General features: G+C 33.3%; 5 protein-coding genes and 1 long non-coding RNA gene across 11 annotated transcripts; all 6 read left to right on the top strand.

Annotated features, from left to right (window-relative positions):
* Positions 1-16,070: 16,070 nt before the first annotated feature.
* On the top strand, positions 16,071-19,693 carry LOC112101152. The gene is made up of 4 exons (XR_002907240.1): positions 16,071-16,350; positions 16,550-16,654; positions 18,539-18,639; positions 19,527-19,693. It is a non-coding gene; the product is annotated as an uncharacterized LOC112101152 (long non-coding RNA).
* A 9,370-nt stretch (positions 19,694-29,063) lies between these two features.
* On the top strand, positions 29,064-33,355 carry LOC18051927 (putative serine/threonine-protein kinase). Of its 3 annotated transcripts, none has more exons than XM_024191912.1 (8): positions 29,064-29,641; positions 29,726-30,272; positions 30,369-30,577; positions 31,403-31,529; positions 31,710-31,796; positions 32,032-32,218; positions 32,306-32,438; positions 32,815-33,355. In XM_024191912.1, exons 2-8 carry the CDS (start codon positions 30,122-30,124, stop codon positions 33,076-33,078), a joined length of 1,158 nt encoding a protein of 385 aa, XP_024047680.1. In that variant the 5' UTR covers positions 29,064-29,641; positions 29,726-30,121; the 3' UTR covers positions 33,079-33,355. The 3 variants fall into 3 exon arrangements, with proteins under 3 accessions (XP_024047680.1, XP_024047681.1, XP_024047682.1); XM_024191913.1 differs by having other exon boundaries at positions 30,055-30,272; XM_024191914.1 differs by having other exon boundaries at positions 29,064-30,272; positions 31,710-31,781.
* A 1,321-nt stretch (positions 33,356-34,676) lies between these two features.
* On the top strand, positions 34,677-37,032 carry LOC18051928 (UPF0496 protein At3g19330). Its single transcript, XM_006446846.2, has 2 exons — positions 34,677-34,869; positions 35,531-37,032. The coding sequence occupies exons 1-2, from the start codon at positions 34,770-34,772 to the stop codon at positions 36,604-36,606; spliced, it is 1,176 nt and encodes a 391-aa protein (XP_006446909.1). The 5' UTR covers positions 34,677-34,769; the 3' UTR covers positions 36,607-37,032.
* A 1,210-nt stretch (positions 37,033-38,242) lies between these two features.
* On the top strand, positions 38,243-40,250 carry LOC18051929 (UPF0496 protein At3g19330). 2 transcript variants are annotated; one of them, XM_006446847.2, is made up of 2 exons: positions 38,243-38,638; positions 39,139-40,250. In XM_006446847.2, the coding sequence occupies exons 1-2, from the start codon at positions 38,587-38,589 to the stop codon at positions 40,224-40,226; spliced, it is 1,140 nt and encodes a 379-aa protein (XP_006446910.1). In that variant the 5' UTR covers positions 38,243-38,586; the 3' UTR covers positions 40,227-40,250. The 2 variants fall into 2 exon arrangements, with proteins under 2 accessions (XP_006446910.1, XP_024046275.1); XM_024190507.1 differs by having other exon boundaries at positions 39,145-40,250.
* A 1,488-nt stretch (positions 40,251-41,738) lies between these two features.
* LOC18051930 lies at positions 41,739-43,907 on the top strand. 3 transcript variants are annotated; one of them, XM_006446848.2, is made up of 5 exons: positions 41,739-42,482; positions 42,560-42,703; positions 42,776-43,009; positions 43,091-43,210; positions 43,691-43,907. In XM_006446848.2, the coding sequence occupies exons 1-5, from the start codon at positions 41,763-41,765 to the stop codon at positions 43,844-43,846; spliced, it is 1,374 nt and encodes a 457-aa protein (XP_006446911.2). In that variant the 5' UTR covers positions 41,739-41,762; the 3' UTR covers positions 43,847-43,907. The 3 variants fall into 3 exon arrangements, with proteins under 3 accessions (XP_006446911.2, XP_024046273.1, XP_024046274.1); XM_024190505.1 differs by having other exon boundaries at positions 42,560-43,009; XM_024190506.1 differs by having other exon boundaries at positions 42,560-43,009; positions 43,671-43,784.
* A 1,780-nt stretch (positions 43,908-45,687) lies between these two features.
* LOC18051931 (rRNA-processing protein UTP23 homolog) lies at positions 45,688-49,298 on the top strand. Its single transcript, XM_006446849.2, has 6 exons — positions 45,688-46,168; positions 46,294-46,374; positions 46,614-46,734; positions 46,834-47,139; positions 47,611-47,676; positions 48,909-49,298. The coding sequence occupies exons 1-6, from the start codon at positions 45,978-45,980 to the stop codon at positions 48,999-49,001; spliced, it is 858 nt and encodes a 285-aa protein (XP_006446912.1). The 5' UTR covers positions 45,688-45,977; the 3' UTR covers positions 49,002-49,298.
* Positions 49,299-60,555: the final 11,257 nt, after the last annotated feature.

Below are 60,555 nucleotides of genomic sequence, written 5' to 3' on the forward strand. Positions count from 1 at the left end.
ATCCCTATGGATTTTAACTCCTAAGATATAAGATACTTTACCCATATCTTTCATTTCAAAGTTTGAAAATAACCATTCCTTGATGGTTTGAACAAACTCTATATTATTTCCAGCCAAAAATATATCATCCACATATAATAATAAGATGACAAAATTACCCTATGACCTTTTAACATATACACAATGATCTTCTTCGATCATCGAGAATCCATAAATCATCACAGATTCATGAAACCTAAGATACAATTGTCTGGAGGATTGTTTTAGCCCATATATAGACATTTTGAGCTTGAAAACTTAGCGCTCTTGGTCATTGGTTATAAACCCTTTGAGAAAAGTTGTTTTAACATCCATTTGATGTAATTCAAAGTCCATATGTGCAACGATGGCTAGAATTAATCTTATAGAGGCAATTCTTACCACTGGGGAAAACGTTTCCTCATAGTATATACCTTATTGTTGGATATATCATTTCGCTACCAAGCGTGCCTTGTATATTTCAATTGTGCCATCCACCTTTCGTTTAACACGTAAAACCTATTTTTTTTCAATGGCCTTACAGTTGGGCGGTAAATCAACCAAGTCCCAGACGTGGTTCGATCTCATTGACTCCATTTCTTCAGCCATTACTTTAATCCACAATTCTTTAGTTGATGATGTGATAGCCTCACTATAAGTTCTTGGCTCATCACCATCATTTGAAGCAATCATAAACGCCTCCCCCTCAATCTTAAAACGACGACGTGGGATGGGTGTACGATTACTTCTTCTAATTGAGTTGTCATGTGGAATAAACTCATTTTGTGGTTGACTCCCACTAAAATCAGAATTCCTAGACACACTTATGAAAAAATAATTTCAATTAGCAAAAGAATAATAAAAAGAAAGAAAAAAAAATCAAATCACCGAAAAGAAAAGAAAAAAAAATCAATTCAAATCTGGTGGGTCACTCAAATTTATTTCGATGTCCTCTCCATGTGGTTAGTACTCTAGATATGGCTTTAATCTTTGACCATTAACTTTAAACGTGACATCGTTCTTTGGGTCTTTAATTTCAATTGCCCCATGTGGAAAAACAGTATGAACAATAAAGGGACCAAACCATCGAGAGCGTAACTTACCTAGGAATACGTGTAAGCGAGAATTGAATAAAAGCACTTTCTGACCTGGAGTGAAAGATTTTCTCATAATTTGCTTGTCATGGAAGACTTTCATTCGTTGCTTGTAAATCTTGGCATTTTCGTATGCATCATTGCGAATTTCTTCAAGTTCTACTAACTGTAATCTTCTTTCTAAGCTAGCTTGCTGCATGTCAAAGTTGAATTTCTTGATGGCCCAATATGCACGATGCTCGAGTTCCACAGGTAGGTGGCAAGCTTTTCCATACACTAGCCTGTAGGGTGACATCTCAATCGGGGTCTTGAAAGTCGTTCTATATGCCCATAATGCATCATCAAGTCTTAATGACCAATCTTTTATGTCCGGCCTCACCGTCTTTTCTAATATGTGCTTTATTTCTCGATTGGAGATCTCAACTTGGCCACTGGTTTGCGGATGATATGGGGTCGCCACTTTGTGAGTGATTGAATATTTTGTCAAAAGAGCTTTGAATGCTTTGTTACAAAAGTGGACACCACCATCACTGATCATTGCTCGAGGGAATTCAAAGCGCGAAACAATGTTGCTTTTCAAAAATCCTATCACTACCTTGTGATCATTGGTTCTAGATGGAATTACTTCTACAAATTTCGATACGTAGTCAACAGCAACCAATATGTATTAATGGCCAAAAGAAGGGGGAAAGGGTCCCATGAAGTCGATACCCCATACATCAAAAATCTCAACCACTAAAATTGGATTTAGTGGCATCATGTTCCTTCGTGTAATGTTCCCCATTCGTTGACACCTAGCACATGAAGAACATAAAGTGTAAGCGTCTCGAAATATAGTTGGCCAATAGAAACCACATTGTAAAGCTTTAGTCATTGTTTTCTTAGCACTGAAATGGCCTCCACAAGCTTGTTCATGGCAAAATGAAAGAATATTCTGAATTTCATTTTCTAGGACACATCGTCTAACAATTTGATCTGCACAATACTTGAACAAATACGGGTTATCCCAAAAAAAAATTTTTATTTCTGCAAAGAATTTAGCCTTGTCTTGCTTGGTCCAATGCTCTGGAAGTTGACCTGTAAAAAGATAATTCACGATGTCAGCATACCATGGTAATACTTCCACACTCATCAATTGTTCATCTGAGAATGACTCATTCAATGGTAATGATTCCATAATTGTGTCAAAATAGAGACGAGAGAGATGGTCAGCTACAACATTCTCTGTGCCTTTCTTATTTTTAAATTCCAAGTCGAACTCCTGTAAAAGTAACACCCAATGAATTAGTCTAGCTTTTGCATCTTTCTTTGTGAGAAGATATTTAAGAGCAGCATGATCTGTGAACACAATTATTTTACAACCAATGAGATAAGATCGAAATTTTTCCAATGCAAACACTACTGTTAGCATTTCTTTTTCAGTAGTTGAATAGTTCAACTGTACATCATTCAATGTTATACTAGCATAATAAATAACATGGGAAATTCGATCAACTCTTTATCCTAATACTGCTCCTACTGCATAATCAAATGCATCACACATGAGTTCAAATGGTAAGCTCCAGTTTGGGGCTTGAATGATGGGTGATGATGTCAACAACTGCTTTAATTTTTCAAACGCCACAAGACATGAATCATTAAAGATAAAAGGTACATCCTTAGCAAGTAAATTGCATAAGGGTGTAGAAACTTTGCTAAAATCTTTAATGAAACATCTATAGAAACCAGCATGTCCAAGGAAAGATCTTCCTTCTCTGACTGATTTAGGTAGAGGAAGATTAGAAATGAGATCCACCTTGGCTTTGTCAACCTCAATACCTTTGCTCGAAATGATGTGACCGAGAACAATACATTATTTTACCATAAAATGGCACTTCTCCCAATTTAAGACTAAGTTCTTCTCGATACATCTCTGCAGAACTAATATTAGATGATGTAAACATTGATCAAATGAATCACCAAAGACAGAAAAGTCATCCATAAAAACTTCAAGGAATCGTTCAACCATATCAGAAAAAATGTTTAACATACATCATTAAAATGTAGCAGGTGCATTACATAATCCAAATGGCATCCTCCTATATGCAAAAGTGCCAAAAGGGCAAGTGAAAGTAATTTTCTCTTGATCTTTTGGTGCTATGGGAATCTAATTATATCATGAGTAACCATCTAGAAAGCAATAAAATTCATGGCCTGCTAATCTATCAAGCATTTGATCAATAAATGGTAAAGGAAAATGGTCTTTACATGTGACAGAATTCAACTTTCTATAATCAATGCATATACGCCATCATGTAGTTACTGTAGTGGGTATCAATTCATTATCTGCATTCATAACTACTGTGACTCCTGACTTTTTAGGGACAACTTGCACAGGACTGATACATGAACTACTAGAAATGGGGTAAATGATACATGCATCTAATAGTTTAAGAACTTCAGTTCTAACAACTTCTTTTATATTAGGATTTAACCGACGTTGTATTTCCCTAGTAGGTTTAGCATTTTCATCAAGGTAAATGTAATGCATGCAGTTTACTGGGTTTATACATTTTATGTCCACTATGGTCCATCCTAATGCTCCTTTGTGCTCTTTTAAAACATCCAACAACTTACCTTTTTGTTCGTCATTTAGGGATGATTACCGATAGAGTACTTTCTTCTCCCAAAAATGCATATTCCAAAGTGTTGGGTAATGGTTTGAGCTAGAGTTTCGGTGGTGATTCTAATGATGGGATGAGTTTCTTTTCTGATGGTGCTAGTTGTTCAACTCTTAACTTCCATTTATTAGTGTCCATGGATGGTACTGAGTCAAGTAGAGCGTTGACCTCATCGACCGATCTGTCAATATCAAAATCCAAACCAAAGTGAGTTAAGCATGTTTGTAAAGGGTCATCACTAAAGTTTGAAAGAAAAGTGTCATCAACTAATGCTTCAATTAAATCCACATCAACAATTTCATCGCCTGCATTGTGAGGTTGTTTGGCAATGTTGAAGATGTTCAGCTCCATAGTCATATTGCCGAAGGACAACTGCATATTTCCAGTCTTGCATTGAATGTGAGCATCCGCAGTTGCCAAGAAAGGTCGGCCTAAAATAATGAGGATGTGCTTCCTTGAATCCTGTATTGGTTGAGTGTCAATTACAATGAAATCAAATTGAAAATAAAACTTATCTACCTGGATAAGCACCTCTTCCACAATACCACGAGGTATTTTTATAGACCGATCTGCAAGCTGTAACACCACTGGAGTTGGGTGTAATTCTCTAAGTTCAAGTTTTAAAAATACTGAGTAAGGTAACAAATTTACACTAGCTCCTAAATCCAACAAAGCATTCTCAATAGTGTGGTTCTATATGCTACATGAGATAGTGGGGGAGCCTGGGTCTTTGCACTTTAGAGGAATTTTATGTTGGAGTATAGAACTAACGTTTTCTGTTAAAAATGCATTCTTTTAAACGTGAATGTTTCTCTTTTTAGTACAAAGGTCTTTAAGAAACTTGGCATAAGATGGAACTTGTTTAATAGCATCAAGCAAATGGATGTTAACACTTACTTGTTTGAAGATTTCAAGAATCTCACCTATGGATTTTCCCTTCTTTCCTTTAGCTAACCTCTGAGGAAATGGAGCTTTAGGAACGTATTCTTACGAGTTGGTTTCTTCTTTCTCCTCCGATTGTGAGTCCTCAACATTCACAAGTACAATTTGATTTTCTTTTGTCACTGGCATCTCCACTTTGTTGTCGACTTCTTTTCCTTTTTGCAAGGTCATGATTGCTTTGACATCTTCATGCTGCTGTGGTGAACTGGTACTTGCTTCATGTACTCCTTTAGGATTAGGCACTAGTTGACTTGGAAATTTACTTTCCTCAACAGTCATTGCCAAGGTCTAAACTGGAGAAGCAAGCTGTCCCACCATCTTCTCGAGGCTTGAAACTGATTGGGCTTGTGAGTTGAAGTCTGCTCTCAACTCATTTCGTAGTCCATCAATGGTGCAGTTCTGTTGCTCAATCGTAGAGTGAGTAACATTCTTGAAATTCTGGAATGCATCCTCCCATGGTCTGGGTTGAGAGTAGTTCTGGTTTTGATTGTATGTTCTAAATGGTGGCTGAGAGGCTTGAGGATTTTGTGGAATTGGTGGAGCTGGAGCTGCTGGTCCATTCTGTTGGAATCCTTGAGACCATGAAAAATTGGGGTGGTCTCTCCATCCAGGGTTATATGTGTTGGAGTATGGGTTGTAATTTGATGGTTTTCTCATTACACCTATGGCATTGGCTTGATCTGAGTATGAGTCATGGTCATGTGGTTCTGTTAATTTAGCAGTCGATAACGATGCTATTTGTCGAGCAAGACCTTCAACCATCTCCTTGACTTCTTTGATTCTCGAAGTTGACTCGCCAATTTGAACCTCGTTTACTCCCTTAATTCTTCTAGTATTCCTGAGTGATCGACTCTGTTGTTGGGAATTATCCGCTTGTCGCTGGAAGAATTCCCAAATCTCTTATGCACTTTTAGCATCAGCTCTCCTCCATTTGTTGCCATTAGCCATTCTTGCACATTCGGCAATAATCCCTCCAAAAAGTATTGGCATTGGTGCAATTTCTCCTACCCATGATGTGGACACTTCAAGAGTAGCCCATTGAATCGCTCCCATGTTTCGAAAAATTACTCGTCTTCTCTCTGGGTAAACTCTAAAATTTCCCTGCGAATAGCATTTGTTTTATGCATTGGGAAATATTTATTCAAAAATTTTGTTACCTTTTGTTCCCATGATACAATGCTATTAGCAGGCAATGTATTAAGCCATGAACGAGCTCTATCCTTTAAAGAAAATGGGAATAGTCTAAGTTTTACATCATCATCATCTAAAAAATTCTCATATTTAAATGTTTGATAAATAGCATGAAAATCATTCAAATGATTATATTGGTCCTCATTTTCTAGGCCATAGAATGTTGGGAGACAATTTAGCACACTAGGTTTTAGTTCAAAACTCCTAGCAGCTACATTTGGGTATCTTATGCATGATGTGCTCAAATTAGCTAAAGGACCGAAGTAGTCCTTAAATGGCCTCTTCTGTGGTTGCAAATCCATTTTATTTTTAACTTGTTTGTGTGTGCGAAATGTTTTCTCAAGTTCAAGGTCTATATGTTCAAGATTAGTTAATAATGCCTTCGACCATGCATGCAAAACAAATAAAATAAAAATAAAGATGAAAACAAAACAAATAAAAATAAAAAAGAGGGAGAAATTACGATACTAACCTTATTGCGCTATTACAACCTTACTATAAAAACACACTAAAAAAAATACGTGAAAATAAATTAACTAAAAATAAATTAATAAAAAAATTACAAAGAAAAATAACTTAAAAATTAAATTACAGAATTGTAAAGAATAGAGAAAGAAAAGAAATTATTACCTCTAAATGCAGATTTATTTTTTTTTCTTTTCTTTTTTAATAAGAAAAAAAATACAAGAAAACAAATAAAAGAAATTATTTACAAAAATTAATTCTATGAATTAAAATTACTTACCTCCCCGGCAACGGCGCCAAAAACTTGTTGTGCAAATTTTATTGAACTCGCAAGTGCACGAATCTATTGTAGAATAGATTAATGGTGACGAGTGTCGATCCCACGAGGAGGTGGATTTTAATTGTATGCAGAATTAATTTTTCTAAATGGGTGGTTGGATTTGTGGTGAAAGTAACTTAGATTATTCTAAAATTGGAATTAAAATGGCGATAATAAATTGAAGTGAAATCTATTGAAATGACGTACTTGGGTATCTGGATCCGTATCAACATGCATCATGGGCTAAATATTCATTATTAATGCTAATTAAATCATGAAGGGGGAATCCACACCTCATGAACCACACTCTAATCAATATGGTGCTAAGGGTTTATCGTGCCAAATAATAATAACCTTGTACTAGAGAGTCGGTGAAACCAAGGCGGTATCTAGACAAGATTATTATTATTTGTCGACAAGAAGTCAAAACATCCACAAAAACTAGAGGGGAAGAGAAAATAAATTTACCAAATAAAGTCCATGACACATGTTGAGACTTCACTTTCAACCCAAGCTTAAAAGAAAATTAGCTACTCATAATTGAACTAGGGGCGAAAAGGAAATTTATTAAAATACGTACAAAATACAAGATGGAGAGGGAATTACAGAAAATGGAGTCCAAAAATAGATTCAGAGATATCAAATTATGGGGGGAAGGCCCCATTTTTATAGATACATGGAGTAAATCATGGCCATCGGATTAAAAACAGTTTGGACGCTCATGATTGCGCCACTTCATCAGTCAACAGTACACGGTTTGACCACGTGGATGAACAGTCACACGGTTTGACCCGGGTTGAACAGTGACGCGGTTTGGTTGAAAATAATCCTATGTGATGCATGTACCGTACGCGAAATTTTTGGTCCACTGATATGCTACCACGTCACCATCAACAGTACATAAGAATTTTAGTCCAACAGGATCGTGACACCTCATCAGTCAATGCCACATCATCGGTCAATGCCACGTCATTGATCCATCTATGTGAATAGTGTCTTGAACAGTAACGTAGACAATACCGTACACGTGAATAGTACCGTACATGTGAACAGTGCTATTTTTCCTTTTATGCTCCTCCTAAGGTTTTCGACCGTCCTGAGTTCAAAAGTGATGTCCGTTTTGCCGTTTGATCTCTCCTTTATTGTGAAATGACTATGATGCCCTTAAAATACATCAAATACTTAATTAAAATAAAACACACAGAATTAAATCAAAAGAATGTTAAATACATAAAAGTAAAGGTGTTAGTAAAACTTGAAGTGTAAAATGACGATTTTCTCCTTTATAAATATACATTTTCTAACACTCAACACCATCCACCTTTCGTTTAACACGTAAAACCTATTTTTTTTCAATGGCCTTACGGTTGGGCGGTAAATCAACCAAGTCCCAGACGTGGTTCGATCTCATTGACTCTATTTCTTCATCCATTACTTTAATCCACAATTCTTTAGCTGATGATGTGATAGCCTCACTATAAGTTCTTGGCTCATCACCATCATTTGAAGCAATCATAAACGCCTCCCCCTCAATCTTAAAACGACGACGTGGGATGGGTGTACGATTACTTCTTCTAATTGAGTTGTCATGTGGAGTAAACTCATTTTGTGGTTGACTTCCACTAAAATCAGAATTCCCAGACATATCTAGGGTTCTCTCAATTTGTAAATAATAAGTGTTATTAATCTCTGAATCATTCAACTCATATAGATGAACGTCATATGCTAAGGAATTCATTTTTCAAAAATGTGACATCTCGTGATTCTATCTCAGTTATAGTTATATCATCATGTTCACCTATGAACATATACTCTTTGGAGTGTTCTGGGTATTTTATAAAGATACATTTCTTTCTTCTTGGACCTAATTTCCCATGTTTATGAGATGATTTATGAACATACGCTGCAGACCGCCAAGGACGCAAATGAGTAAGATCAGGTTTTCTACGTGTCCATAGATCATGTAGAGTGGAACTTACTGACTTACTTGGAACTCGGTTAAGTACATAAGTGGCAGTCAACAATGCATGCCCCCCAATAAGAAATTAGAAGATTTGATTTTGCCATCATACACCTAACCATTTCGAGTAATGTTCTATTCCTTCTTTTTGTAACACCATTTTATTATGGAGTCCTTGGAATAGTTAATTGTCTCTCAATACATTTATCATTTCATAGTTCTTTAAACTACTCTGAAAGGTATTCTCGTCCACGGTCTGTTCTTAGGACTTTGATCCTTTTGTCTAATTGATTCTCTACTAGATTCAAGTATGATCTAAAGCAATCTAATACTTCATCTTTATGAGAAATCAAATAAACATGACCAAAACATGAGTAGTCATCAATGAATATGATGAAGTACATGGCTCTATGTCTAGCCCTCACACTCATTAGTACACAGATGTCAAAATAGGCTATTTGCAATGGACTTTCAGATCTAATAGATTTGCCAAATAGCTTTCTAGTTGCTTTTCGAGCTAGAAAAAATTCACAAATGGGCAAGTCAATATTAGCGAGTGAGCGTAATAGGCCTTCTCTTACTAATCTATTAATTCTTTCTGGCCCTATATGTCCTAATCTAGCATGCCAAGTATTCACATCCACATTGGAAGAAATAATTATCGAAAAACAACTATTATTGGAATTATTATAATTAGTAATTTAGTATCCAAAACCATAAACCCATTTAATAAATGACCAGTAGCAACTAGAGTTGAATTAAGAACGATCTTTAAAATAACACCATAAAATTGTAATTGATATCCCATCCTAAGAAGAGCAGTAACAGAGACTAAGTTTCGTTAGATGTCTGGAGCATAAAGAATATTGTGGAGATAAAGTATTCGGCCACCGCACAACTCTAACTTGCAAGTGCCAATTCATTTAGCTTCAACCCTTGAGTTGTTACCCACATATATTCATTTTGTTCCTTGACTAATTGGACGATACTCCATAAACGCTCCACACTCTCTGACTATGTGATCTATTGCTCCTGAGTCTACAGTCCACAAAGGACGAGATTCGATTAGAAAAACAAAACTTGTCATATAGTTACAACATAAATTTTGTGGAGATGAATTGTACCTTTTTCAGCTCAGTGCATTCACGAACGAAGTGACCCAATTTGCCACAATTGTAACAATTTATTTTAATCTTGTCTTTCTTTTGTCCAACGTGCTTTCCTCTCATGCGCTTTACATTGTTAGGCTTCCCTTAAAGTGGCACATTTCTCATTTCCCTTTGGAAAATATTGTGTCCTCTTTTGCACTTGAACCCCGAAGCTTTCTGCGGCTTAGAGTTAGCCATATAAAGTTGACTAGAAGTTTGAGCAGCCTCTAGGCGATCATCTTCTAGCTCCAAATGACACTTGATATCATTAAATATCTTAATGCTATCAGCATAGGTCATATTAACTCTCATATGTTCCCAATTGTCATGAATGGATTGTATGACTACCTGAACCTGTTGCTCATCAGTCAATACATGTCCAACATTTTTCAACTCACGTATCATGTTCGACATCTCCTTAAATACTGCCTCATGCTCTTTTCTGGGCACTTTATAAAGGAGTCAAACTTGATGTTGAGCCCTCTTAGTTTAGTGGTCGAAGTACCACCATACTTTTCTTTCAAGGCAAGCCACATTTCATGAGCCATACGGTACTCTTCGAACTCACACATAAGGTCATTTTGCATACAAATCAACAACGAAATGTGAGCATTACTGTTTTTCCTTTTCCAAGACTGATAAGCTTCAAAATCCTTATGGTATTGTTCAGTAGGACCATTCTTAGGTTTCTCAGGCTCAATTATGGTGTTATTGAGAATCTCAAGAGCCTCTTGCTCTTCAAGAACATATTGAACCTCTTGGTGCCAAATGTCATAATTGTCACCATTCAATTTTTCTCTTTTTTTTTTCAATTCAGCCACGATATTCTTTGAAGATGCCATTTCTTACAGTCACAAACAAAAAACGATAATTAGCATGATTCTTACACATATTTAATTTTTTTGCAAACACAAGACCCAAACATGATTAATTTAACATAGGATTAGAATAAAAAAGTCGTCGAAGCTCCTAATCATCATCCTCTCCAAATAATTAAATTATCATCATTTAGTCCTTTTGCGCAAAATCTTAAATAATAGAACACTTATTTTAGTTTTAAGGGATAAAAAAAGCCTTCATGCATCTGTTCATATGAATAAGCACTAGGAAAATTCCTACGAAAGATGTGGGGACAGGATGGTCCCACTTAAATACCTTGTTTCCTTAGACTCTTACCGTCTTTTTGTAAGAATTTTCTTATACATGCAAAATTCACATTACTACGCCAGACTTTAATAATCCCCATAATATTTTAGTATTTTATATTTCCCCCCACTAGAATATAACATCCTTACATGTAAGATGCATATTATGTGAATTTTAATAGCAATAAAACTATTTTTATTCATAAATTCAAGCATGTCAAAAAATTAAAAATAAATTAAATTAAAACAGGGGCAAAAATAAATTTTAAAATATAAAAAATAGGAAATTAAATTCTGGTTCAACCGCCAGAAACAGCACCTCAATCAGAGGTTAGGAAGGTGGCACATACATTACACATGCCATTGTCACGCGTGGGTCAACGCGGCGCACTTGGCACACTGACTTGTGCTAACTCGCGGTCTAGCCAGGTTCGGTTCATGCGGCTTGAACTGGTTTAGAGTCAAGTCTTGTTTTTTTTTTTAACTCTCCTCGTCAACAAATTCTGACCATTTTCCGACCTTACGTTTCCGACTTTCCACCCTTTTTTCATGTCCTAAATTCAAATATGGTCTTCGATTTTTGTTGTATTGAAGGGGTGAATGTCACGCGCCATGCCCGAGATTGGGACAACACATGTAACACTGTACATCTTTTTCAATTTGAACAAAAATTCCAGATTTTGAACTAGAACTTCAAACGTTTCGTTCTCTCAATTTGCAAGTCCAAATCAAGCATATGATACACCGTTGCGAAGATAATTAAAAGATCTTCCCAATGATATCAATTTTCCAGAAAACGAATGAAAATACAAAAAATTTATAAGCAAAATAAGCATGCTGGTTTATAACTTAGGGTTTTAATTTATTCATTCTTCAAGAACATATTACATCAAACAAAGTTCCAGATATACTCTTTGTATGTTCCATGATTATGTTCCAAATTTCATGCTTTAACATTAGTGATGGCAATTTGTGGGCTTGGGTCAGGCTTTTCGAAGCCTAGGCCCAAGCCCACATCATTCAAACAAAGTCCAGACCCTTCAAAAGTCAGTCCAAATTTGGACGGACCGGGCTTGAGTTTTTTTTTAATTAATTATAAAATATTTTTATTTAAGAAAAAAATATTTAAATTAAAGACAATCATCTAATATATAATAGAATAAGAGTCCAATACATACAATATTAGTAATACAATCTAATAAAATAATAAATACTAATATAAAAAATTAAACTAATTTAATATTTTGAGTTTTTTCTTTTTTATTTAAATTAAATTTATTTTTTATTCATATATTAAAAAAGCCCATGCTTTTTTGCTAAGGCCTTGTCCAGGCCCAACATATGTGGGCTTTGTAATTTTGGGCCCATATCCATGCCCACCATTTGCGAGTCGGGCTTTAGGCCCGCGGGCCTGGGCTGGGCTAGACTAGGTTTGGGCCGACCCGGGCTTTTTTGCCACCCCTATTTAACATTATGTATATTATCATACACCATTAATGTGTGATTTTATCAAATTTTCATGGAAAAACATGGACTATTAGCATACATAATGCACCCAAGATTAGGACATAAACTACACAGGCTCTGATACTAATGATGATTTTCTAAATAAATCATGCAATTTATTTTGTTCAACCAAATCCATACCTTGTTGGTTAATACAGAAACGAATCGTCACGAATCTGCAAGGATAAAGAATAAGCTCCCTACAATCTCCAAAATTCAGGAACTAGCACGAGCAGATCGCAACGAATAGGAATTGATTACTAGAAACTGGAACCTTCACGAGAAAATCTCCTTCACAAACAGATCGTCATGAGTTTATGTCACTGATGATCGGAGGACAATCACGTATTTGGAAAATCCTCTCAATTCACGAAGCAAGAACCCACTGCCTTTTTTCACTTTTCTCTCACTTTCTTTTGATGATGCTCTGATTCTTATGATTATTATTGTACGTGCTATCACTCACCCATGTAGTGTTTATATATTACAATAAGTATAGTTTAATTCAAATCAACTTCCTAGAGTTATTTAATAAGCTACATCTTATGTGATTAGGATTAAGATAAAATAATAATTTTATCTCATAAGAATCCTAAACAAACTCTAAGTTTATATTATCACTTACGTTAGATAAATTCATCTCATCATGGGCGTTAAATCTAACTATGTGGAATAATTCAATGCTCCTAAAGAGAACTTGTTTGCGTATATAGCAAAAGCATTTGATCTATAATAAATACATTGCTCTTGAAGAAGAATATAATGAGAAATAAATAGATTCAAATTGCCTGTAAAAGATGTATGCAAGTTACAAAAAAGAAATCTAGTGGGATAGGGGTAAGATGTGTTGCCCTCTTCTATTGTTGCGCGGATTCTTTTGGATCCTATTTCTAGTAGGGAGCCGAATTTGATTCGGTGGGATCTTGCTCCTGATGGTGCTTTTCACTTACGAATGGCTTGGGGAATTGTGCATTGTTCAAGGCGAAAAAGATTAGGCTTTTTCAGTTATCTAGCAGCAACATATTCCTTCTCGAGTTTCTTTTTTCCTTTGGCGGTTCTTAGATGGGTTTTTGGCTACTAATGATGCCTTGTGCTGGAGAGGATTTTGCATGATCTCCTGACATGTTTATGGTCAGGCTGCTGAGATTCTTGGCATTTATTTATTGACTATCTGCAGGTTTACTCGGTTTGGGTTCACTTTCGGCAAATTTTAGGTACACAAGATGTTGGTTTTTTTACCCTCCCCCCCCCCCATGTTTTGCTTCTCTATTGGCGGTAGTGTGCCCCTTCTCTGAGTCATCTTCGAGTCCTTCTTCCTTGTTTTATTTTATGGCAAGTTTGGAACGCTCGTAATGCTTTTAGGTTCGATTCCCAACCTTTGTCTATCAATGCAGTTATCTATCGGGTGGTCTCGGATTTAGGCTTACTAATTTCGCCTTTGATTGTATGTTTGCTCAATTGAGGGGAGTTTCGAGTTCTTGAATTGAGGAGGGTTTGCAAGTCATAACAACACCCAGGAGGGCGATTCAAATAGTTTATTGGATGAGGCCGCCTCTTGGAGTTACAAAGTTGACTGTGGATGGTTGCTCAAGGGGCAATTCTAGGATGGCTACTTCGGATGGCATTCTCCATGATCATCGGGGTGTGGTTTTAACTATTTTTGGGTCTTTCTTAGCTGTCAGTCAGTCTTTTTTGCTAAGCTTATGGCAATTTGTGAGGGGTTGGAGCTTGCTATTAACCTCGGTTACTCTATGCTTAAGGTAAAGTCAGACTTGGCCATAGTGGCTTCTTGAATTCATTCCCAGAGTCTTGTTCGCTGGGATTATGCTTATTTTTTGCGTTAGGTGTGTGTTTTGATTTATTCTTCTCTTATTTCAGTTAGGCATGTGATTTGGGAGGCCACTTCTATTTCAATTTTTTTGGCCAATTAGACTTGTACTCATCGAGTTAGTCGGCGTTTCTTGTATTTTCGGGATCTTTCCAAATCCTTATCTAGTATTCTCTGTTTAGATGCGCATATTGTTTCTCATGTCAAATGTTAGGACTGATGGCTTTTTTATTCCATTTGATCGTTTAATATTTCTTTTTCTATTCTTATATACTTACATTTGCTTTAGAATGTTTGGTTTATGCTCCCCTCCTTATGTATTTGCTTATTTACTGATTTATTTTACAGGTAAGGATCTCGCCTAACCCCCACATTCTTAGTGATTTCTTTCAAACAAAAAAGTTAAAAAAGAGAAATCTATAGCCCTTACAAAAGGCATATGTACTAAAAATTATAATTTTAATTGACAAAAGTATTATTTAAATTAATACTTGATAAATTGATAACTTCAATTAAATAATAGTTTGTATTGGTCTTGACTTGGGACCAACGTGGTAAATCAATAATTCAAAAAAAAAATTTAGATAATTTTTTTTAAATCTTCTTTTTCTATAGGACCCATGTTATATAAATCAATAATTAATTAATTTAAAACTAAATACATATGATATGTTGATAATTTTCTTTCTTATACTAAAGTAATGCTCTAGATATTTTATCTGTCATTATTACTTTTTTTAACACTTTTTAAATAAGAAGTCACTATTGTATTATATGTGCTATGTTAAAAGAAATAAGAAAGATTATTACCTGCAAAAGTCTTCTTTGATGAGTTGCCATGTAATTATAATTTAGTCATAGGATTATCAAGTGACTAATTCATTCAAGTCAAAATCATATCATACATCTTGACAAAATAACTGCATTATCTAATTATACTACCTTCATACTAGTTCCTATTATAAACTTCATATTATATATAAATTAATAAATATTTATTTTTTGATATATTAATATTCGCTAAAGTCATAAATTTTTCATGATCCTAAGTCTATTAATTTTTCATATTGGAAAATCGATATGATAAATGATCATTTTCTTTCTCTAGCGAAATTGTTGCTTTGGGTCCTGAACAAATGTACTCTCTTGAAAAGTGTCTTGCGTCAAATTGCACGGGAACTTGCAATTTCAATGTATAAAATTGTAGACGTGAAAGTAATGAGACATAAAGCTTATCCAAATTTTTATGTATTCAAACTTAAAAAAGATGGTGTCAATCTTACATATTGTTTTCGCAAGGTATCATCAGTTTCAATAAATTATAATTGATCATTAAAGTACTCATGTCATTTTGAGGAATAGATTATTTATCAAGAAAAGTTATTGATATGGAGCACTACATACATTTTTTTCTTTTTCTTTTATTAGATTTTGTCCCATAAATTATGACGATTATTTTTAATAACTATCATTCAAATTTTTTTATGACTGTTATTATCTTAATTGTCATAATATCTAATACTTTTAATGATGGTTTTATAAAAAAAACATCATTAAATATAATATTATTTTTAATGACTGTTTGTTATAAAAATTGTCATTAAATATATAATTAAAATATCTTATTATGTTTAATGATGGTTGAGTTTGAAAACGGTCATTAAAAATACATTCTTACAATGACGGTTTTTAAACTTAACCGTCATTGTATATCCACTAAAATATAACCGTCATATAACGACGGTTAGTTTAGGAACCGTCGTTAAAAAGGGAATTATTAATCTTCGACCGTTTATGTCATGAAATATACAAATAAAAAAACCGAAGCCGATTTCAAGACTTGGGCATTTTATTTCTTCACTTCAGAATCTCTCTCCCAAATACCCAAATTCGACCTTGCATCACTCTTTCATTTCTCTCCAGAATCGACATTCATGCAAAATATAATCTTAGCCAAGATTGATTGTTGCCTACTTCGTAACCATCACAACTTTGGGATTGTTGTGCCGTCTCAGCAGCCACTGAGTTGAATCCCATCGTTGATGCACTAATGCATACTCAGTTCACTGCCTAGGTCAGCCCCATTTGCCATTTTGATTTATTTGTAATCAAATTGACACATTATCAGCTCCTTCATTGAAAGCCCTCTACTTTCCACATACATTATTGGAGAGGAATTTGAAGAATTTTATTTATGAGCCAGATCATTCTCTCTCTCTCTCTCTGTAATTTTCATTTTATTACTTATAAATCTCATTAATTTGATTGGGCAGGTTTCATGGTTTTGTAACCTAGCATTGGATGACTCTAAACATGGCTACTTCTCTCAGAGATTATTGGTGTGCTTGAGATCGGTGTTGAGTTCAATCATCTACGAGGTTTATTTCAGTTCCTATATTTTGTTTTAAAATATTTCATTGCTATGTAATTTTATGGTGTGGGTTTTATGAAATTGATGTTTAATTCAGCAAACTCTATTTCCTTTTGAGTATTTAGTCCCATGACTGGCACGTTGTAAGTAGAGAACCTTGAAAGGGCCATAACATTTTATCTTTTTTGTTGTTTTTTTAACTTTGTTTTGATATAATAAAAGTATCCCTTCCTCCCAAACTCAATTGAGCGGGTTTAATTGTTCTTTTCTTATAGTGAAGTTTTGAGAAGCTTTGATTGCCGCTGATTTATGAAGAAAACAGCAACTGTAAAATTGTTCTGCTGCTGTCATGTTGCTATATGCTGTTAAAAACAGCACAGGGAACTTCCAAGTACTGATTTTAGTAACTGGACAGCATCCGTAAAAGTTTCTGGGTGCAGTCATGCAGCTGTTTGTTAAAAACAGCACCTGGGAGTTCCAGATGCTGTTTTTATTAGCTAGACAGCACCAAAAACATTTTTAGGTGCTGTCATACTGTTGTTTGAGGTTAAAAACAGCACTCAAAAGTTGCAGGTGCTGTTTTTAACACAATTTCAGCAGCTAGGCAGCACCCAGAAAATATTCTAGGAGTTGTCATGCTGCTGTTTGCTGCTAAAAACAGCACCTAAAAGTTTCAACTGCTGTTTTTATCAGCTAGACAGCACCTAAAAATTTTTTGGGTGCTGTCATACTGTTGTTTTAACACAATTTCAGTAGCTAGACAACACCCAAACTACTTTAGGGTGCTGTCATGCTGCTGTTTGATGTTAAAAATAGCACTTGAAAGTTGCAGGTGCTGTTTTTACTAATATTTCAACAGTTAGGCAGCACCCAAAAAATAATCTGGGTGCTGTCCTGCTGCTGTTTACTGTTAAAATTAGCACCTGAAAGTTTCAGGTGCTGTTTTTATCAGCTAGAGAGCACCTAAAATAAACTTGGGTGTTGTCATGCTGCCATGATATAAGATATTTGGAATTTTACAATTGTAAATATTTTGCATGCTGATGTGTTATTGATAACAAGGCTTATCTATTTTGTTTTTTCTTGATAACTTTGCTTTTTCCCGTTTGGGGTTCATTTGATAATTTTCCATGGTTGTTGAATCATCTATTTACTATGTTCGCATTTAAAAATTCAATTTACTGTATTTTTCATCGAGCTAGAACAGCAATGGATAATTCCAAGGGCTGTTTTCTGTCGATTTGCTGTCAAAATAGCTGCTAGAAGTTCACAACAGCTGTTTTGCTGCTTTTCTGCAGTGAAACAGCCCTTAGTAATTTGCAGGGGCTGTTTTCACTACAAAACAGCAGCAACACAGCCCCTACAGATTTCTATAAGCTGTTTTCACTGCAGAACAGCTGCAAAATAGCCGCTGGAAATGTGCAGGTGTTGATTAGTTGCTGTTCTACAGTTAAAAAGGCTCCTAGAAATTTTTTTAGTCTATTTTGAATTGAAAATATTTTTGAAGATTGTTGAGGAAAGAGGGGAATGAGAGCAGTAGTTTTTTGGAAGGCTTGATGATGAGTTTGATAAATTTGACAAGTTTTACGGGACTAAAGTGAAAGAAAATTATGCTTAGGTTGAAAGTTTGAGTGCAAATGGATGCTTTGATTGCTTTCAAGATAAAAACTGAGAAATTGGAAGGAGTTATTTAGGATTCTATACAATTTGATCCTAAAGAACAAAAGCATGAAAGCAAGTTGATTTTTAAACTTGCTGTTGATTATTGCTTTCCTTGTTTCTATTTCTCGGTAGTTTGAAAGTAATTCCTTTTCTTAAATTAGTTTTCTTTCTTCATTTTAGTTTATTCAAAATTATTAGTTCTATCAGTAATATGACTTTGTTAATGCAGATTATGTAGAAGACAACAAAGCAACTGCATAGTTTGACGCCAATGGTCTCCTCTTCTTTGCTGATAAGTTAAATGATTTGACAAAATACAAGCTGTATCAGGTGACTTTTACAGTTTGTGCTTTAATTGTCTGTATGGCATTACAACTATACTACTCAACATTCACATCTACAATGGTCATATATTTATGTATCTACAATCCATTCTCATGTTTCTTGCTTTAGAATATGAGTTCTGAAAATATTTTTAGATATACACTCATATTAGTGTACCTATAATCTTCTAACTGTTTAGCTTGTAGTGTATACGTGTTAATGCTCTTGGACTACTAAATTGGGATACTATATTAAATTAATATAGTACGAGCATATGAATGTGCAAACGTAATAAATTAACTCTTTCAAAATTTTAGTTTAGCAGATGGTGGTGATTTTTAGGATCTTTCTAATCATATATTCTTTCAAAATTCTGTAAGTCAAGAATTTACAATTAAGTTTGGTGACATTCATTGACTTGATGAGCCATATGAAGAGGTTAAATTCCTAGACCTTTAAATTTAGGTCCATCCCTTTAATTTATTTACACTTTTTGACAGTTTATATTAATTTGATAGCAATAATTCATTTAGCGCTTGTTGAAAGAAACCATGGGAAGACTAAATGCTTATTTTATGATTTTTATAGTTAATTTATTAAAATGTCATGAAATGAGAAGTTCAAGCATTTAAATTTAATTTACTTGACATATGATCAGCTTGTTTGAACTCTTCATCGCTTAAATTAAAATTACGTCGAGGCTAATTACTTGTACTATTATTTTTGTTTTATATGGTGCCTAGAATTGGTTTTGCTACTGTATTACAAAGAAAACAACGCTCAAAACATGTTTCTTTTTATTTTCTTTTTTATTTCGTTACTTCTTTGCTCTTTATCTTCTTGCTAATTGTTTTTCTGGTTTGTTTTTGTTTTTTTCCTTTGGTTATAACCAGATATAATTTTTCAAGGCAGCAAGCAAGCATGTTATTGAGTCGAAGATATATTGAAGAGATAAAAGGAATTATCAAATCTTTTTTATAACTAACTTTTGATATGAAACATTTGTAGAACGTATAATTGTAAAAGAATTATGGATACTATAATTGAAATTGGGGCTTGAAATGATCATTGTAAATATTTAAAAAAAAAAAATTAACATGCTAAAGATGAAGGTTATTATGTAAGAACCGTCATTAAAAATCACATTAATGACAGTTTTTGGGAAAAAAACTGTCATTAAAACTCTAGTATATATAGCAAATAATAACTGTTTTGTAAAATAACTGTCATTATAAATATATATTTAATGACGGTTTTTGACAAAAAATTGTCATTAAAACTTATGTACATATGATATATAATGACCGTTTATTAAAATAACCGTCATTATATGTATACATTTAATGACAGTTTTTGAATAATGACAGTTTTTGAACTGTCATAAAAGATATGTCCCTTTTAACGTCACTGCTTAAGATGACGGTTTTAAAACCGTCATCTTATGTCGTTTAAAATCGTCATCTTATGTCGTTTAAAACCGTCATTAAAAACTAATTTTATAGTAGTGTTAGTAAGGTTTTAATGAGGCAACTTTACACCTTAAGATATAGATCAATAGCATACTCCTTTTTCTTTGTTATTTTACTAGCAACAGTTTTAACAAGACATATTCCCTATGAAATATGATTCATCAACCATATAAATGCATGTAACTTCAGACATTTTATCTCCCCACAAGCAACCTATTTAATGATTATTTTATCTTATGTTTTTTATCTATTACGTCACCACTTTATGGTTGTATCACTATAAAAGAAGGCATTAACTCCTTATTTGTATATATTTGAGATTGAATAAAATTTCTTTTTAGACTATTGTATCTCTTATTTCTTGTCTCTCACTTTCTCTTATTATATTATTGTGTTCCAAATTGATAAATAATTTAACACTAAATACCCACTCAAGTAATTTGTGATGTTATTGCAAAGTTTGCAAATAATAGATATATAATTCGATTTTGTATGCATAATTAGCCAAGGTGATGCTAAGTTACATTATATAACTTACATTAACTAAAAGGTTACGTTCAATAACTCAAATGTTGTTAAATTATTAACAAGGTTTAAATTATTGGGTGAAACTCTTGAGTTGGATGTAAATTGCATCTAATATAACTTGGCCACACCCATTTAGCTAATATCAACCTAAACCTATTTCTAGGACAATCAAGCCCTCTTTGATCTTAAAGAGATGTTTGATATTGAGGTACCATAGTTTTTAAGTTATAGTTACTGTAGGGAAAAAAAAGAGGTAATTATGAAATAAATATTAATAATATATAGAAAAATATCATATTATATGTTTTTATTATATAAGTGGGGAATCAAATTAATTAGGCTTCCAAATTGTAGTAGATAGTGTTTATTAAATACTTTAGTGTTACACCTTCTAAGATACAACTACTCAATCTTGATAACAAATAGATGCAATTTCTAAATAATTTAGTTTTAGAAATTTTAAATTTTAACACTAAATTCCGGAGCTTTTAGCCTTTTAGATTAAGAAATAGGGGCAAATATCTGAAAAAACATGGCCTACGGTAAAAAAAATATGAGCGCTGCTATTCACCCCGATTTTTTACCTCGAAACGCGCCCCGAATTTAAAATGCACCGTTTTGATTAAATTGAAAACGGTGCGTTTAACCCATGTTTCTTCCTTTCCTTTCTTTTGTCAAACCACGGAAACGGACCTTTGCTTCCTTTTCATTTAATTCTATCATCTTGTGGTCACTGCCGTTGCTGCTTCCTTCAAGACCGAGCTCTCTGCCGTTGCTGCTTCCTTCAAAACCTAACGGCCCGTCCGCAGAGCCCAATTCAAAGCCGTCCGATCAATCGACGATCCAACACCGGGGTCCATCAACTGGCGCGTCTGCCTCAGTTTCTTCTTTATCCTCTCCGGCGTACATGGAAGAGCAAATCGCGATCGTGAGACAGATTAAGAAAACGAAAGATTATTACGTGCGTTGATTCAGTTATGTGCGTTGATGGCTCTGATGGGTTTAATTTACGTGCGTTGATTCAGTTGTTGCCTGTGATTTTGATAATTCTCTTGCAGTTTTTGCCGTCTTCTGATCCAATTTATGCCTTGTCGAGGTCTTACCCTTATAAGTACAAGTTTACAACGGAAAGAGGGGTGAATTTTTATGTGAAGTCTAGCAAATTTGAGCAGGACTATCCGGTGGGTAGTGTTCAGAGAGTAAGGCTGGAAAAGCAAGTTGAAAATGATTACTTTACTATTCTTGCACAGAATTGCCGGTTAGAGATTCAGCGGCAGCAGTGGGGTTTTATAAAGGAGACTCCCCATTGTGACATGTGGCAGAAGTTTCAGTATTCACCAGCTTGGTAAATCTGATAATAATTCTGTAGTAATCTGCATAAAGGTTGCTTGATTGTGCTGCTATGATATTCATTATTCAGATAGGAGTAGCAACCGTGTTACTGAAATCTGGTTCAATGAAACAAGCTGAAGCAAAACTGAAGTAATTTTCTCCCACATTCAATTAATGCATCTTCAAATCAGTTGGCGTTTTGCAGTTTGGAAGTTCTGTACTTGGAGTTTTGTAGTTTGCAGTTTCAGTCTGCAAAGCGGAATGTTGTGGTTCACACTTGCGCAAATAGAAGAAGAAAGAAAATGTTCACGTGCTGCACATGTGGAACTAAATGGGAAAGCAATCAAAGCAAAGCAAAAAAGCAAAAAAGCAAAGAAACAATCAGCGCAAAAGGAAAACAGTCAAAGCAAAAAAGAAATCAAAGCAAAACGCACCGTTTTGATAATATTCGGGGCGCAGTTTCGGGGTTTAAAATCAGGGTAAGTAGCCTTTCCCAAAAAATATGGTCAATCAGCTATAGTTGATCATAGAGTAGGCCACTCCTCAAAATTTCTCTTAAAATTTTCTTTTAATTGAAATTATGTAACTTAACATAAATTAATTCATTTTTTGTTATGAATGAAAATTCAATTAAACATTTAAATAAAATTATTCTTTTAATAAAGTTTTTTACACCCGTCCTAGATCATAATTTATATTTATATCTTAAATTTTAATCGAAAGTTTTTTTTGAGAAAATTATAAGAGTTATAAAGATAGAAATTAAATAATAAGAAAATATATTTTATAATTTTATGCAATTTTAAAAATAATTTTTTTTTTAGTAAAACTTTGTGGAAAGATGGTTGATTTTAACATGTGGATTGATATTTAATCAATAAAATAAAGGGTATCGTAAGAAATAATTCAACTGGGGTGTTATAAGGATATTAGAGGGGTGTTAAAAGCTCGCTCTTAGAAGAACACGGGGAAATGTTAGCCCAACCACTAGGGGGCCAGGCTGCCAGCCTCATTCCCAGTGAAACTGAACAAAAAAAATCCAGAATTCTCGGATTACGGCATCCATCCTCATCCAAATACCAATGTTATGTTTGATTAATCAATTTGTTGTATAAGCAATCCTTTCCAACCATTTTTTTTTTCATATTTTATATGATAATAGAATATAAGTACAATATGAGTATTAATAAATACAACTCAACTCTATTGAAATTTAAAGTCCAACCCAATGCCGATACCTATCTTATGGTGTGTTTACTTGTGGGTTTGGGGAATGAGAATGAAACTTATATTTACTTCGTAAAATGTAATTTGGGAATAGGAATAAATTGTGTGGGTCCCACACAATTTGGAAATAAAGAATGGGAATCTCATTCCCATGAGGGGGTTGGGAATGAAAATGTGGGAATGAAAATGAAACATAAATTTACTTTTTATCCTTCTAATTTTTTTCATATTTTCTAAATTACCCTTGTTCAAATCACAAATAATTTTATTATTTTAAATGTCATTAATAATAATAATAATTATTATTATTATTATTATTAAATTTTATTAACTTTATTATTTTAGTTATTATTAATTATCATTATTTTCATTAATACTATCATTATTAACAATAAAAATAATGATAAAAATAATAATTAATAAAAATAATTAATTTATCATTATTAACAATATTATCCTTATTGTTGTTGTTATTATTATTATTATTAAAATTTATTAACTTTATTATTTTAGTTATTATTATTTTTATTAATATTATCATTATTAACATTTATCATTATTATTATTAAAAATAATATAAATAATTGATAATAACTAAAATAATAAAGTTAATAAAATTTAATTTTAGTAATAATAATAATAATAATAAATGTTAATAATGATAATATTAATAAAAATAGTAATAAAAGAATTAACAATAAATAAAATAATAAAGTTAATAATAATAAATGTTAATAATGATAATATTAATAAAAATAATATTAACAATAATTAATAGTAACTAAATAATATAGTTAATAATAATAATAATGATAATAATAATAAATGTTAATAATGATAATATTAATAAAAATAATATTAACAATAGTTAATAGTAACTAAATAATATAGTTAATAATAATAATGATAATAATAATAAATGTTAATAATGATAATATTAATAAAAATAATATTAACAATAATTAATAGTAACTAAATAATATAGTTAATAATAATAATAATAATAATAATGATGATGATGATGATGATGATGATAATAAATGTTAATAATGATAATATTAATAAAAATAATGTTAACAGTAATTAATAGTAACTAAAATAATAAAGTTAATAAAATTTATTATTAATAATAATAAATGTTAATAATGATAATATTAATAATATTAATAATAACAATAATTAATAATAACTAAAATAATAAAGCTAATAAAATAATATAATAATAATAATAATAAATGTTAATAATGAGAATATTAATAATATTAATAAAAATAATATTAACAATAACTAATAATAACTAAAATAATAAAGTTAATAAAATTTAATAATAATAATTTTATTATTATTATAAATTTTATTAACTTTATTATTTTAGTTATTATTAATTATTGTTAATATTATTTTTATTAATAATAATAACAAAAACAATAATGATAATATTGTTAATAATGATAAATTAATTATTTTTATTAATTATTAATACTATGGGTATTTTGCTAAATTGATTCTCATTCACATTCCTCATTCTCATTTATTTTGCCAAGTAAACACATCAATAGCATTCCAGCATATTCCCATTTCCATTAATTTTTGTCAAATAAACATTGAAATCTCATTTTCATTCCTCATTCCCATTACAGCCCATTCACATTCCACCCCATTCTCATTCACATGAAGTAAACGCACCATTAATGTATTAAAGTTGACATTTAACAAAGAAATTTAAAATTGAAAGAAATACACTAACAACTTATTAGTTGAGTTGGTTAATATCTTCTCTCTTTATAGATTGAAACTATTGGAATTACTTATAAATATGCGAATGAGAAAATAAGGTGTCCACCAACTCAACTAAGGAGTTGTTGGCATTTATTTTAAATTAATTAAAATTATTTGTTTTTATTATAGTTAAAAATAATGTATATGTGTGTATATTCAAATCCATTCTAATTTTAGAAAAATTATGAGAAATCCACTCCAAAAAAAAAAAAAAAAAGAAAAGCTCTAGTAAATTTTCAAGAAGAATATTCCCACAAGCAACTAGAAAGACAAAAGACTTGAAACATTATCTCAAAGTTGAAAAATCGAGGTCAGAATCAATCAGTGTATAACTCACTTACAATATCAACAATTGGCGATCAATTGATAGTATGAGTTTCATACCCAAAAAAAATGTAGTCTAGTAATAAGTTGTTTACCCATTTTTACAACATTCCCCTAGTAGTTGAGTGGTAAAAACCACTTCTTCCCAATTCTCACCTATCCCTGGAGAACCCTTCCTTTCTAAAATTTGACGAATATTGTAGTGTATATATATATATATATATATATATATATATTTAGTGAATAATTAGTGCTCTCCTTCCAAATTATAGTCTGTCTATTTCAAATTTAGAATTTTAAAGAGTATAACTAGATCAATCATTATAATACAAAAGTTTTGTACCAGTTGGAAAAATATATTAACTTTGATGGCAAATTACTTCAAAAGAGTCAAGGAGAATCCCGATTGAACATCAAATATGTTATGTGTATTTTGCATGAAGGTACCTTTTGTTGATATGATCAGAGCACAAATTCTTCTTCATGTGCCTACTTCAATGTTATCAGTTTGTTCATTTATTTATTGTAGTGGATGATTGTAAATTGGTATGAGTAATGTGTGTTGTCGTTGTTGGACTATAATTTAAGTTGTAAAGACATTTTATTTTTTAATCTAGAATCCTAAATTTATTGATAGAGTGGGTAAAAACGCTTGGGCTAGCTTGATCCAAGTTTGCGGGTTTTAAACTCGGCCTGAATCATGAGACCATGAATATAAGTAAAAAAATTTAAAAATCTAATTAAGAGTTTATGGAAAAAGTCCGAGTTTTATAATTTATTAATTAAAAAAATTAATTTATAATTTATAAGTATTTATAGTTTATTACGTGGTGATACTAGTACTTTGGGTAACGAACTATTGATTTATTATGTATTGGATAATAATATTTAATTTAAGTTTTTTTTAGCTTTATTAAAAATTTATTTAAAAAATCAATGGAAGCCCAAACTTGGTCCATGCCAATTTAGATCTCGGATGGGTTTTTATCTTGAATAGGTTTTTAGAGGGCTGAGCTTGCTGGACTTAGCATCCCGATTTGTTAAAGTTCGGAAAAACTAAAAGATCGTATGTAATAACTGTGAAAATTACTCAACTACATAGTTTAATAGCGTAATGATATTATACTATTAAAACATGTGTTTTATAGCTTTATTGGATTGTAATAAAATCCGAGATCTGACCAGATTACAAATATATGTAATCTCATTAACTGAATGCTTAGTTTAATTTAAGTAAAATATGAAATTGATAGGTTAATGAATAACTTGTAAATAATTTATATGCGCTTCAATGATTGGCTTAGTTGGATAGTCATGATGGTATCATGATTCATGATATTTGCGACTATACAAACCTCTCATGAAATATTATATCCAAAAAAATATATATATCCAACTCGACAACTTAATTGAAAAAATTATTCCCAATCATTTCAGGAGCATCACTGAGATTCCATCAAACAAAATAAATTCTCTCAAAGAAAAAGCTATTTTAAAAGATAAATATGTATTTGCAAAATTATTTTATTTTTAAAATACGAGTTTTAACAAATACTTGGACACATTCATAAATTCATAGTCTAAAAAGGAAAAAAAAATTGTTAAATCAAATAATTGAACCGTTGACATAGACATAATGTTATGCATAAGCATGGTAGTTCCTGCATAATTATCATTCATATTAAAATCTTTACAAAACCCAATCACGCTTTTGCTTTGCAAGTTGTTGATTTGTGTTGATAGTCTTTCAATCATCATTGATATGCTCACAAATTTTATGCTAATTAGATTAGACGACAGAGAATCCCAAGTGCTTTCATGTGAAATTTTGTAATAAAAAAAAAAAAAAAGTACCCAAAAAGAAGCAGTGCTGTAGAGTTAGCCGTTACACGATCCTCTTTGTTCATTTTATAGTTGTTTTTTTTTTAAAAATTAATTTAATGAATTTTTGTACTATATTTGTTATATCACTCTTGTTTAATTATAAGTATTATTTATATATATATAGATGCTCTGTCAGTAGGAGCAATGTCAACATAGCTGGCTGGTGAGGATAACTACTACCCCACAACTTTGAATCTCTTTTATACTCTCTCTTTATTGTAACTTGTACAATATTTTTTTTAATACTGATTACACATTATATTATTATATTACATAAATATTTATAATTATTTGAATATAATTGGGACTTATATTATTACATTAATTAATATTTATATTATTACATTAATCCTATAAAGTATTTGTCCAAACATATGACTTTTAATTACTGTATTACACAGATATTTATAACTGTTCTAATATAACTGTGACTTATATTATTACATTAATTAATATTTATATTATTACATTAATTCTATAAAATATTTGTCCAAACATATGACTTTCAATTACTATATTACACAGATATTTATAACTGTTCTAATATAACTGTGACTTATATTATTACATTAATTCTATGAAATACATGTCCAGAATATTTGCAATTACTTACAACCCCTCTAATATAACTAGAACTTATATTATTACATTATTACATTAGTTCTATGGGACTTATATTATTACATTATTATATTAATTTAATGAAGTACATGTCTATTTATATGACTCTCTATGAAGTACATGTCTAGAATATTTACAACTTATATTAATTCTATGAGGTACATGTCTAGACATATGATCCTCACAGATTAGGGATGTCTTTACTCCACTCGCATTTCGCAAGGGAGAAAGACTTACAAATTAACTCAACACAATTTTTTACTTAATTAAAGAAGACTGAATCTATGGAGACTCGAACCACTATTCTCATAGTCCTACTTAACTTTGAGAGTAGTGGTTCATCACTAGACCAAAACTCAAGTGGCGTACACTCTTTAAAGTTATGATTACATAATTTAACTTTATTTAGTCACTTCATAAATTTGTTAATGGATAAATTGGCGGCTAAAAATTCCAAAGTAAATTATCTTCTATGTTTATTGGATTTAATGGGATAAGCGTTTGAAAAGAATTTTCTTAGTCAATACTTCTCCACATCTAATCATCTATAATCGTATTATGTTCTCTTAACTACGTTATCATATGTGTAATATGAATATCAAACCCCAAAATTAATTGAATCTATTTTCGTATATTTAGAATAAAATGAATATTTACGATACACAATAGAGAATTCAAATGGGTCGAGAAAGTATACATAACTCAATTTATTGAAGTATTTGAAGACATTTATTTTTACTTAAGATCATGTAGCACAAATTTCTTTAAATTATTTTTATAATCCAAGCTGCTGTTTATTAGAAAAAGATTACCATATTTCCATAAAAATATTTTCAGATATACTATGCATGTACAGATGTAAAATAAATTCAATTAAAATAAAAAATTTTCCACAGGAGAGTCGCTAAGCCGGTCTTTAACATAAGCGATGATGTTAGTGTGAACGAAGATGAGTGATCTGTTACAGCCAAAATGGCCTGTACAGGACAACACACGAATATAAAACCATCTTCTCTCTCAACTTGCAGTATCAGACAAGTGTATATTGTACTGCTTTACAGCCCACACAAAATACCAATATTAAATTTATTTAATTTTTTTTAAAAATAAAATAAAATAAAATACCCTTTTATTTTTCATTCGCTTTTCTTGCAGCAAACAATCGTCTTCAAATTCTCCAATTTTTTTTTTGGCCCCCTTGTAGATGGGTTCCTTTTTTCTTTCCCATATAATTCTTGGGTTCCATTAATTTATTTGTAAAGCTTTTATAATTTTGTTTTTGTTGGTGAATAATGGTTTGGTAGAGAGAGTGAGTGAGTGAGCGATTGAGTGTGTATTTGTGTGTGTGTTGTCGGCGCAAGGTCGCTTTCTGTCGGCATTGTCTGTATCCAACGATGATAGTACAAGCATTAGAGAGAGAAGGGTTTTTAATTTTAATTTCTGATTAAATTTTTATTGTATTAAAAAAAAAAAAAGTGATGCTTCTGGGGATTCTTAAATTCATATGTTGTTGCTGTCTGAAGTTGTCCTTGTGTTGTGTTTTGTTCCATTTTTTATTGATTTGGACTGGCATGAAGAAGAACTGGTCGTGATCAGTACTGGGTTTGCATTGCTTTTTATGCCAAAAGTGTTTCTTTTTTGAGTTTTTATTGTTTTTATATTTCGGGTATTGTTTGGTTTTTACTTTGCTTGGGATAAGGGGGATTGTTTCATTTTCAATGTGGGAAAGTGGCTGAGTTTTGATGTCGTTTATAGTATATTAGGGAATTGATTTTGCTTGTGCATTTTGCAAATGAAGTTAAGGTTTCTGGAGATCTGGCTGCATTATTTCTCTGGGAATACAGGTTTGGACCCTTATTGATAATAATATATGTGTGTGCTTTTTGAGTTTTGATACTCATAGCCTTATATTGCCAAATTGACTTTAGTGAATGATCAGCTTCCGAAGAATTAGCCAGAAAGAAGATATGAACATTTCTATGAAATGCATGTTCAATTTGATGCATGGCTTGTGGATGGGGTTCAAGTTAGAGGTGGATATTGCTGTTTTGAATCTATTTCTTTGTCCATAGGGATTAGAAGTCTTTGGTGTCAAAGAATTATCAGTTCTTGCATCAAATGTTACCACTCAGTGCCATCTTCATATGATACTATTTGCATGAATGTCCCTTGATTTTTGTGTGTGTTCATTTTATTTGTATTTTTTAGTTTTTTTGGCCAATAGATTGATCTTACCAGCTTGGTTTCTTTTGTACAGGTTCGATGTATAGTACTTTGAATCCCAATTATACTTTACCTCGTAGATAAAGTGGTTCCTGTACCAAATGTCAGTGACTCTTGCAGCAATATTTGGAGCTGCTGCAGGAGCTGTGGCATTGATGGGAATAATTTTCTTTCTTAGTTGGTTCTGCTTGTATCGAAATCGGAGTGTTTCCAGAACTTCTGAGACAGGGTCTTCAGAGCCATCTGGTCAAGGTAACATTTGTATCATCAGTATTTCAAAGAAGTTTTCAAAGTAACAAATTTAATTTATAGAAACATGTGATGAAGGCTTGTTGTGATAACCTGCAGCGGGAAGAAATGTCGGGATCGAGTTATCAATTCGAGAAGCTAGGCGATTTCAGATGGAAGAGTTGTCTTTGGCCACCAAAAACTTTAGTGATAAAAACTTGATTGGAGAAGGAAAGTTTGGGGAGGTATACAAGGGATTGCTTCAAGATGGGATGCTTGTAGCCATCAAAAAGCGACCTGGAGCACCTACTCAGGAGTTTATTGATGAGGTAATTATTACTTTCCTCACTCACATCTAAAGAAGGCTGGATGAGATTCTTTGGAAGCCAAAAGTTTACATTGAGTGCAAATCTTCCCTTTTCTTCCAAGTAATCATAATTACAATGTTGGTAACAACAACCATATATGGCCTTAAAACCTACTCAGGAATTTATTGATGAGGTAATTATTACTTTCCTCACTCACATCTAAAGAAGGCTGGATGAGATTCTTTGGAAGCCAAAAGTTTACATTGAGTGCAAATCTTCCCTTTTCTTCCAAGTAATCATAATTACAATGTTGGTAACAACAACCATATATGGCCTTAAAATGGATGCCGTCAATTTTCCATGGCTTCTTATTTTTCCTTCAAGTTACCTAATTTTATTTTCAAAATACCTATGCAATGTGATAGAGATCACGTTGCGGTCTAAACAAATTTTTAGAATGACCTTTAATTTAAGATAGTTTAATTCAAACTGTATCTCACTTCTTTGTTTCAAATATAATGTGGATGAGCTTGCACTGATCATACCGTGCACATGTTTTCTTGTTTTTGTTTTTGATCATTGAAGTTATTATGATGGTTGTTTCTTAACTTGAGCTTATGAGTCAAGCAGAATAAGCGTCATCTAAATTATTAGCTTTCAGAATGTTGGTTAATCCTCTGTTATTCGCAATCGCGTCCTTTATACCTGTTATAAATATGCTTTAGAAACCATGTGATGGTTTGGATTATTTTCCTTTGTTTTCCTAGTAGTGTCTTCCACTATGTAAGCATATTTGCTTTGGCATTCATCATTGTTTGCTCTCATGGGACAGATTTTTACTCTCAGGTACGCTTCCTTGCATCTATTCAACATCGGAATCTTGTCACTCTTCTGGGTTACTGTCAAGAAAATAATTTACAATTTCTTATATACGAGTATATACCCAATGGAAGTGTTTCCATTCACCTGTATGGTAACTCTCTATCCACTCAAAAATTTGCTTTTATGAGCATACTATTCTATGGTATAGAGCTGAAACTATCTTAATACTCCCTCTCACCCAAACGCACGGGAATTCATCTTTCCTTCCGGACACCATTGAGTGGATAATTATGTAAGATGGCTCATGATAGTTTTCTCTTTCTCCCCTCAGGACCCAGTCAAGTTTCCCGACAGAAGCTAGAGTTCAAGCATAGACTTTCAATAGCTCTCGGGGCAGCTAAAGGTGATCCTCTGCAAAGTCAGTGAGCATTTGTGGCTTTCCTGGTATCAGTTTTTCTTTTCTTTAGATAAACTATCCGCATATCAGTATGGGTCCAACAAAATTATTTTGTAAGCTTCCCTGAAACATCAAACTATTCAAAAGTCCCACCTTTATGCGCAAAGGTCTTGAGGCTGTATATAAGGTATCTCAAAGATTTGCTTCTCTGATTTTTATGCAGCAGCGCAGCCTCATTAAACATGTTTTTGTGCAGGTCTGGCTCATCTTCACTCCCTGAGTCCACGTGTAGTACATAAGGATTTTAAAACAGCGAATGTTCTTGTTGATGAAGATTTCATAGCTAAGGTTGCAGATGCAGGACTTCGTAATTTTCTAGGGAGAACCGATGTTGTAGGGCCATCCTCACAAGTGACAGCAGATGAGATATTTCTTGCTCCAGAGTATTACTCTTTGGGCTGCTTTCTTTATTGTGACCATTCAGGCAATATGTTATCTATCACTTTTCTTATTTTCTGTTCACTATGTAGGGTGAAAGAGTTCAGAAGATTTTCAGAAAAAAGTGATGTGTATAGTTTTGGGGTTTTTCTTTTGGAGCTAGTAAGCGGGCGAGAAGCATCATCTTCACTGTCTCCAGATTCCAGTCAGGACCTGGTTGAATTGGTATGTGATCAACTTAGTTTTAGGTCATAATATTCACCACAGATGTGTCAAGCACTAGACCTTATGCATTCTACGTTTCTAAATCATTTGCTTGTGATTAGATGATAAAGTGCATGGGTAAAGAGAGGTAATTGCGATTCATTTTAGGCTATTGAGAGGATTGATTGAAGCCATATGCAACTTCATGTGTGCATGTAATGTTCTTAGGAATAAAAGGTTTGCGCAAATGTATCATCCCTCTCTGTGGATTTGAATGTGTGCACGTTTTCATCATGGTTTCTAGTACACTTGCAGTGCTGCTATGTAATCCAACGTAGATTCAACTGCCTGTCTGGAGTTAAAAAATTGAAAATTGTTCATTGCTTTTGCTTAAAAGGTGCAAAACAGTCGAGATTTTAGCAATCTTTTGAAAATCCTCGATGAGAGATTGTGGAGCACCTTCACCAATGAAGGTATGGAAGAGTTCATACAGTTGATAGTCCGATGTCTGGATCCTTCAAGTGAGAGGCGACCTTCTATGAGCGATGTAGTAACGGAACTGGATCGGACGCTTGATAAAGAGATGAACTTGACGACAGTAATGGGTGAAGGAACCCCAACAGTGATCCTCGGAAGCCAGCTATTCAGAGCTACAAAATAAAAAATTAAAAAAAGAAAAGGAAATTGTTTGCTCTATTCAGCTTGATTCTTGTGAAATACATATTTTCTTTTTCCCCTTTTCCTTCCTCAGTGTTTTCTAATTTTGTTTTTCATTTTTTCCCATGAAAACATGAGAGAAGAGGTTCAGCTGTTTGATAAGCTGTAAGTGTAAAAAGAACAGCTGCAGTATTTATTCATTTTTTCCCCCCCATTATAAATGTATGAAAATTCTTGTTGTAAAACCATAATTTGTTGTTAATATAAAATAAAGGTTAGAGTTGGTGTGATTCTACTTACTTTGATGCCTCCGTGGTATTTCAGGTTCATTTACTCCCCATTCTTTTTGTTTCCCCAAAACTTATTTGAATATTTATAACCAGTAAGATTCAGCATGGTTTATGATCCCATCTCATTGTTATCAGAAAATGATTGGGCCATTATTAACAAAATTGCAGCTGCCCCATTGTGTGGTACCCAAAAAGTACAATGATGTGAAACATATAGTGTGACTAAAAAGTAAGATCTATTCTACAGTGCATCCGCTCTATCAATTCAATACAATACATTTTTTTTATAATATTTTATAATACTTTCTAAGGTTTTCTTTGTACAGATCAAATAATGTGTTATATCCTCACATTTACGAATGGGAATTTAAATCTGCTCATATATGTTTTTGGAAGCAGCTCTTGTGTGCTCAGCAGCCCTTGTGTGTTCAATCATCTTCAATCTCAATTGGGCCAACCCAACAAACAATTAGGATCCGTTTGTTCCAAGAGTAAGCCTTTTAACACCCCCTTAACAACTCTAATTAAAATTACCTAAACAACTAAATAGAGTTTATTCATTTCTTATTTTTTGAATGAAAATTAAATAAAACACCTAAATGAATTATTCTCCTAACAAAAATTTTACACCCATGTAATTTCGCAGTTATATTTTTATTTGAAATAAAAAAAAACTTTTTAGAAAAATTATAAGAGTTTAGAGTTATGAAAATATAAACTGTATATTAAGAAGAAAATAATTTAAGATTTTCAGATTTATATGAATTTTACAAATAAAAGCTTTAAAAGTATATATTTATGTAGGATAGAAAATTTTCGTAGAAAATGATTAATTTTGTGATATAGATTAATCTTTTATAAATTAAATTAGGAATATTTTGAGAAATAGAATTTAAAATTAAAGATGATTTTAGACTTTTTAGTGGGGGCGCTAAAATCTTCACTCTTGTCTTGTACCAAATGGGTGTCTGGGTAGTATTTTCGAGAAGTCAAATTGGAACATCTTTTGACCTACGAAAGTGTTAAACCCACACCTTGAGATTTCTTGCAAGTACCAAAAAATTCTTGTGTCTTATAAATTTCTTCATAATGTACAAATAATTACACAAGCAAGTAAAAAAGCTTTTTTTTTTTTGGTGGGTCTGGAGAATTGTTGATCTTTTTTTGGGGAAACCTTAGGTGCAATTGTGGTATCGTATCACAGTTACATACAGTCGTTAGATATCAATAGATCTCATCAATTTAAGTACATCCAACGGCTGGATGCAACTGTAGCACGGTACTACAGTTGCACCATAGCCTGATCCCTCTTTTTGACTGTTTTGACTTCGAAAAATTTAGTGACGGCTAACGACCAATATCCATGAGACATTGAGAACACACACGGAGCTAAAACCACAGCGCAATGCTACAGTGCCTTTCCACTAAATCGCCATCAGCAACCTCATCACTACCAGCTTCGCCGCCAGCGATCGACGTTAATGGTTACCCTCCGGGCTCCCAAGGTAACGGCATCGTTATCATAGACTGGCTGCTTCTGTGTATGTCATATGTTCGTATAAATGAGTGAGTGAATTATGCTAAAGCCGTGAACTGTGATTTGAAATTTATCCCTTGTGGGGCTGTTATATTATTGAAGTAACTAGAAATGGGTGGTTAACAATAGCCTCTATTCTGAAGGTAGGCGACAGGAATGGGGATTTTAATGGGGGCTCATTTTGTCTGTTGTGCAGCAGAAGCATTGAATTCAATGATCACTTATGTTTTACTTTTGGTTCTTGGCTGTTAATTTTTCGTAATTTTTATATGATATAGCAAAATGGGTAGTATTAGGATTTAATTCGGCAAAGAATAGGCTTAGGGGTGAATTTTTACTTTTTGTTTTGATGAAGGTTGAGCGGTTTTCTCTTGTTAATTTGACTCAAGAACAGAAATAGGGGACTACAATAAAGCGAATGTAGACCTTAGCCAGAATTGGGACATTGATTTGCAGCCGATGAGTCATAGGAAATCTTTTATAATATTGGGTTTCATTTTGTTGTCGTTTCTCAAAAATCTTTGTTTTTCTAGGCCGTGATTTCATGTATCTTATGGAAAATGAATGAAAATTATTTCACTGAAACATAATTAATTTTATTTTTATTTTTTTTGTTTTGGTGGTGGCAGGGAATTCAACAGAGGGTTCCCCAGGTGCAAGCATTGAGCCTGCCCCCAATCTTACTCAGGAATACTCTAACACTGTCCAGACCAATTCCTACAATGAGATGTGGTCGAAGATTCATGTTCTTGACCCCAACAACATCAACCACCACAACCACGACCATGACGAAGTCCAAATGCAGATTGAACATATAAATGGAAATGAGGATTCACACCAGCTGCTTGTTTCACAAGTTCTCCAGCCCAACAGAGAGTGCGTAGATGAGGCTCTTCGCCATGCTCGACCTAATACCTTGACCCGCCTTGTCTCTACCTACTTTGACCATAGTGAGAACACCACCAACCTCTGCCTCCTCCTCCACCAAAGCATTTACCGTGCCCGTGAGCTCTATGCTGCTCTCTATGAGCTCTTTGACATTTTCCCCTCTGATCATCACTCCCTGTCTCAATTACAGTGCGACAAGGCTTTTGAAGTCTTCCTCCAATTTGATAGTATTGACAACCCATTTCCCTGTCCTAACTCCCACAACTTCCATGAAATGCGCCGTTGCTTTTCTGAGTTGAAACAACAACTTGACCGTAAACTCCGAAAGTCTCACTCCAGAGTGCGTTTTTTCAGTCGTGCCACCAGTGGTTCCACTCTTTGTGTCATTGGTACTGCTGTGGCAGTTACTATAGCTGCTGCAGCTGTAGCTACTCATGCTCTTGTTGCCATTGTTGCTGCTCCCTTCTGTACTGCTTATTTTTCTCCTGGTCTTGCTAAAAAACAACTTGCCCATGTGGCACAACTTGATGCTGCTAAGAAGGGTATTTACGTGTTAAACAATGATCTTGACACTATTGACCGGCTTGTTGCTCGATTGTATACTGCTGTTGAGGGAGACAAGCAGCTTGTGAGGTTTGGATTGGAGAGGGGTAGAGACAAGCATTCAATTCAAGAGGTGGTGAAACAACTGCAAAGGAACCAACAGAATTTTACAGACCAGCTCAAGGATCTTGAGGAACATATATGCCTTTGCTTCAACACCGTGAACAGGGCAAGGTCGTTACTCCTCCAAGAGATCCATCTTCACCAAAATTGAAGTTCCTAGCCAATTCTGGTGACAATTTTCCTATATATATATATATATATATATATATATATATATTCTCATTATGAAGAATTCCTTAACCCAGCCAAATTTACATGCTTCCCTAACTTGACAAAGGAATAAAACCTTTGCCCCTTTTTTGAAATGGGGCTTTGGGCACTGTGTAATTTGTATATAAATCGGGCTGATGATACTAAAATCTTCAATTGAGAACAGCTGGTTCATTCTTCTACCATCCCTCACTGTCTCCAAAAAATTTACCAAATTGTATTCGACTTATAAAGCTGATTTAATACCATTGTGATGTTCATGTTTATTGAACATTAGAGGCAATTCTTGTATGGTGGGATGTTGTCTTGGATCATGTGCAAGTCTTGTTATTGTCGTCACTGGAAGGAATGTTTGGTACTCAAAGAAATGCTACTGTTTCTTAGCAATAAAGGCAATTGATAAATTTTATTCTAGTCTGAGTATGTGTAACATTCGTATCATTAGCAAATAGCAAATAGGCAAGAATTCTCCCTAAGATAGCTGAACGGAGTTTTTGGGTCTAATTTTGATCTCTTGAATGATCATCATCATGAACAAAGTAGTTTAAATTTTTGCAGGCCATCTTACATTGATGAATTTTGATAGAACAATGTGATTCCTTAGTAGAAAACTGCTGCAAAACATGGAGTGTAAGATTCAAAGTATATTGTTTGATCCCTTGTTTTCGTGTCATCCCCATTATCAAGACTCGAGTGATGCAAGAGGCTAACATATTGCACGAGTTCAATGATCCCCAAAGCTGTGTTTGGTCCTTGTTCTTTACCTTAGTGTAATTTTCATTTCTCGCAAAAGTCAGATAACAAGACTTCACTTGATTAGGCTTGTGCCGGTCTTTTACCTTGCATTAATTTTCATCTCTTGCAAAAGTCAGATAATAAGACTTCACTCGATTAGACCAGTAATTGATTAAACATATTCATTTTCTGATTAATTGTCATCCAATTTGTTTAGCACACACATCGGGTAGAATTCATCCAAAAAAATGGCTTGTAAGGTGTGGGAGTCCGAATACTTATAAACCTACACACCAAGCCTTAGCTTAGCAATATGACACTCAATTGTAGTTCATAACCCATATGCACGTTGGTCATATATGGGGCTAAGTGACTTCACAGATTTCATACAAGGTGAATAGCAGGCTTTCTTCTCAACTCACTTTGTCTGTGAAGAGAGATTTCATCAAAAAATTGGTAAAACTCATTCAAAAGACCGACATATGATGTTAGAAAGACCAAATACCCTATAAATTGCTTAATAAAGTGGTCGCACAATTATTCTCGTATACACAGTACCAATGCAACAGAAAACAGGAAAGGTTCTAAATCCGTGTCTTTCATTTTGCCTCTTAAGTTCTCAACATAACATATTGTTAAATCAGATTTAAAAAAATAAAAAATCAGTGGGAGACTGGGAGTTGATCCAAACGTGACACGTAACCTATGTCGTTGACCGTAGTTACCCAATTTGGATACAAATCTCATAATATGATCTGTCAGTTTGCTTAACATTGAATTTCTCCTATTTATTTTATTTTACAAAAATATAATAATAAGTCTGTCCAAAGTACGATCCAAATCTCAATTGGGCCGAAGCCCCAAAACGACGCGTCGACCTAGTTTCTCTAACGTGCACACAAAGACAATGTCGACAACAAAACAACTGGTTATGTATCGACGCCCCCGTTCTCGTACAAGTAAAGTGCTTACAAATAATCTTCTCGTTCAGTGTTAACGTTGTTCTCCACTGTACTAAGTAAAGCACCACGTCGTGGCTTGGCTCTGTTCTTCAATGAACGTTTGAAGGAAAAAAAAAACAAAGCGAAAGCAAATAAAGTACTTCACTCTTTAGAGTCATTCTGTCTCATAAACAAAGCGAAAGCAACTTACACCAGAAGACACAGTTTCACGACACCGCCTCACAATGCTGCAGTGTCCGTCTATCAATGCTTCGTCAGCAAGTTCATCGATTCCAGGTATTATTCGTTCTTCTATTCTCTGTGCTTCTTCTTTTTTTTTTTTTTTGCATAAATGTGTGAACGAATTTTACTTGACCTGTTACCTGCACTTCCAAATTGGGCAACTCACTTTATTATTTATTTTGGAAGAAACTAGATTTTATTGCCGCCAAGTCCAACTTGGTCTTCTGAACAGAAGAGAAGTTGAATCTGTGTTTGCTTTGGCCTTTTTTTTTTTCGTTTTTTCTTTTGTAAATTTTAAATCCTATCACCAATGGAGAGATTTATAATGATTCTCTGCTAGTGTTTAGTGCCATTACTGCAGGTTGTTAGACCTTAGCGAGAATTAGGGCTTCAGTTCATCACTAATTAAGTCAGGTGTGTGTTTGCTGTTGCTGCGTTGCTCGTCTTGTCTTTAGTACTAACTTAGCAGGGTTGGGGTTTGGTGTTGCTTGACCGTGCTTTGTGGGAGAATTTACAAAATTCATGCAGACTAATCATTGATGGTTTTCTTTTAGGAGCAGCGGGGAATTCAACAGATGGTTCTCCCTCTTCAAGCGTTCAGCAGTCGCCCACTTTTAACCTGACTCAGGCATACCTATCCATTCAAACCACTTCCTACCATGAAATATTGTCCAGAATCCGCATTCTTGACCCCCATTACAGGAACCATGATCAAAACCAAGTTGAACAGCAGGTTGAAGAAATAAATGAAGATAAGGATCCAGACCAACTGCTTCTGTCACAGCTTCTCCTTCCCAACAGAGAATCTGTTAAAGAGGCTCTTCGCCTTGTAAAGGTTAATTCCCTCTCTGACCTTTTCTCTACCTCCTTTGACCATAGCGAGAAAACCACCAACCTCTGCCTCCAACTCCTCAAAAGCCTCTTTTGTATACGTACTCTCTATGCACCTGTCTGTGAGCTCCTTGACAATTTTCCTCTTGATCATCACTCGGTCACCCAATCGCAATGTGATAATGCTTTTGAAGTCTTCCTCCAATTTGACAGTCTTCACAACCCTTTTCACTCCCCTGACTCCCGCAAATTTCATGAAACGCACCGTTGCTTTTCTGATTTGAAACAAAAACTTGACAAGAATCTTCAAAAATCTCGTTCCAGAGTTTGTTTTCTTCGGTACGCTACTGCTGGCTCTTCCGTTTGCATCATTGGCACGGCTGTGGGAGTTACGATAGCTACTGTGGGTGTTGCTACTCATGTGATTTTTGCCATCTTTGCTGGTCCATTATGTACTGCTTGTTTTCCTCGTGCTCTTACTAAGAAGGAGCTTGCCAATGCGGCACAACTTGATGCTGCTAGGAAGGGTGCTTACGTGCTAAACAAATGTCTGGATACAATTGACCGTCTTGTTGCTCGACTGTGTACTGCCATTGAGGGAGACAAGCAGCTGGTACGGCTGGGATTGGGGGGAGGAAAAGAAAAGCATTCCATTCAAGAGGTGGTGAAACAGCTAAGAAAGAACCAGCCTAATTTTGCAAGCCTGCTCAAGGATCTTGAGGAACATATATGCCTTTGCTTTAAGACCGTCATTTGGGCAAGGACTTTGCTTTTAGATGAGATCAACCCTCACCAGACCCCTTGTCCCTAACCAAATTTTAAATGATTTTTCTAGCCATATTGACAGAAAAGATTTACACTCTCAAATACGTATGATTCCTTAACCCATTTTAACCTGCTCACCAACCTTGACAAAGAAGTTAAATCTTTGCTACTTCTTTTGCTCCTGATTTATAGATGATACTTCAGGCTGCCAATGCTAAAACCTTCAAGCGAGAGGACCTGGTTCAATTCTTCAACCGTCCCTTTCACGTTCTCCAAAATTCTTTTAATTTTAATTAAATCATTCTAGGAACGTGATTCAAATTGAAATATATTATGTATTCTCATTTGTATTTGATGATGGTGATTCTTTCTTCTCGTGCTAGTCTGGGATCTTGTATGAGATGGTATTTACATTTACGCCGCAAGTTCATTAATTATATCATTCTTTCCTCTTATTATTCTTAGCATTCTGAAGTCGCTAATTCTCATCATGTCCGGAGCAGGGTTCAAGTTTCTGATAGTGTTCTCAATTATGAATGCAGGACCTTTGCTAAACTGATACAAGGGAATTTCCAGCAAGAATGGTGGCCTACATCTTTGAACTTAATAATTTCTCATTAAAATCTTGATTTCTTTTGTCAATCTATGATGTTATTAATCTTCATTCTTCATTTATGTGCTGGAGGCGTATAGCTTCCGTTCTAATTAACAATTTAAGTTTGGCACCTTTTAGCTCTTGAGAAAAGTTACACATTTGGATAGATTCACTGTGATGCAGCCAAGTGTTACACGGTTCAATAGGAAAAGTGCAAAATTCTGAACTAGAGTTCCCCCTTCCTCAACCTAGATTGTATATGAGATTAATTTTGATGATCTTCAATGCTGTAAATTTCACATTCCAAATTTGTTTGTGAAAATTGTTTTTGATAATATTTGGATTTCTCCTAGTCTTTCTCACTATGGACCTAGCGAAGCCCATAGGCTAGGCCTACCAAATACCGAATGTGGGTCGGGTCATTTTCGTCCAATCCCAAACTACCCAAAAAAACCAAAAAAAAAAAAAAAAATTCGACGCTCAATTTCCAGGACTTGTCGTGAAATCCCCAATGTCGTTGTGAACTGAAGAGGCGTGCTTCAACTCCCTCCGTTTCTCGCCGTCGGTCAACAGAAGGCCAACGAGAAATTGGCATTTTGGTATGAATTCGTGATTGATAGCTTGTTTTGGAACTGTTTATAGATTATTTAAATGAATTTCTTTGGAGTGAAATATTTAATGAGAAATTTAAGTTCATTAATTTTTGTAGAAAATTGCCCTGGTCTGTTCATTTAAAGCTGTTAATTTGCGGCAGTGAACGATTAGTTTCCGCCGTAGTAATTGTTGTTTCAAGTCGTTGTCGTGAAAACACGACGGGAATCTGAAACTCTCGACGGAAGTGTTTCTTTCACCATGTTGGCGTGAAGTTCACCCTGGTATTTGGAAACATCCTAATTTCTAAGGATTTCATGGTAGTTTGAGGGCAATATTATTGTTAAGCGCACAGTTTTAATTAGTTGAGAGAGTATCGTTTCCAGTTTTCAGAGGATGGCCCCAAAATTGCAAACCAAGATAAAGGAATCAGAGTTTTTCCCAGGAAAAATCACTTGTCTTTCAACGCTTCGTCCGATAGAAAACATTAAGTTGAAGCTAACGGAGCGTCAGGAGAAAATATTTAAGAACTCTTGCTTTGGACATTTTATTGATATGAAAGAGGTGCAATTTTCGTCTCACCTTTGCCATAAAATGTTGCTCCGTGAGGTGAGCTCTAATGATTACGAGATGCATTTTCTTGTGGGAGGAAGTGAAGGTAGATTTTCTATGAAAGAGTTTGCTTTAATTACTGGACTGAATTGTGGGAAATATCCGAGACTTGATATATCACAGAAGGATGAGGATGAGACGGTATGCGATGCATTGTTAAATGGGGAGACTAGATTCACAAATCAACAATTGGAAAAGGCCTTCTTGGCTGCTGATACAGCTAACGACATGCAAATGGTAAAATTGGCCATGTTATATTTCTTGGAGTGTGTGTTGCTTGGGAAAGAAAGAAAGGTACTTATAGATACTTCCCACATACACATGGTCGATCATTTTGAAACCTTTAACAATTTTCCATGGGGTCGGAAATCTTTTAATGTTACACTGAGTGGTATGAGAAGGGCCTTGAAAAATCGTGTGCAGAAATTTCAGGCCAAACAAGCTACGAAACCCACGCACAAAGAAGAGAAGTATAGTTTGCTTGGATTCCCTTATTCCTTTCAAGTAAGCAAATCTACTTTTTAATTTGTTGATCTTGTAAATATGTTTAAGATGACGAAATCAATTTTTCATATGAACAGGTTTGGGCTTATGAGGCAATTTCGGTTTTGACACCAACTTTTGCACAGAAAGAGGGGCATGCACTTCCTCGAATATTAAATTGGAAGGCCATGTCTATACCTAAAGAAACTCAATTGGAAAAGGAAGTGTTTTCGAAGAAGACGGTTGGTATTCATCTAGATTGTGGTACAGCTGCTCTGGACAGAGCGTTCACCAACTTCTTTCTCATTTTTCAGGTTAAAGTGTACCAGATGCTTAATCCAACTAAAACTGAAAAGGAAAAGGCATACATGCAGTGTTGGATGCATCTCACTGGTGATAATGTTCAAGAGGCGGTAGCAGAGGATGACAATGAACTGCAACTTCTTGTGTCTGGTGACAAAGATGGACATGGGGAGGAACTTGAAGAGTTAGATGCTTATTCTGATGCACCATCTCAAAAGATATTCTCACCACCCAGACCGCAAAAGGTAATTATTATACATATTTAATTCTTCATTTTAAGTGATTGTTGTCTCTATCATGATTTTAAGTGATGCGTGGTATTACAGAATGCTGAACTTGGAGAAATTAAGAATCAATTGGACCGTTTGGAGGAAAAGGTTGATCAAATATTGCAGCTGTTACTTGCAAAGAAATCCTTGAGGTACCAACCACCATTTCAGTTACAGGTTAGTGCATACAGTAACGTTCATTGTTGTTGTAGATTAATATTATCCATATGTCCATGATTTCAAGGTCAACTTCAATATATCTTCTATTAAAAAACTTGTGTATACTGGTTTTTATTCAAGATTACAGTCACACTGTCTTTCTTTTCAAAATTATTTTGTCTTGTTATGATGACTTAAATTGACTTTGATTCAGGGACTTGGTAATATTATACTTTACCAACTTTAGAAGTTACTTGCTGTCATGGAGAAATTAGGGATACAGGCCACAAAATTTTCACATTAATATGCAGAGCACAATACCCAAGCTTGTTATTTTAGCAGTTCCATAAACAGGATTGCCAATGCATGTCACAAAAATTTAATTTATTAGTACTTCAAGTAGTGGTCGATAGCTAAGGCCCTTACTCCACTTTTGGTTCTTTAATACGGATGATGGTTTGGGTATATTATGCATCAGCTTTATTGATTTTCCTGCAGGAAAGTGTATATGGGAATAATACTATGAGACGTAAGAGCAAGAAACGAAAGAGGTCAAGCAGGGCCAAAAATGTTGTCATGACAGACATCAGAGGCAATGACCTTGTAGTTTCAGAGAATGGAGGTGATAACCTTGAGATGACGGACAGCTTATAGTTTTTGGCCAGCTGGTAGAGCTTCAATAGTTCATCGCAACTGGAGGACACAGTTCAGCGAGTGAGTTTACCTTATGTATAAAGCTAGATTATAATTAATATTGTGGTAGAATTGTACATGAGGTTTGATTTCTGTGAAAAGGATATTGAAAATTGGTGTTTGTAGCTGTCACTTGAATTTCACAAGCTTTGGTTTTTAGAAGAAAGTATAGCAACAGATTTTCTGATACTTTTGATATCAAGCAACAAGATTGTTTTGCAGATCACGGTACAATCTAAGATTTTCTCAAACGGCGAGTTGATGTTTCCTCCCGCAGGATGCCATCGTTGCCGTAAAGAGTAATGTTTGGTTTGATGGGAAGGAGCAAATGTTTTTATTATTTCAATTTTATTAAATTAAAGACTAATTTAATTTAATAAATTAAAGATTAATAATTTTATTTATTTATTTAGTTTATTCATTATTTTTAACAGATTAGGAAACGGAACCTGTTACTTCTATATAATCGGGAGAAAGTATTAATTGAGAATCTCCTGTGTGTATCAGGAAAACAGTTGGTTAGCCGCATATATATATATATGTCACGTTAAAAGTACAGAAGCAGATATTCTTAGAAAGGAAAGAGGGAGAAAAAAAAAAAAGAAAGAAAGAAAGATCGACAATGCCGTCATTTACAGTTAGGGAAAAGGAAGGTAACCTACAGAAAGCCATTAGAGGTGCGTACGTTATTATTCCCACCAAACCAAGAAGCAAGCGTAAGTGGAAGAAAATGAAAAGCATCATCATCCTGAAAAGAACTGAAAAGAATTACAAGGTGAAGTTGCTTAACCCTGAAGCCCTAAGCCAGAAAATATGGAGTCTCAAGTACTCGAGAGACTACTCTTTCTTGTTCTCGGAGCCGGTGGTGCGAGTGTCGCCGGCGCCACCAATACCATTATTAAAGGACGTCTCGGCAACTGCACAAGGTTCAAGAACGAAGTGGTTCAAGACCAGTGCTCCCGAAATAACCACCGGTAATAAGGGTACTGTTAAAAGCTGTGCTGCCACCATTAGAGGTGACGAAGGTTATTCATGTTTGAATAACAAGCAACGTCGACGTCATTGTTACCAAGATTACAGAGGGAATAGAAGAAGTTCAGTGGAGGCTACCGAGGAAGACGTGAGGGCTCTTCGTTGGATCAAAGAAATCGAAAGGAAAGAGAGTTGGACCAAAGCTTGCAATCCTAAGTGGGAGCCGATGAGATCGGCCAAGTAGATTTTCTTACGTCAAGTTTGTACAGTGTACACATTGCATGAATTCATAATTTTTTCCCTCATTATTTTTCAAGTAATTTCTCATTATTCTATGTACATGTTCCATTGGTATAAATACTCAAGGACTCATAAAGTACAACTCATTTTCAACCAGTTTTTCTTTGAAGTTTTATTCCGTTGCAAGAAATTAAGGAAGGTGAGGAGAGATTTTTCATTTCCTCTGCAATTTCCTTTGTTCAGTTAACAAAGTTAACTAGAAATCAAATTCTTTTCCAACTCTAATTTCCATTATTTGAGGAATTTTTCCGATCGGAAATCAAATTCTTTACCAACTCTAATTTCTATTATTTGAGGCATTTAGTAGTAAATATGAATTCCAAACAATTTAAAATTTTATTTTATTTTATCCTCATTTCATTTTAATTTTCTAATTTTATTTCAAAACAAATTTAAAAGTACTACAAATACAGTGACTATATTATAATACTCTTTTTTAGAAAAAAAGAAAAAAAGAAAAATTGTTAATTATATTAAAAGGATGAGGCAATTTATAAAAAAAAAAATCCAAATAGCGAAAATGATCCAAACAATATAATATGGGCCACAAACCAGATGACCAGAAGAGGACCCGGCCTTCACCCGAAAGTGAATAATTCCGGTTTACCCGGTTCCGAGTTCTGCCATCCCTTCGTCCCATACACGCCTGCTTCCTCTTAAATTTAATGATCCATTAAATCCGACAGTTTTATTATTTTTTTTGAACGAACAAAACCCTAAGCCCTATCAAGGTGGTGGGGCGGTTTTTTCTTATTTTGGGTGGTTAATTAAAAGCGCGAAATCACTGACGGCTGTTGTTGCGAGTTAACAAGAATCAAAGATGAGAGTGAAAAGACAGAAGCGCCATAGAAAGATTGTGAGATTCTACACAGCTTGTTTTGGGTTCAGGCAGCCGTACAAGGTGCTTTGCGACGGCACTTTCGTTCATCACCTCATTGAAAATCGTATTATTCCTGCTGACAATGCCCTCTCCAACGCGCTAGCTGCCCCTGTTAAGCTCTTCACCACCAAGTCTGTTCTTGTTTGTATATCTTTTTTTTCTTTTTTATATATGTATATATTTGCTTATTCTGCTATTCTGTATCTATTTAATTCCGAAAAATATTACATTTATATAGTTCTGTTTTAATTGATAGGTGTGTGATTGATGAGTTGAAGAGACTTGGGCAGTCTCATTCTGAAGCTGTCGAGGCGGCATATAAAGTTGCAATTGCTAGGTTAGCTTCTCTATTACTCTTATGCATTTTACTAGACAGTTTGAGTGTAATCAATTCAACTATGTTCAAGATTCCTTTTCACAAGAATTCTCATGGTGTAATGTTTTCGACGAGGATAGTTTATTTATTTTAGTGGGGTTTAGTGATTCACCGTTCAAATTGGTTATTCTCGTTTTGCATTTATTAGGAGATGATTCAGTTTTTATTGTATTTATAATTGAATTAACTTTCAATGTCAGATGTGAGCACGAGAAATTGAAGAGTGCTGATGCTTGCCTCATGGAGGTCATTGGAGAAAAAAATCCCGAGCACTTCTTTGTTGCCACTCAGGATGTTGATTTGCGAAAGAAACTTCAGGAGGTTCGTATTGTAGTTGTCATATTCTGTTGTTCATCAATTGCTCTTGGTATCTTGTTGGTTGAGCATCGTGGTTTCTTGAACTCCTGTTACTTATGGCAGGTGCCAGGTGTTCCTCTTATTTTTGGCTTGCGGAATGCTCTTTTGCTTGAGCCACCATCTTCATTTCAACGCAAATTCGTCAAAACTTCTGAAGAAGCTCGATCTTGTATGACTAAGTCGGAATTTAAGAAGTTAAAAAAGAGCACCAAGAACATTTTGGAAACCAAGGAAATAGGGGATTCATCTAACAAAAATGAAGAGTTAGAAAATCAGAAGTTAGAGATGCAGGCAGATAAAAAGACACATTATGCAAGAAAGGGAATGGGTGTTAAGGATAGACCCCAATTCAAGAGAAAGAGGGCTAAGGTATATACTTTCTCATTTTCGTTTACACTCTCAACCGAGCAGGACTGATTCATCAGTTTAGTTTTAGCTATTTTCTAGTTGTCCCTATAATCTTGAACCACCACTACTAACAACGCTAACTTGTTTGTTTACATCCACTTAGAAGTTTTGACTATAATCTTGATTCACCAATATAGTTTTCCTTCCTCCAAACTTTTCTACTTTGTGGATTTTTACTAGCTTGGAGGATGATAGAGGTAACTTGTATCGGCTTCTGAAGATTTGATAGCTATTCATGATAAGAAAAATTTATATTCCCAGGTAGTGATTAACATCTTTAAGTGTCGAATGTAGTTGGTTCATATTTTTTGGATTTGCAGTAACTAAATTGACTTATTACTGTTGCAAGTATTCTGCTGACATGTTCACATTCTCATTGCTGCCTCTTTTGGCAATGCTTGTTGAGTTACTTCTATATCATTTGTTTTGCAGGCTCCAAACCCTCTATCATGCAAGAAGAAAAAGAATCATGAAAATCCAAGTACGTCATCTGGGAAGGTGAGGTTACTTTTAGTTTGTCTTCAATACTCGACAATACTTTCCTATACTAGATTAGAAGAGCAATCTCTTATGTGTAGGTAAATGCAGGTTCTGAGTGGAAGTTTGTAATGTCTGAGACATAATAGCCACGCATTATAATTTTTAACTTTAATTAACATGATACTTGGCAGCCTTTCAGTTACTTGATTGAGTCCTTGAAACCCATTGGCTTTAGTTCAAGTAGTGTTTTGCTTGCGATGGTAACTGCTTATGTTTAGTTGCAAGACTATTATAGTATAATTATTTGGTCAAAAGTCGGAGTTGACCGCATCTTTTATCGTCTACGTGTGTCAATCACTCTTAGTTTTTACATTAGTATGTTATTAGATTATTTCAATGATGTTGTTAAAACTGCAAGTGATCTTTGACGGGCTAAGTTTCAATCATTTAAAACGCTGTAGAGACGTAGTAACAGCTAATAATTTGATGTAATGTCGCTCGAGATACATATTGCCATGAATCGAATATTAGGGTTGGTCTGATTTGCATTTGCATAAAATTTTCCGATTTTGTGAAGAGAAAAAAAACATATCTTAAGGAAAGCATATTTGAATGGAAGTTCCCCCCCCCCCCCCCCCCCAACCCCCACCAAAAAAAAAAAAAAACTTTGGCATACACTTTTATGTAAAAACAATAGAAGTATGTGTTTACTTGTGAGATTATATCCAATTTGTTATTCAAAATTTTTTGTTTCTTTGAATTGTTAATCAGATGCTCCCATAGTGTCCTTGGTTTTTCTTGTTTGGTATGTTGGTAATGAGTTTAGTGTTATTGTAAGGAATGTTGGAAGTGATTGAACTGCATGCGGTTCTTCTCTCTGCATTTGCTACTCAACACAGTTGTGTGAAGAGTCCAAGTGTAGTTTTGTACTGTTCCTTAGCCTCTAGTTAAGTGATTTGGCCATGTTATACATTTATAGCTTAGAAGTTTGCAGCTGTTAAATGAAGAGGATAGGCTTACAGGCTGGAATATTTGCACACCATTATATGATGTACGTTCATAGTTGCTGAACTTTTCACTCTAGCAGTTCTATTAAGAGGATCCTGAGGTGCACGCTTAGAAATTTAAATTTATTACTAATGTTAAGGAACACAATGATAGGTAACAAATCTTTGGCCCTTACTATAAGGTCAATTGTGCACAAACTGGTATGTATGTTATCAATCATTAATTTGAGGAAGTTACTGCAGGAAGGTAAAGATGGGAACGCTACATTGAGAAGCAGGAACAGGAAACGAAAGAGGTCGCGTGGAGCCAAAAACCTTGCAGTGACTGAGAGCTGATAGTTTATGCCAGCTGCGGAACAGGAGCTTCAATATTTTGTCTTGGTTGGAGCAAAGAGTTGTGTGAGTTCATTACATTTATGTAGAAGAGTAAACTGTAATTATAATTGTGGCATTCAGTCAAGTTTTAATTTTAAAGCATATTGAAAGCAAGTGCTTTTCTCTGCTGCCCGAAATCAGATCACAAAATTTGACATTTAGAGAAACATATTGTCTCATATTCCGACATGTATGTTGATCGATTCATATATTTCAGAATAGAGAACGAGACCAAGGGTTTTAATTAATTTATCAACTCTCCTGGCAATGGGTAATCCTTTCTTATACACATCATTAAGGCTTTGAAGGCCATTAACTGCCCGCTGCCCAGTTTTTCAATAAATCATTTTCTTGTCCGTTGCAGTAATGATCAAGAGGAGTCACAGAATATAGAATCAAGAGGAATCACAGAATATAGACTATAGGGTGTGGGGTACCAAGTAGGGGTGGGCATAAACCCACAACCCATGAGTTTACCCAAATCTAAACCAAATTAAATGGTTTGGGTTGGGTAAATCATGAAAATGGGTTAAAATGTGGGTTTTATATAGAAAATCATTTTATTATGGGTTGGGTATGGTTTACCCATGGGTCATGGACAAAACCCCAACACTCAAATTTTTCAAATGAAATAAATGAACACAAACAAGTGAAAGGCCACCATTAAATTTTTTACAGCGTGATCAATTGTCAACAATTAAAAAATGAAAATAACATGTAAAAATAAATTTAAATTAAATAAATATTGTTGTAAATAACATAATTTTTTTCTTATTTACAAAAAAAATTCTTCACACATGGAATGATCATCATAGAAAGAGCAGGAGACTCTACTAGTGATCAATAATAACTCGGCTTGGACTAGGTTCGATATGCTAGATGACGGCTAATTTTTGGTCAATAATTGAATGTAATGCCCATATTAGGCCCTGTAAAAAACTTTGCTTACCAGATAATGAAATTAGAACATAAAGCATACACACTATATAATATCATAATGTAAATAAAATTAAGCATATAAGTAGACAACATAACGCAAAACTATCAAAACGATAAATAAAAATAAATATTACATAATTAAATAAATAACAAGTGGCAAAATTTATTATTAGATTGTTAATGCTATGTTTGTGAAAGTTTATTATTAAAGTGTATGTTCTTATTTATTGAGAAATAATAATTTTTGTGATTAAACTTTATTTTGATTTTCTAGTATTCTTTAATTTAAGGATTAAGTTATTGTAAAATTTATAATTTTTATCCACTATATTTTTTATATTTTAATATCAATTTAATAATTAATAACAATTAATAATTATTATAATTTTGATATAATTAAATTTTATCAAAATAAAAATTATTTTGATAATAAAATTCAAACCAAACCCATTTGGGTTGGGTTAAAAATATTTAAGTTGATTTGGGTTGGATCCAAATTTTTATAGTTTAGTTTGGTTTGACTTAAAATCCAACCCATACCCACCCCTAATACCAAGCAAAGGGATTTAAGCCCATTGTGCACATCCGGTACATGGCACGGTGACAAGGATTGGTTAAGGTAGGTAAAAATGCAGCGTGAAATAAAACCCATATACTATACCAGCGGGTTTGACGTCAGTTTAATGACAGCACTGTACTACGAAGTCTTTTTAGGCTTTGCTTAATGATTCCTTTTAAGGTTACCTTCTAGTAATGTTAAACAATCTGGGTTTGCTAGGGAGAGGAAGATGCTGGATTTGAGATAATTGACCTTAGTTAATCTAATGGTTGATATCAATTCTGCGGTCAATCAATATTTTCTTTTGGTGGGTTGGCTAAGCGTCCTATCTATAAGATGTTGAGATTAACTATCGGGTTAAATCACTCATTATGTTTTGGTCCGATCTTAGCAGCAGCTGCATTGACAGATTTGAGCGCCCAAGTTTTCTAGGGAATATGATATCAGCTGACCTCCCATGCGGCCCAAAAGAGAGGTCGCTGAACCTTCCCTTTTGAGGAGAGCCACTGAAGATGGTGTTTGAACGAGACATGCGCAATGTATTTTGCCTCGGTTGGTTTTCTAGGGTCCACGTTTTCAAATTCTCATTGTCAGACTATAGTGCGTCACTCATGACCTATCCTGCAGCTGGCCACCACATCGTCATTGCTGAGTTTGGTGAGCTTATTTTAATCAAATCAATCATTATCAACCAACAACATTTCGTTCCCTACGAAAAACTTCTCTCATTGTAAGAGGCCTGGGCTCATACTATAGTAACAGCAGCATTGGTACTTAATTGATACTAGATATCAGTCTCGCGATCCTATCATGTGGAGTTGTTCCATTCAGCTGGGGGATTTAATAAAGAAAGACTTTTTAAAGTCTACGGTTTAGTTTATCAGACCAACACCCTCCTCCCTCTTAGCTCTCATAAATTTGATGTTTCACATTGTGCCTGGTGAGATTCACTACCATGGTTGTTGTAGTAGTAGTAGGCTGGTGGGACATTGTCGTCCAACTACAAATTACAAATTAATGTAGTAGTATTGTTAAATTAAAAGTTTAAACGATGTTTTCTAGTCTCTAATTATGAATCCGTACTGAGCTTTAAAGGTTGATTTTAATATGTTTTAAATATTACCTAACAAGGAATTTGAAGACGTATGCTGCATATTTTAACTTTTTAAGGACCTAACAAAAGGATTGAATTTCCTAATCTCTCGTCCTTAGTCTTACCAATGATGCTGATTTTTACACGCTATCCATCGATTAATTTCCTAAATGAATCGTTCAAATGCCAAAAGAAGAATGAATGTATTGTGTATGTGGGCTTTACATGAGAGTAATGTTCATATTATAACTCATATTTAATGAGATTATTCTATTGATTTTTATAATCAGATAATTATTAGAATTAATTTACAAATCTTATATAGCACGGTTTAGGATTTTAACCATCTGTAATATTCGCCCACTTTACTCACATTTCGAAAAGAAAAAGACTGTTTTCACTCAAATTAAAAAAAAAAATTCACCTCCACAATATGTTGTGGAGACTCGAACCCATAACTTCACAATTATGAGACTTGAATTCTAACCACTGTACTTGCTTTGCTCTGTTTGGAACAACAACAACAAAATGCAATTTCGGACATGTGAGCGCTGGATTCATTGATTGATCTGGGAGCCCCGTCCTTGTCATCGTTTCTTAATTTATGCTGCTTGAACTGAGGGTACAAGATTTGGACCGTGTCAATGGCACCAACTTTTGTCTGAGTAGAAATGTGTCAGATCATGATTGACGAAATTAAAGAGGTCCACCTGCAATGGCAAGTAATTAAATCCACTCCAATGTTCCACGTCTTCAAATCTTCCATGGCTTCACATGACGCTCCTTTGCTACCCAATCAGTTCACAACGTGTTACCAGTTACTCGTTACTGTTCTACACCCGTGCTTCCTCACAAAATGTATTATTATTATTAAATGTTACGATCATTGCCTTCCGGGTTTGATAAGTTACAACTAAATCGACTTACAGTTTGCTTAGAATAATGTAAAAATAAAATGAATTTCACTGTTTTAGATAGACGTTAACTTACATTATTTATGACTTGGTAAAACTTTTAATGGGGACGTAAAAATTCTTTCACCCCCATGAAGAAAATTAGTCGGAGTCATCTCATCTTATCTTGTAAATACTTATTTATAAAAAGATAGGATAATTTTTTTTCCATATTATTTTTTAACTTTTTGCTATTGTCATGTGGGGTTAAGAATCCAATAGATTCTTGATATTTAATGTCTATAAATTTAAAAAGGAGGAAAATCTTTTGACCATTACTCTCATAAGTTATAATGTTGTGTCACCATCATATTAACAGTATAAATTCTAAAATATTATGTAATCAAAAGTCTCTTACATGTGCTTGTGTAAGAGACTGCATTTTATGAATTATTAAGTTAGATCAATATGTGTTATTTCACCGTGAAATAATGATATTTTATAAAATACAGACGTTTGTGCATTAGAACTTTCGTGACTTCAACACTATCATAAAAGCTTATGAAATGTAATTTTTAATGCCTAAAATGATCTCAACAACCACCGAGTTTATTTTATAGAAAAAACAGTATGAACCAACCTTTCTCCTCCAATTTGCTTACCTGAACTTAAATCCATTTACCTTCCAATCACATAAAACAATCAAGACTCATTGGTAGGGGTCCTGTGAGAACCCTTTGATGCTTGAATTAGTTATTGAATTTATGAGAAATGAGAAACAAAATGAGAAAATAAGGTTTTCATAATGTAGTTTGTTCATCTCAAATCATGATTAACCTAATAACGTTTGTTTATTTCAATTTGAGTAGTATTAAACATTCCAAATTTTTTATCCTAAAAAATTATCCCAAATGATGTGACATTCATCAATTGGTTGATGAGATAATGCAATTAATTCACTTGAATCTTGTTAATAATTACCAACAATTCAATTAATGACACATAATTTAGAATCAATTTTAAGATAAAAAAATTTGAGATATGTATCTTTATTCTTTCAATTCATGGTTGGAGTTCAAACCCATGTCGATTCTAATCGCCGTAATTAACATGAGTTCAGAGTCAATTATCTTATCTGTAATGTCAAGAAAATCCTACCAAAACAGTAGTTAAGAAAACATTAGTTTCAATCGATGTCTATTATTTCATCGTACCACCATTTAGGGTATATATATATATATATATATATATATATATATATATATATATATATATATATATATATATATACGCGCGCGTGTGTGTGTGTGTTTTGGCTAAATACAACGTTTTTGCAATTATCATGATTTAACCTACAACAGATATAAAATAAACAATAGAAACAAGAGAGCGAAGTAGTCAAATTGCAATCGGCAACCATGCCAAACTTTTCTTTTCCTTTTTTTTTTTTTTTTTTGTAGTACTTGAAAACAAAATAATATAATCCGTCGCTTGTCGATTCCCAATTTTTTTTTTTTTTTCCTATCGATGGGACATGCGGGTGACGTGCAATTTCCAAAGCAATAGTTCTTGCCAAAATTTCGACGTGCATGCGAAATATATATATATAATATAATATATGCACATCAATTTTCTCAATCACACTACAAGACGACATTACAGTCCAAGAGTTTCCTTCGTCCCTATAAATTTTTTAAAATAATGATTGTGTGAGGAATCTTTTTCATATATATATATATATATTTTTTTTTTGGGTTAATTTGTTTTGTTTCATTATTTTCAAAAATAAATAATCGGACGTGACAAACATTCAGCTCGACTCGTGGCTCATGGCCTCTTATGTCCCCAAGGTTATGCTCTTAAGCTATCTTCACCTTTGGGTCCTGCTCATTTTTTGTTTTAATCCATTAACAAAGATACAATTCAAACCTCCCGACGGGGGAGTGAAAACGCTTTTTCAATCCTCAAGTGATTTTCACCGATCTCTCCACAATTATCTCCAACTTATATATAGATCATACACTGACATGACATTTCCTGGATCAAAGTTTTAGTTTGTTTGATTGTTATCACCAAGAACAATTTCGTAATTTAATTAAATCATATCAAATTTCTTGATATTGTCTTCAATATATAATTAAATGCATGTGCTTTCAAATTGTCTTTAGTTTGAAGTAAATTTTAATAAATTATTTGAAATTTTCATGAAATATAGGTTCTTTTAGATAACTTGAATTTCTTTTATGATAAATTATTTGAATTTTTTAAACGTAATATTTTTTTCCCCTTAATTTCTTTCATAATTGTTCACTATAGGGTATAAGTGTATTTTCCCACAGTTGCTATCACACTTACCAGTTGAATGTTTGGACAAGGAGAGGTCAATGGTAATTTGGACATAAAGTCCATTTACGGTGGATTGTAGATAGCTGAGGGAGGTTAGTGAAAATTACCCTTTAATTAAATTTATTGATATTTTCGATTTCGACTTGATGACTAAGTGACAAAAGTTCTTACCACATCAATACTATATCCGATATGGTGCAGTTGATAGATAGTCAAACCTCATTGTGGTAGTTTCATTCTATGCACAAATTCAAAGTATAAGGTAGGGGTCCGAGATTAATATGAGAGACAAGTTTTAATAAAGTTAAGAGAAATTTTTAATAAAGTGGTTGATATGAAAAGTTGATCAATGTTAAGATCCTCACAATCTAATCGAAAGCGAGAGAACTGATAAAAGATACAAAATTAAGTTACGACTAAAATAAAGGCCCAATAGTTGAACTACAACTGAACATAATTGATTGAGAAAAAAAAAAGAAATGAAAACATAGAACTGCACCTAATGAACAAGTGGTATAATATATTCAAAAGTTCAAGAGAGCTCAAATCAAAATAAGGTTTTAACTATTGAACATGAGATATTGTAATAATATGAAACTTATTAATCTAAAATTTTAATTAATGTGTGCAAATGATGGTTTCCTACTAGCCAACCACATTCTATCATTAGTCTTCTATTTATTAAATACTACTAAAATCACTTTTTGAGGTATCTTGTAAGATAAGATAAAGGAAAGAGACACACAATATACAAGTAAGATCCTCTTGTTAACATGAATATGTTCATAATATTGATTTTGATAATAACAAACTTTAAATATTTTTTATTAAAATGTTGGAGCTATTCATTAATAAACGAAAGCCTTATGATCATTCCAATTATATTCATATAAGTTGGATAACTGTTAAATTTCAAATTGGAAAATGATTCTCTATAATATCTGGCTAAAACTATGATTCTGGAAATAAACGGTGAACCGATTAAAACCAGAGAGTAACAAATTGCTTAAGCTTTAACCGGTTAAGAAAAATGAAAAACACAAAATGCTTGGAATGCTACTGGAATTAAACGGCGAACCGTTTATTGAAACGGTTAACCGATAATATCCATAATGGAAGATTATATTCACATGGCACCGTTTAACAGAAACGGATAAAGCTAATTTGTTTTGCAGGTTACTGAAAATAAATGGCGAACCGTTTATTGAAACGGTTAACCAATAAAATCCAGAATGGTAGATTGTATTCACCTGGCACCGTTTAACAGAAACGGATAAGGCTAATTTGTTTTGCAGGTTACTGAAAATAAACGGTGAATCGTTTAGTGTAAACGGGTAGCTGAAGTTTATCTTGCAGGTCTCTGGAATTTAATAACGAAAAGGTAAGCCTAAACGACAAACCGTTTATTTAAAATCTGGCCTAGCGGTAACTTTGACCAGCCTAAACGGTTAACCGTTAATGGTTAATGGCGAACCGTTTTCGAGCAGACAATCTGTAACGGCTAGTTTTTTAGCTCCAACTATAAATAAGCTCTTTCAATTTTAAACATGGTTGATCACAACACTACTATTGAGCTTATATTCGAGAATACAATCTTCATAGAGCTTTAAACACATTCTTGCTTCATCTATTCACACATTGGGCATTGATTTGTAATCTTAAATATTGTGTGAGAGAAAAATAATTTGTAATCTTTTACTTTGAGTGATTGTAAGTGTTGGGATACACTTGGGTTAAGAGATTGAGGATAATCTCTTGTTGTAAAGGTTCATTGACACCTTGGAAGTCAAGTGTAAGCATTTGAAACCTTGGAGGCTTGCTTAGTGAAATCCTCAAGCCCGGAAAGCTTGGAGGCGTGGATGTAGGAGAGATTGGCCGAACCACGGAAAAATCTTCGTATTTGAATCTCTCTTTCCGTATCTTTTTATATTGTGATTGATTTAATTGTTATTGCTTTAAATTCGTTTTAAATTTGCATGATATTTTGTTTTAGAATTGAATAATTTTTAGAATGCCAATTCACCCCCCCTCTTGGGTTGCTTAACTAGAATTTCACCTCTTTGTGCACTTAACAAGTATGTTATTCACCTAAAATAGAATGCTTACAATAGTTGTGATAATGTGATTTAGAAGGTTTCAAAAGGAAAAGTTGATTATTTTTATCTCTATTTTTAAGTAATCAAATATATATTATTTGGATATGCTTAAACATTCTATATATTTGTAGAATAGCCCTTGAACTTTTTTCTCTTTTCTTTTTAGTTAGGTTAGTGGTTTGAGTTCTTTCAGGAAAAAGGTTATGTTTTGAGTGTTTTATAGGTACCATGAGAGCTTTAAACGAACAAAAGAGAGAGCAAATTCAACAAAAGATGAGTAAAATCCACCCTCAAAAGAGCTTGGATATTGCATTAGGTAACATTTTGAAAGTAATATCAAAGACAACTGTTATCAATAATACAAACAAGAAGATTAAACTTTTTATTAGTAGCTCAAACAAGATGGCAGTAGCAGCTTTTCCCTCAGGCAACTTAGGTAGTTGCCTAGGGCCCCACAACATATAAAAGGCCCTAAAATCTTTTTCAAAATTATAACTATTAAGTTTCTAATTTATATATGTTATTATTATTTTATAATAACTTTTTCCATAAATAAATTATCAAATCCTTACAAAATCTCCTTTTAACGTTAGGATTCACAATTTTTATCCTATTTATTAATATAAAATCTCTAATTAACATTATTTCATTTAAAACTCTATAAAAGCCAAATATTTGCTAACTTATTATTATCCATTACTAGTTTTTATCAATTAAAAAAAAAGTGCCACGGCAATTCCCAATCCCTGTTAATTTGGAAAACTGAAGGCTTTGGCAATTCCCTTCATCAGTCTCAATCTCTCCTCCATCAAAGCACATGTAATTTATTTTTTAATTAATTTTCTTTATTTATATTTTTTTATTTAAATATGATTAGCTCATGCTATCCCCTTGTTAGGATTTTAGGGCATGTAAACCGGTTTCTTTAATTGTTGCTTAAGAAAAAAAAAACAAATATTTCCATTGACATTGCTGATAAAGCTTCAATCCATCAATGTTAAAGTTCTTAAATATCCAGGTTTTTTTTTCTACTCTCTTCTTAACTAGTTATATTATTTTATTGTTATTGTTTCTTTTTTAAATATTATTGTGTATTGTTTTCTTTTAATAATCTAGCATAATTGTTTGCTCATTTACTCTTCTTTCCCTAAAAATATCTACTAGAAAATGTGCATCAAGATACGAAAAACTTCAAGAAAAAAAGAAAGAGAGACGAATAGAAAATTTAGTACAATCTCAAAAGGAAGTTCTTGATAAATTTGTCAAAATTAGTAAAAAAGATGTGAATTTGAGTGAACTATCAATAATTGATCAACAAGCTCAAATTGAATTAAAAGATGATGAATCAATTAATGAAAACAATGACATTGAAGATAATAATAATCAAAATTGTGATAATATCCTTATGGGAGATTGTAATAAAAATATGAATAAAGATGAGAGATGAAACTGAAGACTTTGAAGAGTATTGTTTTTCAAATAATATTTATGGTCCTTGGGAAAATATAAATAATAAATTAAGAGATTTCCTAGGAGAGAAAGGTCCAATTAGAGATAATAATTTAATTTTTTCAAAGGATGAATTTTCTAGGCATTTCTCTACTACATATTACATTAAAAAACTACCCAATGGATAATTAAAAAAAAAAAGTGGTTGGTTCATTCAAAAGATTTTGATAAAGTATATATTATTTTTGTTGCAAACTATTCCATACAAACTCCAATAAAAGTCAACTAAGTAATGAAGGAACTAACGATTGAAAAAACCTTAGTGTTGAACTTAAAAGTCATAAAACAAGCAATGAACATATTACTAATATGAATTTATGGGTTGAATTAGAAGTAAGATTATTGAAGAAAAGAACAGTTAACAAAGATATTTAAGAAAAAATTAATAAGGAAAGAGATCATTGGAAAAAAATACTAATAAGAATTATTGTCGTTGTAAAGAGTCTTGATAAAAATAATTTAGTATTTCATAGAAAGAATGAGAAGATGTACCAAGATAACAATGAAAACTTTTTAAGTTTAATTGAAATTATTGCAGAATTTGATCCAACAATGCAAGAACATGTTAGACGTATTAAAAATGGTGAAATTCATAATCATTAACTTGGGCATAACCTACAAAATGAGTTGATACATATGTTGGTACTTGAAATAAAAAATGCAGTAATTAATAAGATTAAAGAAGCAAAATATTTCTCAATTATACTTGATTGTGCTCCAGATATAAGTCATCAAGAACAAATGTTTATTGTATTAAGATGTGTGAATATTTCGACAAACCCAATAAAAATAGAAGAGTATTTTTTTGGATTCTTAAAAGTTGATGACTCTACTAGGAAAAGCCTCTTTAATGAACTCATAGATACAATAAAAAATCTTGAACTTTACATTAATGATGTACGAGGACAAGGATATGATAATGGTTCTAATATGAAAGGAAAACACCAAGGTGTACAAAAAACGACTATTAGAAATCAATTCTAGAGCATTTTATACATCATGTTGTTGCCATTATCTTAATTTAGTGCTTTGTGATATGACTAATTCTTGTCCTATAGCTATTTCATTTTTTAAAGTTGTACAATGTATTTATTCATTATTTTCTTCATTTTCCTCTTCAAAGAAGCGATGAAAAATTTTATAAAATAATATACTTAATTAACTATCAAATCATTGTCACAAACACGTTGGGAAAATCGTTTTGAAAATGTGAAAGTAAGAAGATTTCAAGCTCCACAAATAAGAGATGCTTTACTTGAATTAGAAGAAATTAGTGAAGATAGAATTTTATCTCCTGGAGAGTCTTTTAAAATTAATTATTTTATATACATAGTTGATCAAGCTATTTCTATTAATAATGAGTAGATTTGAACAAATTCAAATGTATGAGAATATGTTTAGATTTTTGTTTAATTTTTTAAAAATTACAATTGTTAAGTGATGATGTTTTAAAAACTTATTGTGTTAATCTTGAAAATGCTTTAAAACATGATGCACATTCTAATATAGATGGTTTAGATTTGTTTTCAGAGTTAAGAATTTTAAAAGAAGTTTTTCAAAGTGAAAAAAATACCCCACTTGATGTACTTAATTATTTGAAAAAAATTGATTGTTTTCCAAATGCATAAATTGCTTATAGAATATTATTAACAATACCAGTAACAATTGCTTTTGCAGAAAGAAGTTTTTCAAAATTAAATTTGATAAAAACTTATTTAAGATTAACCATGTCGCAAGAAAGATTAAATGAATTAGTTATGTTATCTAATATCTATTGAGAAAAATATTTTAGTGAAATTAGAATATAAAAATTTGATTAAAATTTTTGCATCTCATAAAGTTAGAAAAATTTATTTTAAATAAATGAATTTTTAGTAATAATTTTTTTTTTGAAAGAGCTAATTGAAACAATTGGCTTAAGACCTCAAAATTGGTTGAGCCGCCCGGACAGTATGCTTGTCTGTGGGGTGCAGCATAAGGTATGTACATGTATAAAGAAACATGTCGTACATGGATGAATATTGTACCCCAATTACTAATAGCCATGCACGGCCAAGTAGTATGCTTTGCTTAAATGAAT

This window comes from Citrus clementina, unplaced genomic scaffold (assembly GCF_000493195.1).
Source record: "Citrus clementina cultivar Clemenules unplaced genomic scaffold, Citrus_clementina_v1.0 scaffold_2, whole genome shotgun sequence".
In the NCBI taxonomy this organism is placed as follows: Eukaryota; Viridiplantae; Streptophyta; class Magnoliopsida; order Sapindales; family Rutaceae; genus Citrus; species Citrus x clementina.

Bases quoted from the DNA above. Each gene is read 5' to 3' on its own strand.
- LOC18051927 (XM_024191912.1), top strand. From the start codon at position 30,122: ATGTCAGTGACTCTTGCAGCAATATTTGGAGCTGCTGCAGGAGCTGTG. The intron at 30,578-31,402 runs GTAATTATTACT...TTTTACTCTCAG, and splicing joins CTCAGGAGTTTATTGATGAG to GTACGCTTCCTTGCATCTAT. The intron at 31,797-32,031 runs GTCAGTGAGCAT...GTTTTTGTGCAG, and splicing joins TAAAGGTGATCCTCTGCAAA to GTCTGGCTCATCTTCACTCC.
- LOC18051928 (XM_006446846.2), top strand. From the start codon at position 34,770: ATGCTACAGTGCCTTTCCACTAAATCGCCATCAGCAACCTCATCACTA. The intron at 34,870-35,530 runs GTAACGGCATCG...TGGTGGTGGCAG, and splicing joins TTACCCTCCGGGCTCCCAAG to GGAATTCAACAGAGGGTTCC.
- LOC18051929 (XM_006446847.2), top strand. From the start codon at position 38,587: ATGCTGCAGTGTCCGTCTATCAATGCTTCGTCAGCAAGTTCATCGATT. The intron at 38,639-39,138 runs GTATTATTCGTT...GTTTTCTTTTAG, and splicing joins AGCAAGTTCATCGATTCCAG to GAGCAGCGGGGAATTCAACA.
- LOC18051930 (XM_024190505.1), top strand. From the start codon at position 41,763: ATGGCCCCAAAATTGCAAACCAAGATAAAGGAATCAGAGTTTTTCCCA. The intron at 42,483-42,559 runs GTAAGCAAATCT...TCATATGAACAG, and splicing joins GATTCCCTTATTCCTTTCAA to GTTTGGGCTTATGAGGCAAT. The intron at 43,211-43,690 runs GTTAGTGCATAC...ATTTTCCTGCAG, and splicing joins AACCACCATTTCAGTTACAG to GAAAGTGTATATGGGAATAA.
- LOC18051931 (XM_006446849.2), top strand. From the start codon at position 45,978: ATGAGAGTGAAAAGACAGAAGCGCCATAGAAAGATTGTGAGATTCTAC. The intron at 46,169-46,293 runs GTCTGTTCTTGT...TTTAATTGATAG, and splicing joins GTTAAGCTCTTCACCACCAA to GTGTGTGATTGATGAGTTGA. The intron at 46,735-46,833 runs GTTCGTATTGTA...TACTTATGGCAG, and splicing joins TGCGAAAGAAACTTCAGGAG to GTGCCAGGTGTTCCTCTTAT.